Here is a 72,089-nt window from a genome sequence, read left to right on the forward strand (position 1 = left end):
AGAGGAGAAGGGGACGACAGAGGATGAGATGGCTGAATGGCATCACTGACTCGATGGACGTGAGTCTCAGTGAACTCCCGGAGTTGGTGATGGACAGGGAGGCCTGGCATGCTGCGATTCATGGGGTCGCAAAGAGTCAGACACGACTGAGCGACTGATCTGATCTGATCTGATTATCTTAAAATGTATATTATGGGAGTGGGTATGGTAAGATCTTTACAACCTTGAGACATTCTTGGGGAGAGGGGAGCAGAGGGTAAGACGTATAGAAAGAGTCACATGGAAACTTACATTAATGTATGTAAAATAAATAGCCAACAGGAATTTGCCATATGGCTCAGGAAACTCAAAGAGGGGCTCTGTATCAATCTAAAGGGGTGGGATGGGGCGGGAGATGGGAGGGAGGTTCAAAGGGAGGGGATATATTTCTACCTATGACTGATTCATGTTGAGGTTTAACAAAAAGCAACAAAATTCTGTAAAGCAATTATCCTTCAGTTTAAAAAATTAATTAATTAAAAATTCTTTTGATTTATTGTAATAATCAATTGCAAAAGTATATAATTCCCTTTTCTAAGACTAGTGAGGGGACACTTTCCATCCCCCTTCTGTTACCTATTCAGAAGCTTTCTTTGTCCCTTTTCACTTTAATAAAACTCTGCTACACAAAATCTCTTGAGCGATCAAGCCTTGTCCCTTATCCCAAAGCTAAATCTTCTTTGGAGATCAGGAATCTGACACTGTTCACTGTAAGCTATTATCTTGGGGACTCATCCTTGATCTTCAGGACAAGATAAGAACACTCAGAGCTCTAGCCTCTCTGTTTTCTCACTAAACACATTTTCTGCTTTACTTTACTAACTCTACGGTGTGCTTGCATGAATGAATGACACGCCCTGCATGAAGTAAGTGATGAGCCCTGCTTTGCAGTTTTGCGATGCCTCGTAATGACTGAAGGCAAGGCCCCAAAAAAGGGAGCCTTGTTGGGGATTTATACCGACCTGCCAGTGCCAAGAGACACCCAACCTCCCTGCAAGGGGAGAGGCCAGAAATGGACGAAGCGTGTGGACCGAACTTTACTTTCCTTGATCACCTTTTCCTGGTCTCTTTGACCATTTCATAATTGCCTGAGGAATCGGAGAAGGCAATGGCACCCCACTCTAGTACTCTTGCCTGGAAAATCCCATGGATGGAGGAGCCTGGTGGGCTGCAGTCCATGGGGTCGCTAAGAGTCGGACACAACTGAGCAACTTCACTTTCACTTTTCACTTTCATGCATTGGAGAGGGAAATGGCAACCCACTCCAGTGTTCTTGCCTGGAGAATCCCAGGGACGGGGGAGCCTGGTGGGCTGCCGTCTATGGGGTCGCACGGAGTTGGACACGACTGAAGCGACTTAGCAGCAGCAGCAGCAGCAACCTAATCAGTCAGATCACAGAGTTTCAAGGGACTTATGATCCATGCCATTACTGTGTACTTTTACTTAGACCCCCTGTATGGAAACGCCTAGCCTTGCTGCTTCATGATGGTGTGGAACTAAGTCAATTTGGGATGCCATCAGGTCTACCCCTGGTGCACCTCCACCCGCCTCAGTGGCAGAGGCAGGAGGGATGATTAAGGTGCCTGCATCAGTAAGGGGCAGACTAAATCTGACCAGGGAAGGAAAGCTTCAGTGGAAAATCTGTTTACACCCCCATCTAGAGCAGAGACAGACACCTTCTATGGGAAGAAGCCAAGGCTGTGGATGCCGCTTTTTTCTCTCTTACAGATGGGAGCTATCAGCTCCAGAACCACTCCTTTAAAATGTATTTTTAAAAAGCTGGGACAAGTTTGATCCCCAGAATTTAAAAAGACATGCCTGATCTTCTTCTGTGATACTGAATGGCCACAGTATCCTTTGGAAGATGGGGAACCCTGGCCTGTTGAAGTGTCTCAATTATACTGTTTTACAATTAGATCAGTTCTGTAGAAAACAAGAGAAATGGTAAAAATGCCATATATGTTGCTCTTTATCTCTCTTCAAGACATGACAGACTTGTGCCCTAAGGGTACAGATTTGGGTGTGAAATCTTCAGCTCCCTCCTGTTCTCTTACTTTGCCCCTGTATCTGGGGCTCCCAAGTGAACAGGCTGAGAATTAGGGCACCCTTCCAGGAGAGGTTGCCTCAGTCTAGGTAGACATTCAAACAGTCCCAATTGCAGTCGAGACTATCTAGAGGATCCAAAAGGTACATAGAAGGCTTTACAGGACTAACTTTACTTTATGACCTTACTTGGAGAGATGTAATGCATGTCTTGGGACAGACCACTCCTGACTCAAAAACTTGAGTTTGGGGAGAAGCTACTACTTTTGGAAATGAATGGCTTGAACGTGAGACAAGGGTAAAGAGGGAACATAAAAATAGCCCTTCTTCTTACTGGGAGCCAAGCAGTTCCCATAACAGAGCCACTTTGTCAGATGTATTCTTGAAGGACACAAGCAAGTGCATGCTAAGACACTAAACTATGCTAAGCTGACTGACATAGAATGGGGAAGAAGGAAACTCCTGGTGAATTCTTAGATAGACTATGGGAGGCTCTCCACAAGTTTACAGACGTTGATCCTGAAAGTACAGAGGAAGAATGACCTTAAAGGATAGATTTCTTACTCAGTCAGCTCCAGATATCTGCCATAAGTTACAAAAACAGGCCTTTGGACCAAAGCAGTCTTTTAAAAAACTGTTACAGCTGGCTCAGACGTATATTATGGTAGAGAATATGAGGAGGAAAAAAGAACCGGGCAAAAGACTGAAGCCCGAACAATGGCTGTTAGGTCTGCTCTGAAACAGCCTGAGGAAAAATGCTCAGAGGGACCCAGGTAAAAAGGGGTGGACTTATTATTACTGTGGAAAGAAAGGGCATCTCAAGTAGGATTGCCCTCAGGCATCTAAGCCGCCCCTGGATCCATGTCCAGTCTGCAAAGGATCACACTGGAGAAGAGACTGCCCTCCAAGGTGTAGGCCCCAGTGGTTGGACTCTCAAGGCAGTCAGGACTGAAGGTGCCTGGGGGTCCCCACACAAGCTCCCTTCCTAATTACATCTGAGGAACCCCAGGTATTAATAACTGTGGGGGCCAATCAGTTGATTTTCTTTTGGACACTCAGGCAACTTTCTCTGTGCTCACTGAGGCCCTTGGTCCACTTTCCTCCCAATCCACTACCATAATGGGGCTATCAGGACAAGCCAAAGGCTATTATTTCAGTCATCTTTTAAGCTACAACTAGGACTTTGTGATATTTTCTCACAAGTTTCTGATCATGCCAGAGTCTTTCTCACCCCTTCTGGGGAGGGATATACTGAAAAAGGTCCAGGCCTCTGTTTTCACAATATGGAACCTGCTCTTTTACAAAATGTAAATTTACAAAATGTAAGTCCTAGAGTTTGGGCTGATTAAAAAAACTGTGGGTCTAATACAAAATGCTGTTCCTGTCTTTATCAAGCTCAAAGACCCTCACCTATTTTCACATCAAAAGCAGTATCCACTAAAGTCCAAGGTTAAGGAATGGGCAAAATCTTACAGTACTGACTTCTCATGATCTAAGTGGATCTTAAACTCTAAAGTTCAGAGGAACAATGGCTCCACCTTTAAAGCTGCTGTAACTCAAGGGGTGTCGAAAGCTCTTGGAATAGAGTGTCACTTACACTGTTCCTGGAGATCCCAATCTTCAGAAAAGGTTTGAAAAGACTAATGATGTTATTAAAAGATATCCATGTAAGCTAACTCAAGAAACACAAGGCACTTGGTTTAAAGTTTTACCCATAGCTTTAATGAGGGCTCAAATTGCACCCCACCCCCCACCCCCCACCACAGAAGGGAATGTCTCTGTGGCAGGCTGTTTTTGTGCACAGATATTATCAAAAGTCCTAAAACCTTAAAACTAATTAACTATGTGACTCAGCTTTCAGCTTTTCAACAGACATTACTGAGAGGTTAACTCCTGACCCAGACTTTGAGTCAAACAAGCTGCTGTTTGAGCCAGGAACTGAGATGGGCCGAAGAATCTATGTGGGCTTGCTTCTGTTGACTCCAAAAGTCCTGAGTCTGCTGTTTGACCTTCAAGACAACACCTTCGTGTCCTGGACTCACTTCTAGGCTGCATTCCATAATTGCTTGATCTGTGGAGCACGCCCCTCCTCATCAATTAAAGGCTTAACATGGTGGCTTTCCCCACTTCAAGGAAAGGACTTTCTTAGCTCTGTGAATACTTCTTCTTGATTTAATGACATCTAACAATCCTAAGATGGGCTGGTGTAACATATTGTACCTTAACTATGGACATAATGTGACTTTCAACTTTGATCATACATTATCTTGGTTTAATGACTATTTTGCTGCACATAAGACGGTAAATTTATCGAGCCCATCTTTGCATGAAATGTTCCCTTTGTATCTCTAATTTTCTTGAAGAGATCTCTAGTCTTTCTCATTCTGTTGTTTTCCTCTATTTCTTTGCATTGATCGCTGAAGAAGGCTTTCTTATCTCTTCTTGCTATTCTTTGGAACTCTGCATTCAGATGCTTATATCTTTCCTTTTCTCCTTTGCTTTTTTCTTCTCTTCTTTTCACAGCTATTTGTAAGGCCTCCCCAGACAGCCATTTTGCTTTTTTGCATTTCTTTTCCATGGGGATGGTCTTGATCCCTGTCTACTGTACAATGTCACAAACCTCCGTCCATAGTTCATCAGGCACTCTATCTATCAGATCTAGTCCCTTAAATCTATTTCTCACTTCCACTGTATAATCATAAGGGATTTGATTTAGGTCATACCTGAATGGTCTAGGGGTTTCCCCTACTTTCTTCAATTTAAGTCTGAATTTGACGACAAGGAATTCATGATATGAGCCACAGTCAGCTCCCAGTCTTGTTTTTGCTGACTGTCTAGAGCTTCCCCATCTCTGGATGCAAAGAATATAATCAATCTGATTTCGGTCTTGACCATCTGGTGATGTCCATGTGTAGAGTCTTCTCTTGTGTTGTTGGAAGAGGGTGTTTGCTATGACCAGTGCGTTCTCTTCGCAAAACTCTATTAGCTTTGCCCTGCTTCATTCGGTATTCCAAGGCCAAATTTGCCTGTTCCTCCAGGTGTTTCTTGACTTCCTACTTTTGCATTCCAGTCCCCAGGAGATTCAACCAGTCCATTCTGAAGGAGATCAGCCCTGGATGTTCTTTGGAAGGAATGATGCTAAAGCTGAAACCCCAGTACTTTGGCCACCTCATGCGAAGAGTTGACTCATTGGAAAAGACTCTGATGCTGGGAGGGATTGGGGGCAAGAGATGAAGGGGACAACAGAGGATGAGATGGCTGGGTGGCATCACTGACTAGATGGACGTGAGTTTGAGTGAATGGAGTTGGTGACAGACAGGGAGGCCTGGTGTGCTGCAATTCATGGGGTCAGACACGACTGAGTGACTGAACTAATCTGAAGAAGGTAAATGGGTCTAGATCTGGTGGCTTCTTACCTGATGTTTATCAGATATGGGATGAGGTCATATGGTTAACTCCTGAAAAAGGGAAGCCTACTATCTAATGCTCCCATATGCTGGGAACAAATAGAGCCATCCCCAGTGAGCCAAGAACTTAATGATAATGATTGGAAACAATTGGGAATTTTTTGCCTCAAGAAATATGCAATGTAATCATTCCTGTGCTTTCCAATCCCAGTTCAGGTCCTCCTTTTGGCCTGGCCAGAAACTGTTTGGGACTGGTTGGATCCCTTGGTCATGCTGGTTTGCTCCAAACGGGACTTACTGGATATGTGGCTCTTACCTATGGGTGTGGCTTCCCCCTGGCTGGATAGGAAGATGCACCCTAGGTCTCATTTTTACTCTTGGCTTCATATTTTCAGAGCTTCCAGAGAAGCCTGGTAATATTCACACCTTAGAACTTGTTGGGCAAGATATGTATTTCACTGGTATGATTATCCTACTACAATATTCATTCCCTCTCTGGGACCTATAGATGTTATGCTACAAGATGATGCTCTGACTAACTTTCAGCCCTTAATGCTGAACAAATACAAATCAGAAAGGTGTTTTACAAAACCGATTGGCCTTAGATATTCTAATGGTTGCACAAGAGGAACTTGTGCCATAATTCATACCCAATGTTGTAAATATATACCAGATATGAGTACTAATGTTACTTTATTAAACACATGAACAAGATGATTCAGGCTATGGATACTCCTAAAGCCTCAGTCACCACACTTTGAAAAACATTAACTAGCTCCCCATGGTAGAGAACTACCTTAATCATCATAATTCTAATTGATGCCTCAATATGCCAAATTGTTCTGTTTTTCCTGTTTGCTCCCTGCATCTGTAACTGTGTAATTGGATTTATTTCTAACCATCTGAAAGCTTTTAAGTTATAAATGGCAGTCCAGGCTCCTATGAGTGTCATAACCTCCTCCAACTATTACTTGGGGCCACTGGCTCAGAGACCCTCAATATGAGGGTTAGGAGAGTATGCTGCCTCAGCTATTTAGGGCCTGTGCCCCTGGCCAGCAGGAAGTAGTTACAGAATGAGAGTGATGCCCCTTTTCCGTTGGCAGCCATATTCTCCTAAAAGAAAAGGAAAGAATAAGAGATTCAATTTCTAGGTAGGTTGATAATAGGTAGGTTGATAACCCTCCTCCTCCAGGGTCCCTGAGGAGGAGAAAGGGGTCTGGGGCTCTCAAGGAGGAGATAGGGGTCTGGAATTCTCAAGGAGTAGGAAAGGACAAACTTTTTTTTTCTACATTCCTTAGGAAGGATTATATAGTGACAATGTATCCTGCTTGAGGACAGTTTCTCCTTCTTGAAAATCTTCTGACTAATCCTATTATCTTAAAATGTATACTATGAGAGTAGGTCTGATAAGATCTTTACAACCTTGAGACATTCTTTTGATTTATTGCAATAACCAATTGAAAAAGTATATAACTCCCTTTTGGAAGACTAGCGAGGGGGACACTCTCCACCCCTCTTCTGATGTCTAGGTCAGAAGTTTTCTCTGTTCTTTTTCACTTTGATAAAACTCTGCTACACAAAAGCTCTTGAGTGATCAAGCCTAGTCCCTTGTCCCAAAGATAAATCTTCTTCAGAGATCATGAATCCGACACCGTTCACCACAAGCTATCATTACTAATTAAAGGACATCATCTGAAAAGGCTATGTACTGTATGACTCCAATTCTGACATTCCAGAAAAGGCAAAACCATGGGGACAGTGAAAGATCAGTGGTTCCAGGGTTTGGAGATGTGGATAAATAGGTGGAGCACAGAGTATTTTTAGGACAATGACACCATTCTGTCTGATGTTATAATGGTGGAAACACATCATAACACATTTGTAGACATTTATAGGCCAATATGCTACTGGAGAAGAGTGGAGAAATAACTTCAGGATGAAGAGACAGACTCAAAGCAAACCCAATGCCTAGTTGTGGATGTGACTGGTGATGGAAGTAAAGCCCAATGCTGTAAAGGACAACATTGTTTAGGAACCTGGATGTTAGGTCCATGAATCAAGGCAAATTGGAAGCAGTCAAACAGGAGATGTCAAGAGTGAACATTGACATAGGAGTCAGTGAACTAAAATGGACTGGAATGGGTAAATTTAATTCAGATGACCATTATATCTACTACTGTGAGCAACAATCCCTTAGAAGAAATTGAGTAGCCTTCATAGTCAACAAAAGAGTCCCAAATGCAGTACTTGGGTGCAATCTCAAAAACAACACAATGATCTCGGTTCATTTTCAAAGCGAACCATTCAATATCATAGTAACCTAAGTCTATGCCCAAACCAGTAATGCTGAATAAGCTGAAGTTGAATAGTCCTATGAAGACCTACAAGACCTTCTAGAACTAACACCCAAAAAAGATGTCCTTTTCATCATATGGGACTAGAATGAAAAACTAGGAAGTCAAGAAACACCTGGAGTAACAGGAAATTTGGCCTTGGAGTACAAAATGAAGCAGGCCAAAGGCTAACAGAGTTTTACTAAGAGAAGGCAAACACCCTCTTCCAACAACACAAGAGAAGACTCTACACATGACGTCACCAGATAGTCAATACTGAAATCAGATTGATTATATTCTCTGCAGGCAAAGATGAAGAAGCTGTACTCAGTCAGCACAAATAAGACTGGGAGCTGACTGTGGCTCAGATCATGATCTCCTTATTGCAAAATTCAGGCTTAAATTGAAGAAAGTAGGGAAAACCACTAGACCATTCAGGTATGACCTAAATCAAATCCTTTACAATTATACAGTGGAAGTAACAAATAAATCCAAGGATTAGATCTGATAGACAGAGTGCCTGAAGAACTATGGATGGAGGTTCATAACTTTGTACAGGAGGCAGTGATCCAGACCATCCCCAAGAAAAAGAAAGGCAAAATATTTGTCTAAGGAGGCCTTACAAATAGCTGAGAAAAGAAGACAAGGTAAAGGCAAAGGAGATAAGGAAAAATATACCCATTTGAATGCAGAGTTCCAAAGAATAGCAAAGAGAGATAAGAAAGCCTTCCTCAGCGATTGATGCAAAAAAATGGAGGAAAACAATACAATGGGAAAGACTAGAGAAAAAGGAAAATTAGAGATACCAAGGGAATGTTTCATGCAAAGATGGGATGGAATAAATAAAGGACGGAAATGGTAAGGACCTAACAGAAGCAGAAGATATTAAGAAGAGATGGCAAGAATACACAGAAGAACTGTACAAAAGTGATCTTCATAACCCAGATAACTATGATGGTGTCATCACTCACCTAGAGCCAGACATCCTGAAATGCGAAGTCAAGTGGGCCTTAGGAAGCATCACTACGAACAAAGCTAGTAGAGGTGATTGAATTCAAGTTGAGCTTTTTCAATCCTGAAAGATGATGCTGTGAAAGTGCTACGTTCAATATGCCAGAAAATTTGGAAAGCTCAGCAGTGGCCATAGGACTGGAAAAGTTCAGTTTTCATTCTAATCCCAAAGAAAGGCAATGCCAAAGAATGCTCAAACTACCGCACAATTGCATTCATCTCACATGCTAGTAAAGTAATGCTCAAAACTCTCCAAGCCAGGCTTCAACAATACGTGAAACATGAACTTCCAGATGTTCAAGCCAGATTTAATAAAAGCAGAGGAACAAGAGATCAAACTACCAACATCTGCTGGATCATGGAAAAAGCAAGGGAGTTCCAGAAAAACATCTACTTCTGCTTAATTGACTATGCCAAAGCCTTTGAGTGTGTGGATCACAACAAACTGTGGAAAATTCTGAAACAGATGGGAATACCAGACCACCTGGCCTGACTCCTGAGAAATATGTATGCAGGCCAAGAAGCAACAGTTAGAACTGGACATGGAACAACAGACTGATTCCAAATTGGGAAAGGAGTACGACAAGGCTGTATATTGTCACCCTGCTTATTTAACTTATATGCAGAGTACATCATGTGAAATGCTAGGCTGGATGAAGCATGAGCTGGAATCAAGATTGCCAGGACAAATATTAATAACCTCAAATATGCAGATGACACCACCCTTATGGCAGAAATTGAAGAATTAAAGAGCCTCTTGATGAATGTGAAAGAGGAGAGTGAAAAAGTTGACTTTAACTCAGCTTTCAAAAAACTCAACTTAACTTTCAAAAAACTAAGATCATGGCATCCGGTCCTATCAGTTCAGTTCAGTTCAGTCGCTCACTCATGTCCGACTCTTTGAGACCCCATGAATTGCAGCGTGCCAGGCTTCCCTGTCCATATCCAACTCCTGAAGTCCACTCAAACTCACGTCCATCAAATCATTGATGCCATCCAGCTATCTCATCCTCTGTTGTCTCCTTCTCCTCCTGTCCCCAATCCCTCCCAGCATCAGGGTCTTTTCCAATGAGTCATCTTCGCATCAGGTGGCCAAAGTATTGGAGTTTCAGCTCAACATCATCCTTCAAAACACCAGGACTGATCTCCTTAGAATGGACTGGTTGGATCTCTTGCAGTCCAAGGGACTCTCAAGAGTCTTCTCCAACACCACAATTCAAAAGCATCAATTCTTTGGCACTCAGCTTTCTTCACAGTTGAACTCACATCCATACATGACTACTGGAAAAATCATAGCCTTGACTAGACGGACCTTTGTAGGCAAAGTAATGTCTCTGCTTTTTAATATGCTGTCTAAGTTGGTCACAACTTTTCTTCCAAGGAGAAAGCATCTTTTAATTTCATGGCTGCAGTCACCATCTGCAGTGATTTTGGAGCCCAGAAAAATAAAGTCTCTTACTGTTTCCATTGTTTCCCCATCTATTTACCATGAAGTGATGGGACTGGGGGCATCACTTCATGGGAAATAGATGTTGAAACAGTGGAAACAGTGTCAGACTTTATTTTGGGGGGCTCCAAAATCACTGCAGATGGTGACTGCAGCCATGAAATTAAAAGACGCTTACTCCTTGGAAGGAAAGTTATGGCCAACCTAGATAGCATATTCAAAAGCAGAGACATTATTTTACCAACAAAGGTCCGTCTAGTCAAGGCTATGGTTTTTCCAGTAGTCATGTATGGATGCGAGAGTTGAACTATAAAGAAAGGTGAGCACCCAAGAATGGATGCTTTTGAACTGTGGTATTGGAGAAGACTCTTGAGAGTCCCTTGGACTGCAAGGAGATCCAACCAGTCCATCCTAAAGGAGATCAGTCCTGAGTGTTCATTGGAAGGACTGATGTTGAAGCTGAAACTCCAATACTTTGGCCACCTGATGCGAAGAGCTGACTCATTTGAAAAGACCCTCATGCTGGGAAAGATTGAGGGCAGGAGGAGAAGGAGACGACAGAGGATGAGATGGTTGGATGGCATCACCAACTCGATGGACGTGAGTTTGGGTGAACTCTGGGAGTTGGTGATAGACAAGGAGGCCTGGCATGCTGCAGTCCATGGAGTCACAAAGAGTCAGACACGACTGAGCAACTGAACTGAACTGAACTGAACTGAATGGAAAACAGTATGAAGATGCCTCAAAAAATTAAAAATAGAACTACCACTTGATCCAACAATTCCACTCCTAAGTATATATCTGAAAAAACAAAAACACTAATTAGAAAAGATATGTACACCCCTATGTACACCACAGCCTTATTTACAATAGCCAAGATATGGAAGCAATCTTAATCCGTTCATCCATTGATAGGCACTTAGAGGTAGATAGATAGGCAGATAGATATAAAATGAATATTACTCAGCCATAAAAAGAATGAAATCTTGCCACTTGCAACAGCACACAGGGATCGGAGGATATTTGCATAGTGAAATAGGTTAAACAGAGAAAGACAAATACTGTATGAATTCACTTTTATGTGAAATCTTTAAAAACAAGACAAATGAACAAACATAACAAAATAGAAACTGAGTTATAGATACAGAAAACAGGTAGTTGCCGGAGGGGAAGAGGGTGAGAGGAGGAAAAGAAATAGGTGAAAGAAATTAAGAGTGACAAATTTCCAGGTGCAAAATAAATGAGTCACGGGTAGAAAATGTACAATGTGGGGGAAATGGTCAATAATTATATAATCTATTTGTATGGTGATAAGTAATAGTAAGTAATAACTAGACTTACAATGGTGATCATTTTGGAATGTATCAAAATATTAAATCACTATGTTGTACAACAGGAACTTACCAAGTTTAGTAGGTCAATTATACTTCAAAAACAAACCAAAAAACTTATGGAGAAAGAGATCAGATTTGTGGTTACCAGATACAGGGGATGGAGCAGGCAAAATTGGATGAAGGCCATTAAAAGGCACAAACTTCCAGTTATAAGATAAATTAGTACTGGGAATGTCTGGTATAACATGGTAAATATAATTAACATGGCTGTATATTATACATGAAAGTTGTTTAGAGAGTAAATCCTAAGAGGAAAAATTTTTTTCCTATTTCTTTAATTTTTTATTTATGTGAGATAATGGATATTTACTAAACTTACTGTAATAATCATTTCATGATGTATATAAGTGAAATCATTATGCTTTCTCTACACCTAAAAGTTACATAGTGCTGTATGTTAATTATATCTCAGTGAAACTGGAAGATAAAAAATATGCACATTGATAAAGATTTATCAAAGCTTATAATATTTCAATTCTTTCAAAATGTTTAAGATATATCCAGTTAAATATAACCTCAAGAGTAAGAGATATAATATAGTCATTTGATAAGTCTTGGTAAAGCTTTTTTAATTCATTTCCCTGATGTTGCAAAATCTAATGTCTCAAATGACTAACTAATAACTCTTTTTGCAAGTCAAGCAGTTTACACTATTTTATTTTCAACAAAAACCAAAGGCTGATATATCCATTAATACACAATTAAAAATTAATGGTAGATCACTATGTGGGGTTTTTTGGCATTTTTCTTAAAAGGAGTTCAGAGAATTGAATGGTATTGCCATTAAAAATTGCTTTGATTCCTTATTATTTATTTATGTGAACAAGATTTCTCAGTGCCTGCATTGATTAAAACAAAAAATAGGAGTTGAATTGATCTGAACATTGTCTTATTCTACCAGAGAATAATAGTCACACGTGTGTTTATGAAATAAGTGGGGGAAAGTCTCACTGATTCTGAGAGATAAGATGCATCTTTAAAATTAAAAAGTTTACTTTTTCAGTTATTATTTTACAAATGTTGTGATACGTTTCTATTGTTTTAATCAACTGTGTACTAATAATACTTAAATACAGAAGAGATGTTTTACAGTCACACAATTTTTTCAATTTTCACATATATTTTGTGGCAGAAATATACACAAGATTGATGGAGATCTTCCAGCAGAAAAATCCATTACAATAAGATACAAGTCTGTGGAGGATGTAAGTGGACAGTCAAGGAGAAAAAGGAACAAGTATAAATTTCTATTGTAAAAGAGCTTGTTCATGTATTTTTTAAACAGTTTACTGTTGGTAGCTAACTTTTATGTTATTTATATTATTTTTTAAGAAAAGTAGCAATTTATTTTTAAATGTTAATATCTATAATGTGTTAGAATTGCATTCTTTGCAAACATTCACATGAAAAAAAATTTTAAGTTCAGTTTAAAAGGGAATCTTCAGTTCTCAAGGGAACACAGAGATTCAAAAAATTCTTTTACTGAATACACGAACAAAAAAGTTTAAAGGCAGTAGCCCTAGAGAAACTCATACATGAATAAATACTTGAGCATATTTTTATAAGGAAGCTCAGAACAGTAAAAAGCTAGAAACAACCCAAATATCCATAAATGGTAGATTAAAAAACAAACTATAGAATACTTATATAATAGAATAATACACAGCAGTAAAATACAGCTACTAGCACCAACATGAGTAAACAAAAGTAGAAATTCCTAACAGAATAGACAGCCTGAATCCATTTTTGTCAAGCTTTTATGTGTGCATGCTAAGTACTGTCTGACTGTGCCTTGCTAAGGACTGTAGCCCACCAGGCTCCTCTGTCCATGGAATTCTCCAGGCAAGAATACTGGAGTGGGTGGCCGTACTTCCTCCAGGGGATCTTCCAGACCCAGGGATCAAACCTGCATCTCTTATGTCTCATGCATTGGCAGGCGGGTTCTTTACCTCTAGAGCCACCTGGGAAGTACCTTGTCAAGCTTAATAATGGATGAAATTAAAACATACATATATATATATATATATATATATTACTTAGAGCAACAGACGTAAGTGTTAAAACTATGAGGAAAAGCAAGAAAATGTTTGTCATAAGGACAGGCTAGTGAAGATACTTGCTAAGAGGGAGGCCACGTGATCAAGAAGGAGCTCACTGGAGGGGAGAGGAGAACTTTGAAGAGCAATAAAACAAGATCTGAACTAGTAGAAAAACTCACTATTGTAACCTTGCAGGACACGATAAGACCTTGCCAAAGTAAATCATCATTCACCACTTATGTCCTTCACCTGCTTTTTGTCTATAGATAAAAACTTTAGTCAAAGGCTAAACTTAGAGAGGTGGGAAAATGCAGAAAGGGAAATAGTCAAGCAAGACAAAATATTAATACTTTAGCCATTAAACAAAGTCAAGGATGGAGAAGGAAATGGCAACCCACTCCAGTATTCTTGCCTGGGAAATTCCAGGGACAGAGGGGCCTGGTGAGCTACAGTCCATGGGGTCGCAAAGGATCAGACACGACTAAGTAACTTTCTCAAAGTCAAGGATCTTTAGTTCTTCCTCAGGGACTAAAGTTAGGATTCTGAGCCATATCCTTTGAGCAGTTTCATAGATACTGAAACTTCCCCCGGGTGGAAGAAGTGAACTAACTGTATGAGGCCCACAGGTATGAAGACCCCAGACAGGTTGGAACCAGAAGGTTGATGATGCTGACTCCCAATGACCTCACCACCAACCAATCAAAAGAACACCCATGAGCTGATCACACACCCCACAAACCTCCTCCCTCACCTTGTCTTTTTTTTTTTTTAATAAATTTATTTATTTTAATTGGAGGCTAATTACTTTACAATATTATAGTGGTTTTGCCATGCATTGACATGAATCCACCACGGGTATACATGTGTTCCCCATCCTGAACCCCCCTCCCACCTCCCTCCCCGTACCATCCCTCAGAATCATCTCAGTGCACCAGCCCTGAGCACCCTGTCTCATGCATCAAACCTGGACTGGCGATCCATTTCACATATGATAATACACATGTTTCAATGCCATTCTCCCACATCATCCCACCCTCACCCTCTCCCACAGAGTCCAAAACACTGTTCTGTACATCTGTGTCTCTTTTGATGTCTCACATATAGGGTTATCATTACCATCTTTCTAAATTCCATATATATGCTTTAGTATACTGTATTGGTGTTTTTCTTTCTGGCTTACTTCACTCTGTATAATAGGCTCCAGTTTCATCCACCTCATTAGAACTGATTCAAATGTATTCTTTTTAATGGCTGAGTAATATTCCATTGTGTATATGTACCACTGCTTTCTTATCCATTCATCTGCCAATGAACATCTAGGTTGCTTCCATGTCCTTGCTATTATAAACAGTGCTGCAATGAACATTGTGGTACACGTGTCTCTTTCAATTCTGGTTTCCTCAGTATGTATGCCCAGCACTGGGATTGCTGGGTCATATGGCAGTTCTATTTCCAGTTTTTTAAGGAATCTCCACACTGTTCTCCATACTGGCTGTACTAGTTTGCATTCCCACCAACAGTGTCAGAGGGTTCCCTTTTCTCCACACCCTCTCCAGCATTTATTGCTTGTCGACTTTTGGATAGCAGCCATTCTGACTGGCGTGAAATGGTACCTCATTGTGGTTTTGATTTGCATTTCTCTGATAATAAGTGATGTTGAGCCTCTTTTCCTGTGTTTGTTAGCCATCTGTACATCTTCTATGGAGAAAGGTCTGTTTAATTCTTTGGCCCATTTTTTGATTGGGGTCGTTTATTTTTCTGAAACTGAACTGCAGGAGTTGCTTGTATATTTTTGAGATTAATTCTTTGTCAGTTGCTTCATTTGCTATTATTTTCTCCAATTCTGAAGGCTGTCTTTTCACCTTGCTTAGAGTTTCCTTTGTTGTGCAAAAGCTTTTAAGTTTATTTAGGTCCCACTTGTTTATTTTTGCTTTTATTTCCAATACTCTGGGAGGTGGGTCATAGAGGATTCCGCTGTGATTTAGGTCAGAGAGTGTTTTGCCTATGTTCTCCTCTAGGAGTTTTATAGTTTCTGATCTTACATTTAGATCTTTAATCCATTTTGAGTTTATTTTTGTGTATGGTGTTAGAAAGTGTTCTAGTTTCATTCTTTTACAAGTGGTTGACCAGATTTCCCAGCACCACTTGTTAAAGAGATTGTCTTTAATCCATTGTATATTCTTGCTTCCTTTGTCAAAGATAAGGTGTCCATATGTGCGTGGATTTATCTCTGGGCTTTCTATTTTGTTCCACTGATCTATATTTCTGTCTTTGTTCCAGTACCATACTGTCTTGATGACTGTGGCTTTGTAGTAGAGCCCGAAGTCAAGCAGGTTGATTCCTCCAGTTCCATTCTTCTTTCTCAAGATTGCTTTAGCTATTCAAGGTTTTTTGTATTTCCATACAAATTGTGAAATTATTGGTCCTAGTTCTGTGAAAAATACCATTGGTAGCTTGATTGGGATTGCATTGAATCTATAGATTGCTTTGGGTAGTATACTCATTTTCACTATGTTGATTCTTCTGATCCATGAACATGGTATATTTCTCCATTTTTAGTGTCCTCTTTGATTTTTTTCACCAGTGTTTTATAGTTTTCTGTATATAGGTCTTTTGTTTCTTTAGGTATATATATTCCTAAGTATTTTATTCTTTTCATTGAAATGGTGAATGGGATTGTTTCCTTGATTTCTCTTTCTGTTTTCTCATTGTTAGTGTATAGGAATGCAAGGGATTTCTGTGTGTTAATTTTATATCCTGCAACTTTACTATATTCATTGATTAGCTCTAGTAATTTTCTGGTGGAGTCTTTAAGGTTTTCTATGTAGACGATCATGTCATCTGCAAACAGTGAGAGTTTTACTTCTTCTTTTCCAAACTGGATTCCTTTTATTTCTTTTTCTGCTCTGATTGCTGTGGCCAAAACTTCCAAAACTATGTTGAATAGTAGTGGTGAAAGTGGGCACCCTTGTCATGTTCCTGACTTTAGGGGAAATGCTTTCAATTTTTCACCATTGAGGATAATGTTTGCTGTGGGTTTGTCATATATAGCTTTTATTATATTGAGGTATGTTCCTTCTATTCCTGCTTTCTGGAGGATTTTTATCATAAATGGATGTTAAATTTTATCAAAGGCTTTCTCTGCATCTATTTAGATAATCACATGGTTTTTACCTTTCAATTTGTTAATGTGGTGTATTATGTTGATTGATTTGTGGATATTAAAGAATCCTTGCATCCCTGGGATAAAGCCCACTTGGTCATGACGTACAATCTTTTTAATGTGTTGTTGGATTCTGATTGCTAGAATTTTGTTAAGGGTTTTTGCATCTGTGTTTATCAGTGATATTGGCCTGTAGTTTTCTCTTGTTGTGGCATCTTTGTCTGGTTTTGGTATTAGGGTGATGGTGGCCTCATAGAATGGGTTTGGAAGTTTACCTTCCTCTGCAATTTTCTGGGAGAGTTTGAATAGAATAGGTGTTAGCTCATCTCTAAATTTTTGGTAGAATTCAGCTGTGAAGCTGTCTGGTCCTGAGCTTTTGTTTGCTGGAAGTTTTCTGATTACAGTTTCAATTTCCATGCTTGTGATGGGTCTGTTAAAATTTTCTATTTCTTCCTGGTTCAGTTTTGGAAAGTTGTACTTTTCCAAGAATTTGTCCATTTCTTCCACATTGTCCATTTTATCGGCACATAGTTACTAATAGTAGTCTCTTATGATCCTTTGTATTTCTGTGTTGTCTGTTGTGATCTCTCCATTTTAATTTCTAATTTTGTTGATTTGATTCTTCTCCCTTTGTTTCTTGACGAGTCTGGCTAATAGTTTGACAGCTTTATTGACATGCCTTATCTTCTCAAACATATCTTCTCAAAGAACCAGCTTTTGGCTTTGTTGATTGTTGCTATGGTCTCTTTTGTTTATTTTGCATTTGTTTCCACCCTAATTTTTAAGATGTCTTTCCTTCTACTAACCCTGGGGTTCTTCATTTCTTCCTTTTCTAGTTGCTTTAGGTGTAGAGTTAGGTTACTTATTTGACTTTTTTTCTTGTTTCTTGAGGTAAGCCTGTATTGCTATGAACCTTCCCCTTAGCACTGCTTTTATAGTGTCCCATAGGTTTTGGGTCGTTGTGTTTTCATTTCATTCATTTCTATACATATTTTGATTTCTTTTTTGATTTCTTCTGTGATTTGTTGGTTATTCAGCAGCGTGTTGTTCAGCCTCCATATGTGGGAATTTTTAGTACTTTTTCTCCTGTAATTGAAATCGAATCTAACTGCATTGTGGTCAGAAAAGATGCTTGGAATGATTTCTATTTTTTTGAATTTACCAAGGCTAGATTTATGGCCCAGGATGTGATCTATCCTTGAGAAGATTCCATGTGCACTTGAGAAAAAGGTGAAATTCATTCTTTGGGGGTGAAATGTCCTATAGATATCAATTAGGTCTAACTGGTCTATTGTATTATTTAAAGTTTGTGTTTCCTTGTTAATTTTTTCTTTAGTTGATCTATCCATAGGTGTGAGTGGGATATTAAAGTCTCCCACTATTATTGTGTTATTGTTAGTTTCCCCTTTCATACTTGTTAGCATTTGCCTTATATATTGCAGTGCTCCTATGTTGGGTGCATATATATTTATAATTGTTATATCTTCTTGGATTGATCCTTTGATCATAATGTAGTGTCCTTCTTTGTCTCTTTTCACAGCCTTTATTTTAAAGTCTATTTTATCTGATATAAGTATTGCTATTTCTGCTTTCTTTTGGTCTGTGTTTGCATGGAATATCTTCTTCCAGCACTTCACTTTCAGTCTGTATGTGTCCCTTGTTTTGAGGTGAGTCTCTTGTAGACAACATATATAGGGGTCTTGTTTCTGTATCCATTCAGCCAGTCTTTGTCTTTTGGTTGGGACAGTCAACGCATTTACATTTAAGGTAATTATTGATAAGTATGATCCCATTGCCATTTACTTTGTTGTTTGGGGTTCGAGTTTATACACCCTTTCTGTGTTTCCTGTCTAGAGAAGGTCCTTTAGCATTTGTTGGAGAGCTGGTTTGGTGGTGCTGAATTCTCTAAGCTTTTGCTTGTCTGTAAAGCTTTTGATTTCTCTTTCATATTTGAATGAGATCCTTGCTGGGTACAGTAATCTGGGCTGTAGGTTTTTTTCTTTCATCACTTTAAGTATGTCCTGCCATTCCCTTCTTGTCTGAAGAGTTTCTATTGAAAGATCAGCTGTTATCCATATGGGAATCCACTTGTGTGTTGTTTTTCCGTTGCTGCTTTTCAGTACTTGTTCTTTGTGTTTGATATTTGTTAATTTGATTAATATGTGTCTTGGGGTGTTTTGCCTTGGGTTTATCCTGTTTGGGACCCTCTGGGTTTCATGGGCTTGGGTGACTATTTCCTTCCGCATTTTAGGGAAGCTTTCAACTATTATCTCCTCAAGTATTCTCTCATGGTCTTTCTTTTTGTCTTCTTCTTCTGGGACTCCTATGATTCAAATGTTGGGGTGTTTAACATTGTCCCAGAGATCTCTGAGGTTGTCCTCATTTCTTTTATTTTTTTTTCTTTTTTCCTCTCTGCTTCACTTATTTCTACCATTCTATGTTCTACCTCACTTATCCTATCTTCTGCCTCTGTTATTCTACTGTTGGTTCCCTCCAGAATGTTTTTTATCTCATTTATTGCATTATTCATTATATATTGACTCTTTTTTATTTCTTCTAGGTCCTTGTTAAACATTTCTTGCATCTTCTCAGTCCTTGTCTCCAGGCTATTTATCTGTAACTCCATTTTGTTTTCAAGATTTTGGATCATTTTCACTATCATTATTCAGAATTCTTTATCAGGTAGATTCCCTATCTCTTCCTCTTTGGTTTGGTGGGCATTTATCCTGTTCCTTTACCTGCTGAGTATTTCTCTGCCTTTTCATCTTGTTTATATTGCTGTGTTTGGGGTGGCCTTTCCGTATTCTGGCAGTTGATGGTTCCTCTTTACTGTGGAGGTTCCTCGCTGTGGGTGGGGTTGGACGGGTGGCTTGTCAAGGTTTCCTGGTTAGGGAAGCTTGTGTCGGTGTTCTGGTGGGTGGAACTGGATTTCTTCTTTCTGGAGTGCAGTGAAGTGTCCAGTAGTGAGTTTTGAGATGTCAATGGGTTTTGGTGTGACTTTGGGCAGCCTGTATATTGAAGCTCAGAGCTATGTTCCTGTGTTGCTGGAGAATTTGCGTGGTATGTCTTGCTCTGGAACTTGTTGGCTCTTGGGTGATGCTTGGTTTCAGTGTAGCTTTGGAGGCTTTTGATTAGCCCTTATTTATTAATGTTCCCTGGAGTCAGGAGTTCTCTGGTGTTCTCAGATTTTGGACTTAAGCCTCCAGCCTCTGGATTTCAGTCTTATTTTTACAGTAGACTCAAGATTTCTCCATCTATACAGCACTGATGATAAAACATCTAGGTTAATGATGAAAAGTTCCTCCACAGTGAGGGACACCTGGAGAGGTACACAGAGTTACATGGAGAAGAGAAGAGGGAGGAGGGAGATACAGGTGACCAGGAGGAACAGAGCGGGGATCAAAACGGGAGTGAGCAAGCTAGCCATTAATCACTTCCCTATGTGCTCTCCAAAGTCTGGACCCCCTCGGAGATGTTCATGGAGTTATACAGAGAAGAGAAGAGGGAGAAAGGAGACAGAGTTGGCCAGGAGGATAAAAGGGGGAATCAAAAGGAGAGAGACAGATCCAGCCAGTAATTAGGTCCCTAAGTGTTACACAATAAACTGTGGAAAATTCTGAAAGAGATGGGAATACCAGACCACCTGATCTGCCTCTTGAGAAATCTGTACACAGGTGAGGAAGCAACAGTTAGAACTGGACATGGAACAACAGACTGGTTCCAAATAGGAAAAGGAGTTCGTCAAGGCTGTATATTGTCATCCTGCTTATTTAACTTTTATGCAGAGTACATCATGAGAAACCCTGGACTGGAAGAAGCACAAGCTGGAATCAAGATTGCCAGGAGAAATATCAATAACCTCAGATATGCAGATGACAGCACCCTTATGGCAGAAAGTGAAGAGGAACTAAAAAGCCTCTTGGTGAAGTGAAGGAGGAGAGTGAAAAAGTTGGCTTAAAGCTCAACATTCAGAACACAAAGATCATGGCATCCAGTCCCATCACTTCATGGGAAATAGTTGGGGAAACAGTGGAAACAGTGTCAGACTATTTTGGGGGGCTCCAAAATCACTGCAGATGGTGACTGCAGCCATGAAATTAAAAGATGCTTACTCCTTGGAAGGAAAGTTATGACCAACCTAGATAGCATATTCAAAAACAGAGACATTACTTTGCCAACAAAGGTCCGTCTAGTCAAGGCTATGGTTTTTCCAGTAGTCATGTACGGATGTGAGAGTTGGACTGTGAAGAAAGCTGAGCACCGAAGAATTGATGGTTTTGAACTGTGGTGTTGGAGAAGACTCTTGAGAGTCTCTTGGACTGCAAGGAGATCCAACCAGTCCATTCTGAAGGAGATCAGTCCTGGGTGTTCATTGGAAGGACTGATGCTAAAGCTGAAACTCCAATACTTTGGCCACCGTATGCGAAGAGTTGACTCATTGGAAAAGACCCTGATGCTGGGAGGGATTGGGGGCAGGAGGAGAAGGGGATGACAGAGGATGAGATGGCTGGATGGCATCACCAACACGATAGCTATGAGTTTGAGTGGACTCCAGGAGTTGGCAATGTACAGGGAGGCCTGGCGTGCTGCGATTCATGGGGTTGCAAAGAGTTGGACACAACTGAGTGACTGAACTGAACTGAACTGAACTGAGAGGACTTAGAAAAAAAAATTTTTTAAGGCTTTTAATTTAAAAATGATAATAGTAAAAATATATCTAGGACTTTCTCTGGAGCTGTTGCAGACAGTGTGGGGTCAGTTCATTTTCAGATAGTTCCTTGATCCAGCTTCTACTTCTCAAGATCTTTAGGCCCCTTCCTTTGTAGTCAGTGCTAATTACAGGACTTTAATCTATTGCACCTGTCACTTCCAAAGCAGTTCCCTCTGTTAATTTAGCTTCTTCTGTTTGTTGGTCTCTTCAGTGCCTAATTTCCACCCTGACACAAGGGGGCAGTGGTGGTCACTTTTTTAGGCTCACTTGTTCAGTCGTGCTGTGAGGAGGGAGGAACACTGCAAACAAATATCACTGGCGTGTGTGGGGAGTGCTCGCAGTGTTTCAGCCCCACCGGGTTTGCCCCACTCATGGCGTGTGTTCTTTCCCAGTCTACACTGTTCAGGCTCCAGGTTGCTCTGCAGGGGAACTGTCTGAGGCAGGCCCTGGGTTGTGTGCACTTCCCAGGTCTAAGGCACCCAGGTTCAGGTTCTCGGGTACTCCACAAAGGCGCAGATTCGGTTGGGCCTGCGTTTTGTGCCCTTCCCAGGTCAGAGCAGCTCAGGTGACCAGGTGCTTGGCGAACACAGTCACCCCCAGTTGGGGGGTGCATCTTATTGCCTCCCCTGTCCCAGCCGCTCGGTTTTCTTGGTGTACAATGGGCACGCCTTCTCAGATGTGCTCTGTGTCTCTTCTGGGGAGCTGATCTCTGGCTGCAACCCTCCTGGCGGATGTCAACCATCCAGAATCCCAAGAAGTCTTGGTTAGCAACGAAGCCTCTTTGCAGTTTGGTAGGGGATGCCTCTCTGGGGCCACGATTGCCCTCTTCCAGCTCTGGCTGCCCTCGCCTGCCTGTCTCCAGCAGGGGATGGGCCAGTCCACAGCCAGCTAGCTCTGCTCAGTCCTTTGTTCTGTGACCAGGCCTGTCAGTGTCTTAGGTTAGGGGTTTTCACAGGATGCTATACCACAGTCTGGGTTGCTATCTCAAGGGCATTCAGGCCTGGTCCTTACCCTACGCAATGCAGCCCGCGCCTCCCTGTCCAGCCCCCGCTTGCTAGTGGCAGATGCGAGCATCTGGGCTGCTTCTCTGCTGGGAGTTGCCGTTAGGCACATTATCTGTGGGGTTTATTTATTTATTTATTTTTCCTCCCTGTTATGTTGCCCTCTGAAATTCCAAGACTCGCCACAGACCCTCTGGTGAAAGTGTTTCCTGGTGTTTGGAAACTTCTCTCTTTGTTTAAGACTCCCTTCCCGGGATGGATCTCCATCCCTACCTCTTTTGTCTCTCTTTTTATCTTTTATATTTTGTCCTACCTCCTTTTGAAGACAATGGGCTGCCTTTTTGGGTGCCTGATGTCCTCTGCCAGCATTCAGAAGTTGTTTTGTGGAATTTGCTCAGCATTCAAATGTTCTTTCGATGAACTTGTGGAGGAGAAAGTGGTCTCCCTGTCCTATTCCTCCACCATCTTAGGACCGTCTCACCTTTCCTTGAGAGCTGCAGGGAGTTTGGGTCTTTTAAGGACAATCTGCCCCAGTTTCCTTGCTTGGCATCTTTCAGTAAAACTATTCTTTTTTCTTTTCTATTCTTGGACTTCCCTGGTGGCTCAGATGGTAAAGCATCTGCCTACAATGCAGGAGACCCAGGTTCGATCCCTGGGTTGGGAAGATCCTGTGGAGAAGGAAATGGCAACCCACTCCAGTATTCTTGCCTGGATAATCCCATGGACAGAGGAGCGTTGTAGGCTACAGTCCATGGCATCGCAAAGAGTCAGACACAACTGAGCAACTTCGCTTATTCTTTCCTGCTTCACCCAAAACCCTGTCTAGAGGTTCAGCTCAGTACCCATGTACAGAGACCCAGTTTCAACAACACTATGTTCTTGTATGAAAATATTACACTAGTATAAAAACACACATTCTTCCAAAATTGCTATATATGTAATTTAATTCAATTGAAATCCCAACATTTTGTATGAAGAATTAACTAATACTTTCTCAACATTAATATTTATTAAGTATTTTCTTTGGATGAAAAATGCCTGGCATAATCAAATCCATCTGGTATTGACATAAAGGACAAATCAGGGGCTTCCCTGGTGGTCCAGTGGCTAAGACACACATTTCCAATGCAGGGGGTCTAGATTCGATCTCTGGCCAGGGAACTAGATCCCACAGGCCAAAACAAAGAGTTCACATGCCACACTAAAAGATCCTGCATGCTGCAACTAAAACCCAGCACAACCAGATAAATAAATACTTTCCTTAAAAAAAGAAAAGACAAACCAGTAAGCAGAATCCCAGTTAATAATGGGATTATTAAGACAAAGGCAGAGAAACAATGATTTATGTAGTAAGTGGTGCTTACCCGAATGGGTTTCTAACTTGAAGCTGATAAAACTGAGCTCCTACCCCACACCACATAAAAGTCCAAGGAAGATTAAATTCTTATCTGTAAAAAATAAAATGACAAGAGTTGGGTATACTTTCTTAACCAACACATGAAGCCAGAGTTATCCGAAAAAAGATACCATTAATATATTATTATGATATCAAAGTTAAAGACAAAAAAGACAAGATCTGAAAAAAAAATAAAATCTTAAAATCCATATTATAAAAAAAGCTCACAGAAATCAAGGAAAATGTGCAATATATGTGGAGATTGTTCAATAAGAACAACAAATAGCCAATACTTATATGAAAAGATACTCAACTTCACAAATAGTCAAGAAGATAAACATCAAAACAATTTGCACAAATTAAAGTGTGTTCTGTATCTACTACTGTGAAGAGTTAGTAGTGAGGTTAAGGAGAAAGACAAAGGCCATTTTAATGCACTGCGGGTAAAATGTAAGCAATTCCAGCCTTTTTTGGAAAGCACTCTGATAATATTTATTGCATTTTTAAATATTTATACTGTTCAGTGAGCAATTCTATTCCAAAGACTCCATCTCACAGAAATAAGAGCTCCAGTTACACAACCCAGGATCGCAGCTTTGTTTCTAAAGACAAAAACACAGGAAGCGAGGTAAAAGTTCATCAGTAGGCGCTTCCCTGGTGGCTCAGAGGTTAAGAATCCAACTGCCAATGCAGGAGATTCAGGTTTGATCCCTGGGTCAGGAAGATCCCCTGGAGAAGGAAATGGCAACCTACTCCAGTATTCTTGCCTGGAGAATTCCACAGACAGAAGATCCCACAGTCCATGGGGTCACAGAGTTGGACAGAACTGAGTGACTGAGCATATAGCACAGCGATTTCGTGGAAACACTGTGCAGCCATTAAAGAGGACTCCTAGAATGCTTAGGACTAAATACACTGACCACACCAAGTGCTGGTGAGCATGTGGAGGACATGGTTGGGATGTAAAGTGGCACCATGGCTTTGGAAAGCACTTGGTTGCTTCTTAAAAAGTAACCATACACCGTGATCTTTCAGCCATCTCATTCCTAGGTATTTCCCAAGAGAATAGAAAGCATGTGTCCATAGAGACCTGTACCTCCTGACTGTTTACAGACTCTTTACCTGTGATGGTCCAAAACCAGGAACAACCCAAACATCCATCAACAGGTGATCAGATGAAGAAACTCTGGCATATCCACACAATGAATGTAACCTCTAAATAAAAAGAAATGAGCTACTGATACACAACAACATGGATGAATCTCAAAATCATTAGACTTAGTAAGTCAACTAAACTCCAATATAAATTTTAAAATTTAAATAAAATAAAATTAATTTTTTTGTAAGTCAAGTTTACTGAAAATACAGCAAAAAACCCTGAATCTAATACATTATAGATCAACTATATTTCAGTGTAAAATAAAAAGTAAAAATTTTTTTTAATCAAGTTTACTGAAAACAAAACATAAAAAAGCACCTGAAGCTAATACAGCATTGTAAATCAACTATACTCCAATATAAGATAAAACTTAAATTTAAAAAGCAAAATCAGATTCATTGAAAAAAAAATCATTAGTCTGAGTGAAAGAAGTCAAACAGACAAGATGAATATACATTGCATGATTCCACTTATACAAAACTCTAGAAAATGTATACTAATCTACATTGACAAAAAGCAAGTCAGGGGTTGCCTGGTGATGCAGGGAGAGAAGACCCAGGAGGGAGAGATTGCCAAGGAGCACAGGGACCCTTCCAGGAGGGGATGGATATTTTCACTACTTGAATCATGGTGTGGGGCTTCCCTGTTGGCTTAGCAGTACAGAATCTGCCTGCAATTCAGGAGACCTGGGTTCAATCCCTTGGTTGGGAAGCTTCCCTGGAGGAGGAAATGGCAACCAGTGTTCTTGCCTGGAGAATCCCATGGACAGACAAGAATGGCAGGCTACAGTCTCTAGAGTCCATGGGGTCACAAAAAGAGTCAGACATGATTTAGCAACTAAATAACAATCGTGGTGTATATATGCCAAAACTCATTGCATCCTGTAAATATGTACAGTTCGTTATACATCAGTTATACCTCAATAAAGATAAACAAGTACCAAGAAAAATACAAGTGAACTTCAGTTGTTGAGACACCTGCGAATGGAGAGGTAAGTGAAGATCAATGCTGGCCAAAGAAATAACCAAGAGTTTTAGAAAGAAAAAGAAGAACAATTCTGCACTAAAAATAAAAACAAGTATGAACGGTTCACAATTGAAAATCCCCCAAACTCCCCTCACAAGAAACTTTTTAAAAGCTCCCAACATACCACAAGATGTTCAGGTTTAATATAGTATCATACTGAGGTGATATCTGTTCATTTCTCTGTTGCTAAAGCCTCAATTTGAACCTGGTTAATTACACAGTCCAATAATCCTTCTAGTTGGGTACCAGTGATTTCCTCTGACTCTCGGCACCTTCCATAACCGGCCACTGGTCCATGAATGGTGAAAAATTCAATATCAAAAATAGTCACTAAAGGTTTGCAGATTCTACTTGAACATTCTCCCTGCATTATTTTCTGAAACCAGGTCCTCTGACTGATCAGTTTGGGAAGCTGAGACAACGTGAGTCTCATCTGGTATTAAACACAGCTCTTCACTACAGAAACCAGCACACACCTTCAGAACAAAACAAATTCTCCAACGGGAGGGACTATAAGGGGGATATAGATGAAACTAGATCTGATCAAGGTAAATGCTTGCTGAAAGTAGAAAAGTATTCTGAGGGGTATGGGTGAGGTGTGTTCCTCTTGCTCAAGTTTTGTGTCCTTGAAAATGTCCTTTGTTGTTGTTTCTCAGTTGCTAAGTCCTGTCTGACTCTGCAACCCCATGGACTGCAGCTTTCCAGGCTTCCCTGTCCTCCACTATCTTCCAGAGTTTGTACAAGTTCATGTCCATTGAGTTGGTGATGCCATCCAACCACCTCATTCTTTATTGCTCTCTTCTCCTTTTTTCTTCAATCTTTCCCAGCATCAGGGTTTTTTCCAATGAGTCAGGTCTTCTCATCAGGTGGCCACAGTACTGGAGCTTCAACTTCAGCTCAGTCCTTCCAATGAATATTTAGGGTTGATTTCCTTTAGGATTGACTGGTTGGATCTCCTTGAAGTCCAAGGGACTCTCAAGAGTCTTATCCAGCACCACAATTAGAAAGCATCAGTTCTTCAGCACTCAGCCTTCTTTCCGGTCCAGTTCTTGTATCCATACATAACTGCTGAAAAAAACCATAGTTTTGACTATACAGATCTTTGTCAGCAAAGTAATGTCCTTGCTTTTTAATACAATGTCTAAGGTTTGGCATAGCTTTCCTTCCAAGGAGCTATGTCTTTAAATTTCATGGCTGTGGTCACCGTCTGTAGTGATTTGAGACCCCAAGAAAATAAAATCTGTCACTCCTTCTACTTTTTCACATTCAATTTGCCATGAAGTGATGGGACCAGATACCATGATCTTAGTTTTTTAATGTATTTTTAGGGTGTGAGCCTTAAGTTAATGCTCTTTGAAATTATAAATATTTAAAATAAAACAAAATATGTAGATAATAAAGATTAGTCAAAATTGAATGCTTCGTTGATGTATTGATAATGTTGGTGCACACTAGGGTGATGTGTTTTGAGGACTTATTTATGCATAACTTAAGTACATTCTCTCCAAAGCATGAATATAAACCAATTCACTCTTAAGGGTGTGGTAAATGAGGGGAAGGGTGGCAGTAGAATGTAAAAATCACATTGGTGCACATGTGATTTCCCCCCTCCCCCCACTACAATATTTATCCCCCCTCCCAAATAACAGCAATGGAGTAAGTACACCTGGGTTCACCCTCTGAAACAACACCCATCCAGGAGGCTTCAATTCTAGCCCTCTAGGGTCTGGGACTTGGAGACTCCTGGACATCCATTTAAATGTCAGTTACCTTATCCCAGGCTCTCAGCCTATTAATTAGAATTCTCTCAAACTCCAAGAGGCTTAAGCAAAAGCTTGCTTACTGGGCACATACTCAAATGGTCAAGGAGCAATCTGGCTTCAGACACTGCTGAATTCAGACCTTGAGCAACACCATCAGCAGTGTTTTTTTTCCCTCCTCTCAGCTCTGCCTTCCACAGGTTGTCATCATTCTCAAGTCCATGGAGGAGGGGAGTCTTTGGCAGCTCCAGGAAAACCCTCATGGGCGCAAGGTGCTGCTACAGCTCCAACTCTACATCCTTGTAGGTTCAAGTTCAGCAACAAGTGCAAGAGCCTTTTCTGGTAGCCCCCAAGATTTATTCTGATGGGATGGACTTTGGCCATGTCCCCACTCCTGAAACAATACCCATGGTCTGAGGGAAATGACCTGCTTCTTAATCTAAGTTTGGGTCACAGGTCATATGCCTAGAACTGAGGATAAAGCCCCACCACAAGCACACAGCCAATGAGAAAAAAAGTGGATCCCCGAATGGAAATTTAGGGTTGCTCCTAGAAAAGGGGGACTGATGAATGTGGGGAGCATCTACTCATGGGACTGCATGCTAACAGTAGCCCATCGGTTCCAAAAATGGAACGAATGTATTTCAACCAAGAATGGTAGGATAACTCAGAAAGCCTCCAGATGGTTCTCATGCATATCCTAGTGGAAATGTTCTTCTAATCCCACATTGAGAAACGTTGTCTTACTCAGTTCCCTGCAGATATGTCCTGTTGGTCCCAATGCACACAAAACTCTAATCACAGCTGGAAAAAAATAATTCATGCCACTTACTGATTCATCCAACAAATATTTAGAAGTTATCCCCCTACCTCTCTCCAATATCACTCTTTTATACAAAAACAAGAGGGTTTGTTTACCATTGCAATTCATTGTTGTTGTTATTGTTGCTCAGTCGCTAAGTCACTTTCAACTCTTTGTGACCCCATGGACTGCAACATATCAGACTTCCCGGTCCTTCACTATGTCCCGGAGTTTGCTCAAACTCAAGTCCATTGAGTAAGTGATGCCATCCAACCATCCCTGCAATTCATTGTAATACAGACCAAATCGCCCATCAATAGAAGAATGGATGAACAAAATGTGCTGTATTCAGTGGAACACTGTTCATCCTCAAAAAGGAAGAACATTCTGATATAGGCTACAATATAGGTGAACCTTAAAGACATTATACTAAGTGAAATATGCCAGACATGAAATAATAAATATTACATAATTCCACTTATATAAGGTGCCTCAGTTCAGGTCAGTTCAGTTCAGTCGCTCAGTTGTGTCCAACTGTTTGCGACCCCATGAACTGCAGCATGCCAGGCCTCCCTGTCCATCACCAACTCCTGGAGTCCACCCATGTCCATTGAGTTGGACAATCTTTCCCTCAATCTTTCCCAGCATCAGGGTCTTTTCAAATGAGTCAGTTCTTCACATCAGGTGGCCAAAGTATTGGAGTTTCAGCTTCAACATCAGTCCTTCCAATGAACATCCAGGACTGATCTCTTTTAGGATGGACTGGTTGGATCTCCTTGCAGTCCAAGGGACTCTCAAGAGTCTTCTCCAACACCACAGTTCAAAAGCATCAATTCTTTGGCACTCAGCTTTCTTTATAGTCCAACTCTCACATCCATGCATGACCACTGAAAAACCATCGCTTTGACTAGACGGACCTTTGTTGGCAAAGTAATGTCTCTGCTTTTTAATATGCTCTCTAGATTAGTCATAACTTTCCTTCCAAGGAGTAAGTGTCTTTTAATTTCATGGCTGCAGTCACCATCTGCAGTGATTTGGAGCCCAGAAAAATAAAGTCAGCCACTGTTTCCACTGTTTCCCCATCTATTTCCCATGAAGTGGTGGAACTGGATGCCATGATCTTCGTTTTCTGAATGTTGAGCTTTAAGCCAACTTTTTCCACTCTCCTCCTTCACTTTCATCAAGAGGCTCTTTAGTTCTTCTTCACTTTCTGGCATAAGGGTGGTGTCATCTGCATATCTGAGGTTATTGATATTTCTCCCGGCAATCTTGATTCCAGCTTGTGCTTCTTCCAGTCCAGCGTTTCTCATGATGTACTCTGCATAGAAGTTAAATAAGCAGGGTGACAATACACAGCCTTGACGTACTCCTTTTCCTATTTGGAACCAGTCTGTTGTTCCATGTCCAGTTCTAACTGTTGCTTCCTGACCTGCATACAGGTTTCTCAAGAGGCAGGTCAGATGGTCTGGTGTTCCCATATCTTGAAGAATTTTCCACAGTTTGTTGTGATCCATATAGTCAAAGGCTTTGGCATAGTCAATAAAGCAAAAATAGATGTTTTTCTGGAACTCTCTTGCTTTTTCCATGATCCAGCGGATGTCGGCAATTTGATCTCTGGTTCCTCTGTCTTTTCTAAAACCAGCTTGAACATCTGGAAGTTCACGGTTCACATATTGCTGAAGCCTGGCATGGAGAATTGTAAGCATTACTTTACTGGCATGTGAGATGAGTGCAATTGTGCAGTAGTTTGAGCATTCTTTGGCATTGCCTTTCTTTGGGATTGGAATGAAAACTGACTTTTTCCAGTCCTGTGGCCACTGCTGAGTTTTCCAAATTTGCTGGCATATTGAGTGCAGCACTTTCACAGAGTCATCTTTCAGGATTTGATATAATGTGCCTGCTGCTGCTGCTAAGTTGCTTCAGTCATGTCTGACTCTGTGCGACTCCATAGACGGCAGCCCACCAGGCTCCACCGTCCTTGGGATTCTCCAGGCAAGAACACCGGAGTAGGTTTCCATTTCCTTCTCCAATGCATGAAAGTGAAAAGTGAAAGTGAAGACGCTCAGTCTGTCCACTCTTAGCGACCCCATGGACTGCAGCCTACCAGGCTCCTCCATCCATGGGATTTTCCAGGCAAGAGTACTAAGGTGCCTAGAGTAGTCAAATTCATAGAGACTGAAAACAGAATGGTGGTTACTAAGGGCTGGAGAGAGGGGAACATGGGGAGTTAGTATTTAATGGGTACAGAGCTTCCATTTAGGATAACAAAAATCTCTGGAGATGGATGGTGGTGACGGATGCACAACAATGTGAATGTACTAATGTCACTGAACTTTACACTTTAAAATAGCCAAAATGGTAAAAAAAATAATAATAATAATAATAATAAATAGATGTTAAAAAAACAAGACATTATTAGTGAAAGCTGGGAGAGTGGGGAGGAAAAAACAGCAAAGAGTTCAAATTTGGTGTTTTTCTTACAGAAATAAAATAAATAATGTAGCTAGCTTAAAGAAATAATATAGATCATCAGTGTCATGACTTAGGAACAAAAGAGCATCAAAAAGGAATAGAAAGATTTGAAAAAGAAGGAAACACCATACCTAGAAACTTTTTATTGAAACTTCAAATTTAATAGAATAGGGAAAGCAGATTGTACACAACTGAGACAGAAACTGGGTAACCAGTTGGATAATTATGTTGGATAATTATGAAGAATTTAACAAGCATGCAGTGGGGAGAAAATAAAGAGATGAACACTGAAAGATACAAACCAGGTTAGGAGATAAGGAAGTTACAGTGAGAGGGTTGAACATGCGGTTAATCAAATTTCAGAAGGAAATATTAGGGAAAACGTGGGAAAGGAGCTATTCAAAGGCATAATTCAGAGAGTTTCCCAGGTTTTACAAACAAGAGTGTGACAACATTATAGGCAGCCTGGATGGGAGGGGAGTCTGGGGGAGAATGGATACATGTGTATGTATGGCTGAGTCGCTTTGCTGTGCAAAGCAAAGTGTGCTGAAACTATCACAACATTGTTAACTGGCTATGGTGGTGGTTTCGTCGCTAAGTCATGTCTGACTCCTGTGATCCCATGGACTGTAACCTGTCAGGCTCCTCTGTCTGTGGGATTCTCCAGGCAAGAATACTGGAGTGGGTTGCCATTTCCTTCTCCAGGGGATCTTCCCGACCCAGGAATTGAACCCAGGTCTCCTGCATTGCAGGCAGATGATTTACCAACTGAGTTATGAGGGAAGCCCGAAATGTGTGTATTACCATATGTAAAATAGATGACCAATGAAAGTTCCATGCATTAAGCAGGGCACTCAAAGCCGGTGCTCTGGGACAACCCAGAGGGATGGGTAGGGAGGGAGGTAGGGGGGGTACGGTTCATGACACATGTACACTCGTGGCTGATTCATGTAGATGTATGGCAAAAACCACCACAATATTGTAAAATAATTAGCCTCCAATTAAAATAAATAATTTTTTTAAAAGAAACATTTAAAGAATGTACCTCAAAAAAGAAGATAAAGGATATCAAAAGGAAAGCATTAACTACAAGAAGAAAATGAGGGTTCTTTTTTTCCCTAATAAAAAATCACGTAAATTTAAAAAAACACTTGAGTATATAAATATATATATATATATTTTTAATCTAACTTGGGGGGGGGTTAAAGTAAATCAAGATAAAACTAGAATTCAGGATGAATATCACCTAACAAAGAGCATTCTAAAGGCACAGTATTCTTCATGTAGAAGATAAGGATATTGATTACCTTTAGAATTTGCTTAGTTAAGTGCACATGCTTTTAAAAAATGAAAGATTTCAAAGGAAACCACTAGCAAAGCAAAAATCCTCTTGAATGAGGAGTTGGTGGGGAGCTGAAGATGGAAGCAAACTAACCAGTAAGTGCTGAAGAAGTTCAGAGAAGCATCTACTGGGGGAAAGGAACACTGGTTCATAATGTCTGCTTCCTACTTCAGAAAGGAATCTTTTTTCTTTTTTAACGGAGTTGGTAGTTTTCCATAAAACTTAATTGCAACCATTTTTGTTAGCTTTTCTTTGAATCTGAGGCTCCAGGACCTTCTTTGTGGAGTTTGAGGCAATGCAGCTTTATCCCATCCACTTAAATAGCTCTGAAGGGGCAAGAAATAGTAAATTAACCCTCCTACTACAGGAAAGCCCTCCCCTCCCTGGCACCTCACAACTGTCCGCTTGGACGTACTTTTCCAGGAAGTCTTCCTCATTGAGCCAGGCAGCTAGCGGAGCAGAGGGTGAGGAAACTCCCAGGTGTTTCCCAGGTTGAGCAAGAATGGACATCACCCACATCACACTGGCAAACAGCCACTGGTCCTTCCCACAGACGAGAAAGCCCCCATCCCCTCCCCTGCCTCCTGCTGAAATCACTTGAAGAAATCACAGTGAGAGAGAGGAGCCGCACACTAGGACAGACGTTCCTAACCCTAACCTTCCTGGTACAAATGCTTGTCTCCTCTGGGAGGGGACCCTGGCTCTGATGATTGCAGTTTTAAACATGGGGAAAAAACATGGGTCTTTTATTTAAGTGCCATCAGTGGCTTAGTCGTGTCCAACTCTCCGTGACCCCCACGGACTATAGCCCACCAGGCTCCTTTGTCCATGGAATTCTCCAGGCAAGAATACTGGAGAGGGTTGCCATTTCCTATTCCAGGGGATCTTCCCGACTCAGGGATCGAACCAGTGTCTCCTGCGTTGGCAGGTGGATTCTTTACCACTGAGCTGCCTGGGAAGCAAGCCCCGCATATATGTATGTGGGTGGGTGTGTGCGCACGTGCTAAATTGTTTCAGTCTTGTCCGACTCTGCAACCCTGTGGACTGCAGCCCGCCAGGCTCCTCTGTGCATGGGATTCTTCAGACAAGAATGCTGGAGTGGGCTGCCATGCCCTCCCCCAGGTGATCTTCCCCACCTAGGGATTGAACCCATGTCTCTTACATCTCCTGCATTGGCAGGCAGGTTTTTTACCACTAACAACACCAGGGAAGCATATATACTTATACGTACATACACACACATATATACAGTTGATTATTTAAAGAGCTTTTAAAATACAGAACTCTTTCCGCAAGTAATGGAACACTTTGTATTCTAACAAGTGATGTTCAGCTCCAGCTGAAGGGGGTTGGAGGCATCAGAGCCCTCCAGCCCTCACACCAACACTTATATCCTGACAGCCCTGAAGCAGGCTTTGGGGTGGCTCTAACACTGCATGAAGCAGCTTGGAAACTACTGCCCCTAAACCATCATGAAATGCAGAACTGGGTCTCAAACACCAAGCTGTGGAATCTGGATGCTGGTGCCAAGGTTCAAGGACCAATAGCCAGTGGGGAATCAGGGAGTTGACAAAACACAGTGAAAAGTAGTGATGAGAAAAGAAAAATAGAACTATTTTTTTTCTGTTTACACTCAGAATAGTTTAAACCCTTCAGTAAGTACACATAGGTTTGGGATTAATTGCCAGATCGTGGGTCAGGCTTGTGAAGTCAGTTGAGAATATACAGTTTGGTCCCCAAGACTGAGTTGTGCAAAGAGACAGATGGCTGCTGGGTTTTTCCAAGTAAACAAAAGCAAGGAGAGGGAGGGATGTAATTTGATTTCCTATGGGAAAGGCAAACAAAGATTATGAAACTTCTAAGGCTATTCACAGGGAGAGGAGAGGGAGGGCGGGGAATGGGGGGAGGGGAGGGGAGGGATATGGAAGAGAAGAAATGGGGGAGGGGAGGGGGGTCAGACGGAGGAGCAAGGTCCTCCCTCAGAAACTTAGAAACATCAGGGGAAGAAAAAGGAAGCTGCCAGATTCTGACAGTAAGAGATCGCTTTATGCTAGAAAAAACAACAAAAGAAACAAACTATAAAGTTGAGGTTTATTTGCCAGAATGAAACATGAAAACAATTTCTATCAGATCTAGCCATAAAAGGGCTGGCTTAGAAATACTAAAGCACAGAAATTAACAGCTTCTTAAGCACCTTCCCATGGACGGAGGAGCCTGGTGGGCTGCAGTCCATGGGGTCACTAAGAGTTGGACATGAGTGAGCGACTTCACTTTCACTTTTCCCTTTCCTGCATTGGAGAAGGAAATGGCAACCCACTCCAGTGTTCTTGTCTGGAGAATCCCAGGGACAGGGGAGCCTGGTGGGCTGCCGTCTGTGGGGTCGCACAGAGTCAGACACGACTGAAGTGACTTAGCAGTAGCAGTAAGCACCTTAACAGCATCTTAAATCAAGTAAGAGAAGAAAGATGCCTCCTCTCATGGGCATCCTTGGTTCTGTCCTGAAGCTCCCATGGTGAGGCCACGCCTCACTCATCCCAGCAGCTCTGCCCCTGTCAGCACCACGTTGTGGGGCAGGATTGTGCAGTGGGTAGAGGTGGAGGTGCCCAGCCAGTTCTTCTGCTATGAGTCTGCTAAGAGGTATGAATAAAACCTACCTGTCAGAGATGTCATCAAGTCACAATGGAAATGCAAGCCCCCTCATTATGTTGGAATCAGAAAAATGTGAGAACCCCTATGACATCTTAATTCTCAGACCATGGCATGCCTTTTACCCCTCAGAAACGAAACCATGCCCCATAAGGCTGACAGAACTGTTACTCGCTCAGTCGTGTCTGACTCTTTGTGACTCCATGGACTGTAGCCCGCCAGGCTCCTGTGTCCATGGAATTCTCCAGGCAAGAATACTGGAGTGGCTTGCCATTTCCTTCTCCAGGGGATCTTCCTGACCCAGGGATCGAACCCATATTGCCTGCGTTGGCAGGTGGCTTCTTTCACCACTGAGCCACCAGGGAAGCCCAGGCTGACAGAAACCAGTGATCCACAGAAATCTGGGGCTCATCCTACAGGACAGCAGGTAAGGAAACAGCTTATTAAAACCCCCTTCTCTTGTAAGCTGCCTTCACTGACCAAGCTCATCCTAATTGTTTTTGGACTCCTTAATGGTCCCCTACAGATAACACCTCTGATGAATGGGTCACTGTAGTAACAATGCTGGTCGCTCAGTCGTGTCCGACTCTTTGTGACCCCATGGACTGTAGCCCACCAGGCTCCTTTGTCCATGGAATTCTTCAGGCAAGAATACTCGAGTGGGTGGCCATTTCCTTCTCCAGGGGATCTTCCCAACCCAGGGATTGAACCCAGGTCTCCCATACAGCAGGCAGATTCTTTACTGTCTGAGCCACAAGGGAAGCTTGTAGTAAAAATGGGGTAAGTTGTTTTCCAGGACTTGGAGTCAGCCCCTGTCCAGTTCAAGCTGGCTAAGACAGATTGGGACCACCAACCCTAAAACTCAGCCTGCACGGGGGTCCAGTGAACGACCTTTTGACATCAGAAAACTCCACCCTCTGGTCATGCTAGTGCCTCCATTTTTGAACATGTATCCCATGACGAAGCCCATAAATCAGACACGCTGGTACAGAGTGCCAGCTACCTCACCTTCCCCACTTCGAGTCACCTTTCTCCACACCTAAGACCACCCTGCTTCTCTACCCCACAAAGACTTCAAGCCCCTTGTCTTCGAGAGGCACATTTGAGATTCATTCTCCCGTCTCCTCACTTGGCTGTCTCATAAATAAATGCCTTCTCTGATGCAAACCTCAGCATCTTGGCATTTGGTGATGCTTGCTGCGCACTGGACAAATGAATCCGGTTCCGTAACAGAAATGCTTATATCTATATATTTATATTGTACATAAAAAACTTAAAAACTAAAAAGCTTATCGGTCATATCATTTACCATGAGAAGTGAATAACAGGTATATGTGTGTGGTGTGTGTGTGTAGCGAGAGAACCAACAGTAATTACCGCAAAAAAGAAGAGAATGAGAAAGAGATGGAGGAGACAGAGAAAAAGAAAAGAAGGCAGGGATGGAGGGAGGAAGGAAAGAAAGTAAAAAGACAGAGGGGGAGGAAGAGGAAGGGAAGGAAGAAAGGGAGGGAGGGAGGCAATGATCTCGGTCCATGTCTCGCATGGCTCCATAAAGCCCACAGATCCATTATAGATGCTTAAAGACAATAGGTAAAAAGATCCTAAGTCTATGATAGCTATTTTCACTTTACATTGAACAGAAGGAAATTGTCAAAAGGAGTTTTTGCACTCGGGATATAGAGCAGAACAAAAATTTAGTCTTATTTGGACCCGGTTTCCATATGATACGTCAGTCAGTCAGTTCAGTCATTCAGTCTTGTCTGACTCTTTGCGACCCCATGGACTGCATCACACCAGGCCTCCCCATCCATCACCAACTCTTGGAGCTTATTCAAACTCATGTCCATTGAGTCAGTGATGCCATCCAACCATCTCATCCTCTGTCGTCCCTTTCTCCTCCCGCCTTCAATCGTTCCCAGCATCAGGGTCTTTCCAAATGAGTCAGTTCTATTCATCAGGTGGCCAAAGTATTGGAGTTTTAGCTGCAGCATCAGTCCCTCCAATGAATATTCAGGACTGACTTCCTTTAGGATGGACTGGTTGGATCTCATGCATAATTCTCATTCAATTTCATGAGTATCGATGTACCAGGTATATTAACAAACAAAGACTACATCTTTTCCGCACAAAATCATTCTTTGGGGTTGCTTCTGTTTAGTCAGCACTGGGGGAAACGTGACAATACCTGTTCACTGAATGGAAGACCCTGGAGTGGCCACAATAGGTGAGGGTGGGGAGAAGAAAAGTGGGCACAGGAAGCAAGTCTGTGGGACAGGGCAGTGAGGGGCCCTGGGCAACTTGGGAGGGGCATGCAGGGTCCAGGCAAGGGTCTCTGGCTGCTCACAGGACAATGACAGCCGTGGTCTTCTCCTTGGAGGGGGAAGGGGGCACTGAATTCTCCCCCAGCAGATTCCTCTCTGACCCTTCCTCATCCTGCTGGAAAAAGAAAAACAGGAAGAAAATCAATTCTTGGGAGGAAAAGGATGGGACAGAGTCAGCTCCATTTGGCAATCAGGCAAAGGAAAGAAGGAGGGAAGGAAAAGCTGATGGAAGAAGGGGAGCTAGACAAGATCTAGGCCAGAAAAGAGAGAAAGTGGGGAACTGAGAGCAAAGAAGCGGAGGAGGCAGATGTTAACCCAGGACAAAATGATGGGGTCACCTTCCCCAGACAGCGAAGGGCAGAGCCCAGCACAGAGAAAGGCTGAGTGAGGGGAGCATGACCACAGCTCAGCCGTGTTCCTGCCCCGCTGTCTTTCCCTAGAGCTGCACCAGCCAGACCCGCCCTTTCCCTGCGTGATGTGCATGCTCAGTCACTTCAGTCGTGTCTGACTCTTTGTGACCCAGTGGACAGTAGCCCGCCAGGGTCCTCTGTCTCTGGGATTCTCCAGAAAAGAATACTGGAGTGGGTTGCCATTTCCTCCTCCAGGGGATCTTTCTCCCTAACAGCTCACCAGGGCCCGGGAGCTCTGGCCACAGAAGCTTTGAAGACCCACGCCCAGGGAAGCCAAGGACACAGTGACCTGCAGAGCACAGATAGCCAGGAGCAGAGCACGGATTCCTAGGAACAAATCCTGAAGATAAAGGGGGAAAAAAAGTTACAGTCAGGAGTCAGCTCCTGTGATTCCTCTGTTATTCTCATCTTGCTAGGAGGTATCAGAGTCTGTTCAACTAACTCCTTCTCACTGAAGCAGATTGCATTTTCCAACCACAAGGGCAGCCAGTCTCCATCCCATTTGCTTGTCTGCAGGGTGACTTTACCACAGCCTGTGAAGAGGTGGAGACTAATGCTCAACCCCCTGAACTCTGGAATCAAAGCCTGGGAATGCTTTGATCAACAAAATACAGTGGAAGTGACACTAGGGCCTGGCAGCTTCCATTGCCTACATCTTAAAATGCTCACAGTGGGATGCTGTCTATTGTAACCCGGTTGCCCAAGACACACGGAGAAGCCATTGTAGCCTCCCTGGCTGGTACTCCCCAGCTGAGCCCCCTGACATGTGAGTGCGCCATCTTGGCAGTCCAGCCAATCAAGCTCCTGGATGACTTCACACCCAACTGACCCATGACTGCAACTGCGTGAGAAAACCCAAGTGAGGACTGCCCGTGTGAGCCTAGTCAACCCACAGAATGTGAGACATACTAACCAACTGCAGTGTTAAGTCACTGCATTTGGGGGCCGTGTGTTACCCGGCAGGGGATGAGTGATACCAGTCACACACCAGGAAAGACAGAAGGGTGGCTCATGATATCCTGTCTCCTCTTTGCTCCTCATCCCCTTTGATTCAGGGAATGATCATGCCCAGAGATCTGAATGGTGTCTTCAATTTAAGATACCTCCTGAACCAACAGCCTCAGATGAGGTCCACGCTCAGAGGGCCTCCATCTCTGCCCTCTGGTGCCCCAGTCCCCCCAATTTACAGCTGTGATGTGTTCTTGGGAGATTGACTCTCCTTTCTCACCATCAGCATTTGCATGTATCTTCTGCAGTTCTCCTCCTCCCACGATGAATAGGAACTTCTTCGTTGGTACCAAGAAGTGGGGGTGACAGGGACTAAGGAATCACACACAGAGCTGATGTCATAGAAGCCATCATATTGCCAGATGAAGCTATTCACACAGAAGACGACAGCGGCCACGGCCGTGGCAATGCCAGCCAGGGTGAGCAGACCTGATACGCAGCCCTAGAAGAGAGAGATTCAAGAGGCGGTCCCCCTCCATGGATGGCAGAGCCATGGGGTCCCAGCCTCAAACCAATCTCCTCTTCCCCAGCTTCCTGGTCCGGGATAAACCCTCCCTACCCCTCCAGGAAAGATCTTAGGATATTTGAAACCAAAGGAGAGAAGACAGAAAAGTAGAGCAGGAAAATAGACGTAGTAGGGGGACAGAGGACAAGGCGGGGCAGAGGATGCCTCACTCACGGAGAGTTTGCCCCGGCGCTTCTCGTGGACAATGGCCCCAACTCCCTGCTGCAATGGCCTAGGAAGAGAAGACACCAGAAAAGCCCTCCAGTTGACCGTCTCCCATCACACTTCTCCCAACAGGCCCCAGAACAGCCAGTTTGAAGCAGGATCCAAGAGCCAGACAAAGAAACCTAGCAGACAGACAGGACTCTGCTTACAACAGCCTGACTCTTCCCAGCCATGCCTTTAAGAGGAAAACGGAGGGTGGAAAGAAAGGTTTTGCCCACCCCCTAAGGCAGCCTCCTCATCACTGTTGTTCAGTCACTAAGAGGTGTCCGACTCTTTGCGACCCCATGGACTGCTGCACGCCAGACTTCCCTGTCCTTCACCATCTCCCGAGCTTCCCCAAACTCTTGTCCGGTTGAGTCGGTGGTGCCATCCAACCATCTCATCCCACCAGCCTCCTCATAACATAAGGCATTTGGTCGCTGGGTCTGTGGTCTCTTCCCCCGATCCCTGACCCAGATCCAAAGGAACTTTCTTTCTCCTTGTCCATGACCACTTGCCTCCCAAGGAGATCACAACACTTCCCTCCCATCCAAGTACTAGCCCGGCCCGACCCTGCTTAGCGTCCGAGGTCAGATGAGATCGGGCACCTTCTGGATGGTATGGCCACAGACTCATAACCCCTTTCTTACTCACCACAAACCCTGCCCACAAGGCACAGCCCGAGGCACGCAGCTGAATCCAGGGTCCCAAGTAGAGAAGCCCACCAAGAGCACAGCTGATAGCCCCGAGCAACAGCTGGGTCACCTGCAAGAGATGGGGAAAGCCACGCCCCTTCCCATGAGCCCTCACGCTCCAGGCTCAGACACCCAGCTCCCAGCTCCTGGGCATGGCTCCCCTCTCTTGCCCTGTCTTGACTTCTCTGCTTGGATTCTGGAAGTTCTATCCATGAAGCAATGCATCCTGCTTCTCCCTCACCCCTCTGACTTGACAGTATTTTATCCTTCATTCTTTCCTAAATCCCAGTTTTCCTAAATTCCACACCTTGTCATACCCATTTGATGCTTCCTGCTTCTTTTCTCCTCTTTTTCCCATGGGAAGCCCACCATCCTGTCCAGGATGGGCCACAAAGACCTCCTTCCAGAAAGGAGGTGTGGTTGGCTGACAGCCTGGGCTTCCCTGGTGGCTTAGACGGTAAAGAATCCTCTGGCAATGCAGGAGACCCGGGTTTAATCCCTGGGTCAGGAAAATCCCTTGGAGAAGGGAATGGCCACCCACTCCAGTATTCTGGCCTGGAGAATCCCATGGACAGAGGAGCCTGGTGAGCCCCAGTCCATGGGGTCGCAAAGAGTCAGACACGACTGAGCGACTTGCACACTTCACTAGCTGACAGCCTGCAGTGGTCACCATCTTCGGGGTCCCCACATCTTTCAAGCCGAAGGCACATTCTTTAGGGATAGCTGCCCAGCAATGACTAAGCAAGGCGGTGGTTCGAGGGCCATTTCCACCTAGAACGGGACTTCTGTGACGGGCAGTCTTTGCTCCCAAGCTCCCTACTGGGCTACTACAGACCTCATCAGGCCTCCATCAAGACCTCCTCTCTCCCCCTGCCCACTCCTGCCCTTTGCACTGCATGATGTTACACCCCAGTAAACCTTTTGCATACCTCAAAAGGTGTGCAAACAACACCCAACTCAGTGTCTGTTTCCTGGAGGATCTGACTATCACAGCTTCTTGGACATCACCACCTACATGGACATCGTCATCTACATGTCCTGCCAGCCTCTCAGATTCATCGCATCCAAATGCCAGACCCCACCCCCCACACCACCAGGGTCTGCCTCACTGACTTCCAGGGCTCCAGTCTTCTGGTCACTCTCACTCCAAACCTCAGCATCCTCTCGGACTCCTCTCCTCCCTGGTACCCCAAGTCCACCCACTCCCAAGTGACCCCACCCACCGAAGACTTGGACTCCTCTCTCTCCTCCTCATTTTTGCTGTGACCTTGCAGGTGCCGACCCTCCATACTTCTTACCTGGACACCACCTGGCTGGGAGGCTGCCTGAAGCTCGGGTGCCTGCCCCAGAATCCCTCCATGTCCAATCCTTCCCACTATAGAAGCTGATCCAGGACAAACTCCTCAGCTAGTCACTCAAGGCTCTCAGCAATAATGGTGTATATTTCCAGTCTAATCAGCCAGGAGTCCCATTCTCTTTACTCTGACAGAACCTGCCCTATGCTTTTTGGCTTCTTTGCCTTTGTTCTAGGCATTCTCAAAACCTGAAATTCCTTTCCTCCCATCCTCCACCTCTATCTGTTAAACACATTGCTTCTCCATTCAAGGTCTGGCTCAGATGCCATCCCCTGCAGGAGGCCCTCTGCAGGAGGCCATCCTGTCTTCCAAGCACGTCACCTATTGTTGTTCAGCCGCTCAGTCGTGTCCAATTCTTTGCAGCCCCATGGACTGCAGCACGCCAGGCTTCCCTGTCCATCACCAACTCCCAGAGCTTGCTCACAAGCTCATGTCCACTGAATCAGTGATACCAAACAACCATCTCATCTTCTGCCACCCTCTTCTCTGTTTGCCTTTGATCTTTCCCAACATCAGGGTCTTTACCAATGAGTTGGCTCTTCGCATCAGGTGCCCACCTGATCTACCTTTACCTCTAGGCGTTTGTGTAGTTGCCTGACCCTTCTGAGGGATGCTGAGCACCTTGAGGTGATCACCAAGGGCCTTCCCCCCAACGTGCCTGTCATATCCCCTGGCATCTGATATGGGTTCAACATGGGTTCAACAGCCTCCAGCGATCCTTCCACCGCCCACCCCTACCTCTGGCTGGGACTGCTCATATTGCACCAGAGAAGCGATCCCTTACTTCTTTCCATCTCAATCTCTGTGTCAAAACTTCCAAACAAGCGGGGATACAAGTTGTGAGTTTTCATGGGGATTTTACCCACTTTCTTTCCTCACATCATATTGGAGAAGGAGTGTTACCTGCCTCTGTGTCACCTTGCTAACCCACCTCTCCAGCCAGCCTACTCTTACCCCTAGTGCCAGCTGTCCATAGCCTATCCTGGCCTTGGCAGGACGGTGAGACAGGCGCTCCACTAGGGAACTCCCAGCTTTTAGCAGTTGTGCCAAAGCAGATTCCTGGTGAATGTGGATGTCAATGTGGGTGGGCTGGGAGAGCACAGAGCCCACATCAACTCCATTCACAGTCAGCGTGTTCTGGGCCATTCTTCCTGCTGGGGAGATGTACAGGAGTGAGGTCTGAGAGCTGAGGAAGAAGAAGAGGAATACACAGCATGAGTGCAGGGTAAGAAAATAGTCTCCATGTCAAGTCCCGGCATGTGGGATCTCAGTTCTCTGACCAGGGATCGAACCCATGCCCCAGCCTAGAAAGTTCAGAGTCTTAACCACTGAACCACCAGGGAAGTCCCTGATCTTAATTTGGAATACAGATCTGAATCACCTGTAGAGTTTTCACCATATGTATCCTGGGATCTCTTCCCCAAATGGTCAGATACAGTTTGTCTGGGGTTTGGGATTAACAAAGAAAGGAATCTGAATTATTTTAGCAGCATGGTGTGTATATTTACACATAATACTTTTATATGGTAAAAAAAAATCAAAAGATAAGTAAGTGTATACTGCTAAAATCCTCTCCTATCTTTCTCTCGTAGCCAGCTAGTTGCCTTCCAGGCGGAAAAATATTACCATTTTCTAATATGCTTCCTGTGACTGTTCCAATCCTCTTCTATGACTATTCCAGTATTGTTAATTCTCCCATTATGACTGAGGTTGACTTTCTTTTCATGTTTAAGAGCCTTTCTCCTCTTCTTTTGTGAGCTTCCCTTTCATATCCTATGACTACCTTGTTTTATTGTTTTGTTTTGGTCTTTACAGGAGTCCTTTGTGTGTTTGAAAAATTACTATCTGTGACATGACTTGCAGATAGGGCTTTAATATTTGCAATTTATTTTTGACTTAGCTTGTATTTTTATATAATCAAAATTTTCATTTTTCATGATTTCTGAGTTTTATATCATACTTAAAAAGGACTTTGCCATGTCAAGATCATAAAAGAATAATTCTTCCCTGTTTTCTTCTAAGTGCTTTTATGTTTTCAGTTTTCACATTTAAATGTTGATCTGTCTGGAACTTACCTTGTAAGCTGGGAAAAAATGGATCCAAATTGTTTTTTGTTTTTTTTTTTAAGATTCTAAACTTCTGAAAATATATCCTGTTTATGGAATGCATCATCTTTCTCCCACTGATTTAAAATGCTCCCTGGAGCAAAAATGAAATTCCCATAGGAAACCAAGCCTGTTTGAGTCTTTAACTGGCCCATTGGTGGATCTGATGAGTCATGCACCATGACCATAAATTTTAACTATAAATACAGAGTTTAATATTCAGTTGAGCTATTTCATTGACCCCCTCACCATGTTACTTTTCTCTTTGATGGCCACTTTTGCTGGATTACTTCACCTTGCATATTTTGGAATCAACTTGCCTCATTCCAAAAGAAATCCCCTACAAGCAATTCTCATGGTCATCCTAATGATCACTGTTTAAATCATAGCATTATTAATAATGATTCTAATAACATCAGCGAGGACGATAAACTTAAAGTCTTCCCATCTGTATTGTATGAGCTTCTCAGAGCAGCTTCACGCTTCACCTACCTGGCCTCCTGTGAAGGATACAAGTCAGGTGTCCAGCGATTCTGCAGATGCACAAGGAGGTTCAGACCTGTTCACAGACCCACCCCAGGAAGCGCAGTCAGAATTCCAGCCAGATCATCCTTGGACTCCAGGAATCAGCATCATATTAAGGCCCAGAATGTGCCTTAGGCTCCAGCTGCCTCCAAGTCTTCTGGGTACCACCTCTTTCCCCCCGCCCCACCCCACCCCCAAGTCCTCTGGGTACTGCTACCTCCCCCCTCCACCCTCCTCCAAGCCTCTGGGTACCAGCACTTCCCCCCTACTCCCTCCAAGTCCTCTGGGTACCACCACTTCCCCCCTCTACCCCACCTCCCAACTCCAGTCCCCAGATCAGCCTAGATTCCTGCTCTTCCTCTGAGCCAGGCCATCCCCGTGAAGGTTCCCTTTCACGCCACCCTGACTCCAGGTTATGGAGCTCTTCCTCGCAGCCCTGGATCCTCCTGTCTGCCCGGCTCCTCCCAGCACCGCCTCAAGCTGGAGAGAAAGGGCCAGGGCCCATGCTATACCCTGGGCCCTCCACCTTCCACCTTTCCTACCAAAAGACCTCTCACTGCAAACCCTCTTTAGCCTCAGCCGCCTTACCCCTGGAATAGAGGCATGAGGCACTAGGGAGGAACAGCCGCCCAGTTGATGTGGCCAGACGTGGGCTCCCGGCCCTCCCCAGGCATTTTTCTAGGGTCCCTTCCTCTCGCTAATGTATCCCTGCCTTCCAAGCAGGTCCAGGGGAACCAGGAACTGGGGAGAATGGCATCCTGTGAGACAGGATGGGGGCTTTGGGGACTGGTCTTGGAGCCTCCTAGAGAGAGTTGGGGGTTGGGGTCTGGCAGTGAGTGTCTCCTGGAAGGGGGGATCACCTAGGCTGTGAAGGCTCTTCTCACCTGCTGTCCTCTGGGAGCCAGTGGCCAAGCCGGGCAGAGCTGGGAGGAGCTGCCCAGAGCTGAGACCCACCGGGGGGTGGGAGAAAGCAGAAGGAAGGGATGGAGTTATAAGGACCTGACCTTCAGCATCTTGACTTCCCAGAAAGAAGCTGGGCCAAAGGGGCCCCTCTAGGGGGGTTTGGTCTTGAGTAGACAGTCAGGCTGGCCGGAGAAGGCACACACACATACACTCCAGCATGCCCATACCTACTCAGACAGTACACACACTGGGGGAATTCTTGATCAGAAAGCCCCTGCCCTGGTGGGGACAGGAGACAGAATGGCCTCTTAGGGTTTCCCAGGGCTGGTCAGCTCTTCAGTCTCCCAGGCCACCCACCTGGCCCTTGCGCTCTCCCGGATGCCAGAGCCCAGCTTTCCCCAGCAGCTGGAAAACCTTGGAGGGGCCCTGTGCTCCAGCTGGGAAGTTGCCTCATCCTTCCCTGCTGGCACTCCACCAAGTACCTCCCGCTTCTGCCTGCTCGGGTCTCCCCAGCCCTGCCCACCACTCTCCACTGCCGGTCCCTGAGGAGAGCAGGTAAGGTAGGTCCATAGCCTGGGGGGGCCCTTTCCCCCAAGACCCTTCTCAGAGGAGGCCCCACCCTGCCGCCACAGGCCCTCCAGAACTTGCTGGGCAGGGAGGGAGGGGCAGGGACCAACCTCCCCTGCAGAGGAGGAGCCTCCAGAAAGGTACAGGAGTGGGGGGCCAGGTGCATTGATGCCAAGTTGTTCCCACCTTTGGTCTCCATCTCCACCCATGGCTTCATCCTTCACACTGGGTTTGTGGGGTTGAGGGGAGGGGCACAGTTAGAACAGGAGGACTGAGGAGCCATTGGTGGGGAGAGGAATATTCAGGGGTTGCTGGAGGGTCCCCAGACTCAGCTAGGGAACAGCTGCTTCCAGAGAAATTCAGGAGGCAGCCAGGACTCGGTTCTGCCCAGCAGCCTGGGGGCTCCAAAGGGGAAGAGGCAGAGAGAGGAGCCGGTGGCAGGCGGGCTGGGGTGGCACAAGCCTGCTGGGGGCAAAGGAGAGAAGTGAGAACTCTGGGACACGGCCTGGTCCAGCCCCCAAGGCAGTGGGAGGAGGATGAAGGGAAGGTCTGGGGGGAAGGGGAGGCCCCATAGACCGAGCAGTGGTCCCAGCCTCAGGAGACTCAAGCATCCTTCACGAGATGCCCCCTCAAGACAGGTCCTGGGTGCTGCTCTGTGACCCGAAGTGGTGTAGGGGGTCTCCACCAGCTCCTGTGAAATCCATACCAACCTCCTCCTGCCCACTCTTCGCCCCTGACGCTCCCTTCCTCCCCGCCAGGTGGGTGTCCAGAGGCATGGAGACAGTGGACTGCGGGGAGGCAGCCCCCAGGGCTCCCCAGCCCGCCAGCATCCAGGTGCACTTCCACCACGAGTCAGGTCTGGCCAAGCTCCTGCTAGGCGGGTGCTCCCTGCTGCAGCCCCTCCTCCTGCCCAGGCCCCGCGCCACCTCCCGGGCCCTGGGCCGCCACCGGCTGCTGGCAACCTCCTGGGTGAGTAAGGCTGCTGGCCACAAGGGGCACAGACTGATGCCCAGGCTCCCCAGACCTGGAAGGGGAAGCCCCTCTCCTGTCGCTATGCACCCTCCCTGGCAGCCTCTCTCTAAACAGGAGGCTAAGCCAGTCTTATCTTCCAACCGGAGATCAAGTTCCTGCTTTTCCCCCCACTTACCTCTCAATGAGAGCTGTGGGTAGGGTAGGCTATGGGCTGAAAGGCCAAAGGAGCCCCTGACCATTTAAAGTCCCAGCTGGGGGAGCCCTGAGTTCATCCTCTCCCTCCCCTCCCCTTGTCTCCCTTCCTCTCCTCTGCCTTCCCTTCCCCCCTCTTTTTCTCTCTCTTTCTTGAGGTTCTAACTGTTAATAGCTGGAGTGGCAGGTCTCCAAAGCTACCCTGAGACTTAGGCGCAGAGGGTTGCTCCTGGGATCCAGGATCCGTGTGCTTAGGTTTCTCATCTTTCAGGTGATGCAGATCGTGTTGGGGCTGCTGAGCGGGGTCCTGGGAGGATTCCTCTACATCTTCTCCTCTACCACCCTGCGGAACTCGGGAGCTCCCATCTGGACAGGGGCTGTGGTGAGTGGGACAGGAGGACGGTAGGCAGAATGGATGCGAAGAGAGAGAGGCCACTGCCATCGCCCCCAGCAAAACAGGGACTGTTGGCACCCGAACACACCCCCGGCTCCTCCAGGCCGATGCCCTGCTTCTACCGACAGGCAACCAGCGAGCCAAGGGCTGCGATTGCCACGGCCACCGGTCAGCCCTCCCAGGTCGCTGCCCGGGGCCTCTCCCACCGCTTCTCCCACCTTCAACAGATCAGCTGAGGATCTTGGGCGGGCTCATCTCTAGACTCCGGCGCTGCTTTAAGATGGGGAGGCAGGACGTGCAGGAGGGTGTATGAGCCAGGGGCACCTCCTGCTGGCTTCGCATGATCCTCTGCGGGTCCTGCACACCGGGCTCTCAGGGGAGGGGGGACCCCTGGACCACAGTGGTGATGTCAGCAGAAGGGGGTATGCCACCTGCAGCAGGAGATGGGGGGGCGGGTCATGGCAGGACCCAGGCACCCCGTGTCCTGCCCACACTCACAGAACAACAACAAAGCGCACGTATGAAGAGAGGAGCCAAAAGTAACCATCCTCATGGTTACCATGGCAAAAACACTGAGGTGAGCTACAGCCAAACAGGATCCTGATCCATCTTTCCTCCGGGATTGACCAGGCTTCCTGTCCTGGAAGGCTCACTGGGTGGGAGCCTGAGCGCTGTTGGAATGGGCGCCCACACCCACCCAGAGGCGGCTGACCCTCATCCTGTACCGAGAGCTCCTCCAACAACCTGGACGTTCCACCCCACCACCCTGGAGCTTTCGTAAAGCCCCTGGTGCTGCCTCGAAAGAGAGGGTTTGGAGAAGGGAAGGAGGGCTCACTCCTGGCTTGACCATGAGCATTTGTCTGATGTCCCCCAAGTAGAGGGTCCTACAGCCTCAGGAGTTTTAATTCAGGCCTCAATACTCTCCCCGTGACCTTACAGACCACAGACCTCGGGCCTGTGTGGAGTGCTGTGGGGAAGGGCCAGCTAGACGACTGCGGGAGTCATGGAGGAAAAAGGAAGCGGGCAGCTGGGGAGGAGGCAGGGGATGCGGGAGTTGGGGGTTCTGCACAAACCCTGCAGCTTCAACCTCTCCCCAGGCTGTGCTGGCTGGAGCTGTCGCCTTCATTTACGAGAAACGAGGTGGCATCTACTGGGTGAGTTGGGGAAGGGCAAGGGTGAACACCAGGCCCACAAGCTGGAGGCCTTCCCAAGCCTCCGGCTCCATCACACGCCCCTCCCCTGGGCTCCCCCCCTCCCACCCCTGGCCCCAGGGTGGGCACCAGAGAGACTGAGTCTCCAAGGTCTCTCTCTGCATCTGCTCCTCACCAGGCCCTGCTGAGGACCCTGCTCGCCCTGGCAGCCTTCTCCACGGCCACTGCTGCCACCATAATCGGGGCTGGAAGATTCTATGAGTACCACTTTATTTTCTATAAGGGCATCTGTAATGTCTCCCCCTCCTGGAGGCCCACCGGGGCCCCCACCCTGAGTCCAGACCTCGAGAGGCTGCAACAGTGCACCGCCTACGTGAACATGCTGAAGGTAGCCAGGCGGGGACACAGGGCAGCAGGCGGGGGAAGGGGTGGGGGGAGTCCGACCCTGGATGGGAGGGAGGCCGTCCATCGAAGAGGGTGTGCCCTGTTCTGCCCCAACAGACAGACGTGGCAGTGAACAAAACACAAGCAGTCCCTGCGGTTTGTGGGCAGTTACAGATCTGTGGGAAATACAAACTTCGAAATCAGAATAAATGAGCCGATAGAGCTAATATTGCACATACGGGATGAGGTGTGAAGGGATTCGATGTCTGTTCAGGTCTCGGGGTTGTCAGGGAAACGGGTCACAGCCCAAGCCTGTCCCTGTTCTGATGAGGACACCAACGGGGCTTCTGGCTGCTCTCTCCATGCTACACTCACAGACCCCCCAACACAGGGCTCCTTCTTCATCCCACCACCCCCCAACCCTGGAAGCTACAGACATGGGGAACAGGACAAATGGGGTGGAGAGTGACCCTGTGCCATGTGGAAGGGGGACACAGACTCCACGTGGCAACAGTCACTCTGGGGGCTCACGGCTTTGGTCCTCTGTCCCCAGGCCCTGTTCATAAGCATCAATGCCATGTTGTTAGGGGTCTGGGTTCTACTGCTTCTGGCATCTCTGCTGCCCCTGTGTCTGTGCTGCTGGAGAAGATACAGACGTAAGGAGGTGAGTCCCTAAAGCTTGCATGGTGGGGGCAGCAAGACTGTCCGGCAGGAACAGGAATGGAGAGTGGGTGGTTTGGGGAGGAGAAAAGGGTCCTTACAGAGAGTCTCAACAGGCATGATTCCTGTTTTGCTACCCCCGTGGTGGCCCAGCCCAGGGAGTTCCTATCCCTGACTAAGTGGTACCCAGTCCAAAGACCCCATGGAGCCAGGAATGTGCAGGTCCATGGTGGGACCTAGGGCTCTTTGCACGAGGCTGATGTCAGATCCGATTGACTCCAGAACTGAGCTGCCCTGGAGGAGAGCATTTACACTGTCTCTCCCCTGTGGGCCATCTCACCCTCTCCTTTTCCCTTAGAAAAGAGACCTTCCCTTGGAAGAAACTGTCAGGAGTGAGTGAGATCCAGCCCTGCCTCTCCAGAGGACTTGTGCCTGGAGCGTCTGCCTCATGAGAGAAAAGCCAGGCCAGGAAGAGAGGCTCTGTCTGACCCAGTGATCCTCCCTCATGGCCACAGCCGCCGCCTGCTCCACCGTCTCAGCTGTTCTTGCCTATTTCCGGCTCACCTTCACCACCCGCCTGCCTCATGCCCCTCTTGAGCACTGATGATAATAAACTCCCCTGTTGTTGCTCCCAGCTTCTTGCCTAGGGTATTTCTCTTGGCTGGAGGGAGACAGAGGAGAATGAGCCAACAGCAAAGCTAGGAAGATCCTCCCACTCACAACCCCTCTCTGGGGCTAGAGTAGCCATCCCTGAAAACAGAGTCTCTTTAAGGCTGGTACCGGGAACTGTGGGTCCAAATACCCAGGGATGGATGAAAGGAATGGAGACTCTGAGCCCAGCTACTTACAATTCAGAGTTAAGAGGGTAAATCCTTGACTATTTGAGAGTTGTACTTTTTTTTTATTTTGACTGTTTGGAAATATTAAGAATTAGACAAGATAACACTGAGATGCAATCATTTCAGAAATCTTTTTTATAAAGCTAGAACATCCAACAGTGTGATGAAATACAAACCTTGGATACTTGTCCCACAAAAAAAAAGTGGGGGGCTTCCCTCACAGCTCAGTCGGTAAAGAATCTGCCTGCAATGCAGGAGACCAGGTTCGATTTCTGGGTCAGGGAGATCCCCTGGAGAAGAAAATGGCAATCCACTCCAGTATTCTTGCCTGGAGAATCCCATGGACAGAGGAGCCTGGCAGGCTACAGTCCATGGGGTTGCAAGAGTTGGACATGACTTAGCGACTAAATCACTACCACCCACAAAAAAAGATACCTATAACTTCTGGATAAAATAGGAGTCATGTGTTTTTAAATTCATGGCCAACCTGAATAAGCCATAATAGAAGCAGGAGCATGAATTCAGAGAACTGAGTCTTGAAACCAGCATCTGCCCACTTGGACCCCCACAGCCACCCACACGCTCAGTGCTCCGCTTGTGGGAACGAACTCCACATCTAGTCGTACTCACGGCTGAGTTTTATTAGAGCAAAAGGATACACAACAATGTCAACAAGGGGAAAGAATTCTCAGAGAAAGGAAGCACGACAAATACAAAGCAGAGTAAATAGAAAGAAATTATCATCTAAACACATCAAAGTAAATTAAAAAGAAAGACAAAAAGAATGTCTTAAATCTGTCAAATGGCATTAACTAAAAAGAAATTGCAACATTACATGACTCCCTTTTGTCTGCTGCTGCTGCTGCTAAGTCACTTTAGTCATGTCCGACTCTGTGCGACCCCATAGACGGCAGCCCACCAGGCTCCTCAGTCCCTAGGATCCTCCAGGCAAGAACACTGGAGTGGGTTGCCATTTCCTTCTCCAATGCATGCGTGCATGCTAAGTCGCTTCAGTCATGTCCAACTCTGTGCAACCCTATGGACAGCAGCCCACCAAACTCCTCTGTCCACGGGATTCTCTAGGCAAACAATCCTGGAGTCTAGTTGAGAAAAGAACTAAAGATATTGATTACATTTAACCTTTGTCACACATGATGTTCAACATCACAAATTATTAGAGAAATGTAAATCAAAACTACAATGAGATATCACCTCACAGTAGTCAGAATGGATATCATCAAAAAGTCTACAAATAATAGGTTTTGGAGAGGGTGAGGGGAAAAGGGAACCCTCCGACACTGTTGGTGGGTATTTAAGTTGGTCCAGCCACTATGGAAAACTGTATGGAGTTTTCTTAAAAAACTAAAAATAGAGCTGCCATATGACCCAGCAATCCCACTGCTGGACATATATCTGAAGAAAATTCTAATTCAAAATCATACATGCCAATAAAAAAGAAAAGCTACACACATGCAAAATGATAAATGCTCCCCAATATTCATAGCACTGTTTATAATAGCCAACACATGGAAGCAACCTAAATGTTCATTGACAGATGAATGGGTAAAGAAGATGTGGTGTGTGTATATATATATATATATATATAATATTTATGTTTATATATATGTACATACATATATACATATATATGTATATAACTCAGCCACAAACAGGAATGAAATAATGCCATTTGCAGCAACACGGATGGACCTAGAGATTATCATATTAAGTGAAGTCAGTCAGACAGAGAAAGATAATATCGTATGATATCACTTATATGTGAAATCTAAAAAACTATCCAAATGAACTTATTTACGAAACAGAAACAGATTCACAGGCATAGAAAACAAACTTACAGTTATCAAAGGGGAAAGAGGGTGGAGAGGGATAAATTACAAGTTTGGGATTAGCAGATACAAACTACTGTATATAATATGGATAAGCAGCCAGGTCTTACTATAAAGCACCTGGAACTATATTCAGTATCTTGTAATAAACTATACATGTATATATATATGAGTCAGCTTGCTGTACACCAGAAACTAACACAACATTGTAAATCAACTAGAGTTTGATAAAAATAAAATAGACCAAAAAAAAAAAAAAAAGAACAGAAATAATCTTACAATTTTAACTTTCAGTTTGGAGAAAAAAATCAATCAGTGAAGCAAAAAATAGAAAATGACTATAAGTTAAGTTATATGAGGAACTGCAATAAATATGAATGGGCAAAATAGTCCATTTAAAGCACATAGATAGATTGTGGTTTTTTTTTTTTTAATTCACCCATATACTATTTACAAGGAGCATATCTAAAACAAGGGTATGGAAAGATTGCAAATAAGAGGATGGGGGAAAAGATCTAACAATTAAATTGACACAGTGCCATTAAAATCAGACTTTCAGCCAAGAGCATTCCTAGAGATAAAGAGGCCACTTGTGGCCATTGTACAGTCAGGATCTCCTTCCTTCTCACATTGCTTGCACTCATTCCCTCCTGGAATCAGGACCCCATACCTTGCACTGGAGGAGCTGTCTTGTGGCTAAAAACTAAAGGCAAAGAAAAATCTTGAAAAAAGCCAGGCAAAAATGACCTATTACCTATAGAGAAACCAAATGACCCTTCTCATCAGAAACCATGATGGCAAGCCAAGTGGCACAATATTTTTAAAATTTATATTTGTATTTATATTTGGGCTTCCCTGGTGGCTTAGATGGTAAAGAATCTGCCTGCAATGCAGGAGAACCAGATTCGATCCCTCAATTGGGAAGATTCCCTGGAGAAGGGAATGGCAACCCACTCCAGTATTCTTGCCTGGAGAATTCCATGGACAGAGGAGCCTGGTGGGCTACAGTCCATGGGGTCACAAAGAGTCAGACATGACTGAGCAACTAACACACAATTATATTTAACATATGAACAATTTTGTGCAGCAACATTCCAGTGTGAGTAAAAAAGAAGCCGGCACACAGGAGTTTGGCAGGGGGTGGGGGTGGAGGGGGTGGTGATGGTTAGATCTTTGTCCTGATCGTGGTACTGGTTACATGAATGTATTAAAATGCAAAGATCCACACACAGAGAAACAAAGATCAGTTTTATTCTCATGATAATTCATAATGATAAGGAGACAAATCTGGGGTTATTTGTTCATCCCTATCTCAGCATTTCCAGGTCATTTCCAGATGTGCATACATTCCTCACCAAGACCCAGACATCCTCAAGCACAAAGTCAGGTGGGACTTAGGAAGCATCACTTCGAACAAATCTAGTGAAGGTGATGGAATTCCAGCTGAGCTATTTCAAATCCTAAAAGTTGATGCTGCACTCATATGACACCAAATATGGAAAACTCAGCAGTGGCCACATAACTGGAAAAGGTCAGTTTTCATTCCAATCCCAAAGAAAGGCAATGCCAAAGAATGTTCAAAACTACCACACAATTGCACTCATCTCACACACTATCAAAGTAATGCTCAAAATTCTCCAAGATAGGTTTCAACAGTACTGGAACTGAGAATTTCCAGATGTTCAAGCTGGATTTAGAAGAGGCAGAGGAACCAGAGATCAAATTGCCAACATCCATTGGATCATAGAAAAAGCAACAGAACTCCAGAAAAACATCTATTTCTGCCTCATTGACTATGCCAAAGCCTTTGACTGTGTGGATCACAATAAACTGTGGAAAATTCTTCAAGAGATGGGAATACCAGACCACCTTACCTGCCTCCTGAGAAACCTGTACACAGGTCGATAAGAAACAGTTAGAACTGGACGTGGAACAACAGACCAGTTCAAAATTGGGAAAATAGTACCTCAAAGTTGAGAAATGCTGGGCTGGGATGAAGCACAAGGTGGAAATAAGATTGCCGAGAGAAATGTCAATAACCTCAGACATGCAGATGACACCACTCTTATGGAAGAAAGTGAAGAGGAACTAAAGAGCCTCTTGACGAAAGTGAAAGAGGAGAGTGAAAAAGTTGACTTAAAACTCAACATTCAAAAAACTAAGATCGTGGTATCTTTTCCCATCACTTCATGGCAAAAAGATGGAGAAACAATGGAAACAGTGACAGACTTTATTTTCCTGGGCTCCAAAATCACTGCAGATGGTGACTGCAGCCATGAAATTAAAAGGCATTGCTCCTTGGAAGAAAAACTATGACCAACCTAAACAGCGTATTAAAAAGAAGAAACATCACTCTGCCAACAAAAGTCCATCTAGTCAAAGCAATGGTTTTTCCAGTGGTCATGTATGGATGTGAGGGTTGGGCTATAAAGAAAGCTGAGCACCAAAGAATTTATGCTTTTGAACTGTGGTGTTGGAGAAGACTTTTGAAAGTCCCTTGGATTGCAAGGAGATCCAACCAGTCCATCCTAAAGCAAATCAGCCCTGAATATTCATTGGAAGGACTGGTGCTGAAGCTGAAGCTCCAATACTTTGACCACCTAATGTGAAAAACTGATTCATTTGTTTTTGTTTTTGTTTTTTACGAGGCTTTTTATTTTTATTTTATTATTTTTTAGAAGAACTTTTTTTTTTTTACTTTACAATATTGTATTGGTTTTGCCATACATTGACATGAATCCGCCAGAGGTGTACATGTGTTCCCCATCCTGAAACCCCCTCCCACCTCCCTACCCATACCATCCCTCTGGGTCATCCCAGTGCACCAGCCCCGAGCATCCTGCATCATGCCTCAAACCTGGACTGGCAATTCGTTCACATATAATAATATACATGTTTTAATGCCATTCTCCCAAACCGTCCCACCCTCGCCCTCTCCCACAGAGTCCAAAAGACTGTTCTATACATCTGTGTCTCTTTTGCTGTCTTGCACACAGGGTTATCATTACCATCTTTCTAAATTCCTTATATATGTGTTATTATACTGTATTGGCTTACTTCACTCTGTATAATAGGCTCCAGTTTCATCCACTTCATTAGAACTGATTCAAATGTATTTTTTTGATGGCTGAATAATACTCCATTGTATATATGTACCACAGCTTTCTTATCCATTCATCTGCCAATGGACATCTAGGTTGCTTCCATGTCCTGGCTAGTATAAAGAGTGCCACGATGAACATTGGGCTACACGTGTCTCTTTCAATTTTGGTCTCCTCAGTGTGTATGCCCAGCAGTGGGATTGCTGGGTCGTATGGCAGTTCTATTTCCAGTTTTTTAAGGAATCTCCACACTGTTCTCCATAGTGGCTGTACTAGTTTGCATTCCCACCAACAGTGTCAGAGGGTTCCCTTTTCTCCACACCCTCTCCAGCATTTATTGCTTGGAGACTTTTGGGTAGTAGCCATTCTGACTGGGGTGAAATGGTACCTCATTGTGGTTTTGATTTGCATTTCTCTGATAATGACTGATGTTGAGCATCTTTTCATGTGTTTGTTAGCCATCTGTATGCCTTCTTTGGAGAAACTTCTGTTTAGTTCTTTGGCCCATTTTTTGATTGGGTCATTTATTTTTCTGGAATTGAGCTGCAGGAGTTGCTTGTATATTTTTGAGATTAATTCTTTGTCAGTTGCTTCAATTGCTATTATTTTCTCCAATTCTGAAGGCTGTCTTTTCACCTTGCTTATAGTTTCCTTTGTTGTGCAAAAGCTTTTAAGTTTAATTAGGTCCCACTTGTTTATTTTTGCTTTTATTTCCAATATTCTTGGAGGTGGGTCATAGAGGATCCTGCTGTGATTTAGGTCAGAGAGTGTTTTGCCTAGGTTCTCCTCTAGGAGTTTTATAGTTTCTGGTCTTATGTTTAGATCTTTAATCCATTTTGAGTTTATTTTTGTGTACAGTGTTAGAAAGTGTTCTAGTTTCATTCTTTTACAAGTGGTTGGCCAGTTTTCCCAGCATCACTTGTTAAAGAGATTGTCTTCTCTCCATTGTATATTCTTGCCTCTTTTGTTGAAAATAAGGTGTCCATAGGTGCTTGGATTTATCTCTGGGCTTTCTATTTTGTTCCAATGATCTATATTTCTGTCTTTGTGCCAGTACCATACTGTCTTGATGACTGTGGCTTTGTAGTAGAGCCTGAAGTCAGGCAGGTTGATTCCTCCAGTTCCATTCTTTCTCAAGATTGTTTTGGCAATTCAAGGTTTTTTGTGTTTCCATACTAATTGTGAAATTATTTATTCTAGCTCTGTGAAGAATACTGTTGGTAGCTTGATAGGGATTGCATTGAATCTATAGATTCCTTTGGGTAGTATACTCATTTTCACTATATTGATTCTTCCAATCCATGAACATGGTATATTTCTCCATCTATTAGTGTCCTCTTTGATTTCTTTCACCAGTGTTTTATAGTTTTCTATATATAGGTCTTTTCTTTCTTTAGATAGATATATTCCTAAGTGTTTTATTCTTTTCATTGCAATGGTGAATGAAATTGTTTCCTTAATTTCTCTATTTTCTCATTATTAGTGTATAGGAATGCAAGAGATTTCTGTGTGTTGATTTTATATCCTGAAACTTTACTATATTCATTGATTAGCTCTTGTAATGGTATTTTCTGGTAGTGTCTTTAGGGTTTTCTATGTAGAGGATCATGTCATCTGCAAACAGTGAGTTTTACTTCTTCTTTTCCAGTCTGGATTCCTTTTATTTCTTTTTCTGCTCTGATTGCTGTGGCCAAAACTTCCAAAACTATGTTGAATAGTAGTGGTGAGAGTGGGCATCCTTGTCTTGTTCCTGACTTTAGGGAAAATGCTTTCAATTTTTCACCATTGAGGATAATGTTTGCTGTGGGTTTGTCATATAGCTTTTATTATGTTGAGGTATGTTCCTTTTATTCCTGCTTTCTGGAGGGTTTTTATCATAAATGGATGTTGAATTTTGTCAAAGGCTTTCTCTGCATCTATTGAGATAATCATATGGCTTTTATTTTTCAATTTGTTAATGTGGTGTGTTACATTGATTGATTTGTGGATACTGAAGAATCCTTACATCCCTGGGATAAAGCCCACTTGGTCATGATGTATGATCTTTAATGTGTTGTTGGATTCTGGTTGCTAGAATTTTGTTAAGGATTTTTGCATCTATGTTCATCGGTGATATTGGCCTGTAGTTTTCTTTTTTTGTGGCATCTTTGTCAGGTTTTGGTATTAGGGTGATGGTGGCCTCATAGAATGAGTTTGGAAGTTTACCTTCCTCTGCAATTTTCTGGAAGAGTTTGAGTAGGATAGGTGTTAGCTCTTCTCTAAATTTTTAGTAGAATTCAGCTGTGAAGTCGTCTGGACCGGGGCTTTTGTTTGCTGGAAGATTTCTGATCACAGTTTCAATTTTCATGCTTGTGATGGTCTGTTAAGATTTTCTATTTCTTCCTGGTCGAGTTTTGGAAAGTTGTACTTTTCTAAGAATTTGTCCATTTCTTCCAAGTTGTCCATTTTATTGGCATATAATTGCTGATAGTAGTCTTTTATGATCCTTTGTATTTCTGTGTTGTCGTGATCTCTCCATTTTTGTTTCTAATTTTATTGATTTGATTTTTCTCCCTTTGTTTCTTGATGAGTCTGGCTAATGGTTTGTCAATTTTATTTATCCTCTCAAAGAACCAGCTTTTGGCTTTGTTGATTGTTGCTATGGTCTCTTTTGTTTCTTTTGCATTTATTTCTGCCCTAGTTTTTAAGATGTCTTTCCTTCTACTAACCCTGGGGTTCTTCATTTCTTCCTTTTCTAGTTGCTTTAGGTGTAGAGTTAGGTTATTTATTTGATTTTTTTCTTGTTCCTTGAGGTATGCCTATATTGCTATGAACTTTCCCCTTAGCACTGCTTTTACAGTGTCCCACAGGTTTGGGGTCGTTGTGTTTTCATTTTCACTCGTTTCTATGCATATTTTGATTTCTTTTTTGATTTCTTCTGTGATTTGTTGGTTATTCAGCAGCGTGTTGTTCAGCCTCCATATGTGGGAATTTTTAATAGTTTTTCTCCTGTAATTGAGATCTAATCTTACTGCATTGTGGTCAGAAAAGATGCTTGGAATGATTTCAATTTTTTTGAATTTACCAAGGCTAGATTTATGATCCAGGATGTGATCTATCCTGGAGAAGTTTCCGTGTGCACTTGAGAAAAAGGTGAAATGTTTTGGGGTGAAATGTCCTATAGATATCAATTAGATCTAACTGGTCTATTCTATCATTTAAAGTTTGTATTTCCTTGTTAATTTTCTGTTTAGTTGTTCTATCCATAGGTGTGAGTGGGGTATTAAAGTCTCCCACTATTATTGTGTTATTGTTAATTTCCCCTTTCATACTTGTTAGCCTTTGCCTTACATATTGTGGTGCTCCTATATTGGGTGCATATTATTTATAATTGTTATATCTTCTTGGATTGATCCTTTGATCATTATGTGGTATCCTTCTTTGTCTCTTTTCACAGCCTTTATTTTATAGTCTATTTTACCTGATATGAGTATTGCTACTCCTGCTTTCTTTTGGTCTCTATTTGAATGGAATAACTTTTTCCAGCCCTTCACTTTCAGTCTGTATGTGTTCCCTTGTTTTGAGGTGGGTCTCTTGTAGACAACATATATAGGGGTCTTTTTTTTTTTATCCATTCAGCCAGTCTTTGTCTTTTGGTTGGGGCATTCAACCCATTTACATTTAAGGTGGCTCCGAGGGTAAAGCATCTGCCTGCAATGCAGGAGACCTGGGTTCAATCCCTGGGTTGGAAAGATCCCCTGGAGAAGGAAATGGCAACCCACTCTAGTATTTTTGCCTGGAAAATCCCTTGGACTGAGGAGCCTGGTAGGCTACAGACCATTGGGTTTCAAACAGTTGGACATGACTGAGTGACTTCACTTTATGATCCCATTGCCATTTACTTTATTGTTTTGGGTTCGAGTTTATACACCCTTTTTGTGTTTCCTGTCTAGAGAAGATCCTTTAACATTTGTTGGAGAGTTGGTTTGGTGGTGCTGAATTCTCTCAGCTTTTGCTTGTCTGTAAAGCTTTTGATTTCTCCTTCATATTTGAATGAGATCCTTGCTGGGTACAGTAATTTGGGCTGTAGGTTATTTTCTTTCATCACTTTAAGTATGTCCTGCCATTCCCTCCTGGCCTGAAGAGTTCCTATTGAAAGATCAGCTGTTTTCCTTATGGGAATCCCCTTGTGTGATATTTGTTGTTTTTCCCTTGCTGCTTTTATTTTTTTCTTTTCAGCAAAAGAATTTAGTGTTGTTGTTTTTTGTTTTTTGTTTTTTTTCATTGGAGGCTAATTACTTTACAATGCTGTAGTGGTTTTTGCCATACTTGACATGAATCCGCCATGGGTGTACATGTGTTCCCCATCCTGAACCCCCCTCCCACCTCCCTCCCCATCCTTGCTGCTTTTAATATTTGTTCTTTGTGTTTGATCTTTGTTAATTTGATTAATATGTGTCTTGGGGTGTTTCACCTTGGGTTTACCCTATTTGGGACTCTCTGGGATTCTTGGATTTGGGTGATTATTTCCTTCCCCATTCTAGGGAAGTTTTCAACAATTATCTCAAGTATTTTCTCATGGACTTTCTTTTTGTCTTCTTCTTCTGGGACTCCCATAATTAGAATGTTGGGGCGTTTAACATTGTCCCAGAGGTTTCTGAGAATGTCCTCATTTCTTTTAATTCATTTTTCTTTTTTCTGGGTGCCTGATGTCCTCTGCCGGCATTCATAAGTTGTTTTGTGGAATTTACTCAGCGTTCAAGTGTTCTTTTGATGAATTTTTGGGGGAGAAAGTGGTCTCCCCATCCTATTCCTCTGCCATTTTAGGACCGCCTCGAACTGATTCATTTGAAAAGACCCTGATGCTGGGAAAGACTGAAAGCTGGAGGAGAAGGGGACGACAGAGGATGAGATGGTTGGATGGCATCACTGAACTTGCCATCAAACTCAATGGACATGAGTTTGAGCAAGCTCCGGGAGTTAGTGATGGACAGGGAAGCCTGGCGTGCTGCATTCCACTGGGGTCACAAAGAGTCAGACAGGACTGAGCAACTGAACTTAACTGAATATATTCATCCCTACCCCAAAACAGGAACCTGTTTAATGCAAGCCTGTGACTTTAGCTGTATTTTCAAATAAACAATATGCTTTTGAAAAAAAAATTTTAACAAAAGTCAGGGCTGCCGAGATATCTGATTTCCTACAGAGAAGGAAACCAAAGACCCAGGATTCTCTGAAGGTATTTGGAAGGAAGGGAGAGCAACCAAGGGGGATGGAAGCAGAAGAGGACCTAGGGTGGGGGCGGGGGGACCTTGGGAAGGGATCCGTCCCAGAGACTCAGACCTGCCAGATGCAATAAACAAAGAAGACTGTCACATTTGGACAGTAAAAGACTGCTTCTGAGCAGAAGGGCAAACTGAGTTGACTTTCATTTATCTGAATGAAGAGTGGAAAGAATTTACATTCAGTGGAGCCCTAAAAGGACTGAATTTAGAAACACTGTAGAAGAGAAACTCATACCATCTTTAGCTTGAGGAAGAAAGTAATCCTCCAGGGTCTCTATCTTGGATTTACTCTGCAAATATTTCTTATGACAATGTGTTTTTTTAACTTAGTGATTAACAAGTTCAAAAATAGAATTAGAACAAGATGGAATTTAAATTCAAACGCCTGCTTCCTGCCTGCTTCCTTGGGCCTCCCAGGTGGCCCTGCTGCTGCTAAGTCATTTCAGTCGTGTCCGACTCTGTGCGACCCCATAGACGGCAGCCCACCAGGCTTCCCCGTCCCTGGGATTCTCCAGGCAAGAACACTGGAGTGGGTTGCCATTTCCTTCTCCAATGCATGAAAGTGAAAAGTGAAAGTGAAGTCCCTCAGTAGTGTCCGACACTCAGCGACCCCATGGACTGCAGCCTTCCAGGCTCCTCCACCCATGGGATTTTCCAGGCAAGAGTACTGGAGTGGGATGCCATCGCCTTCTCTGGTAAAGAACCCACCTGCCAATACAGGAGATGAGATGTAAAAGATGCAGGTTCGATCCCTGGGTCAGGAAGATCTCCTGGAGAGGGGCATGGCAACCCACTCCAGTATACTTGCCTGGACAGTCCCAAGGACAGAGGAGACTGGTGGGCTACAGCCCATAGGGTCCCCAAAAGTCGGACATGACTGAAGCGACTTAGCACACAGGAGCATCTGCTTCCTATCAGAATTCCCTGACAAACCTGCTTGACCCCGCCAGCTAGTGGCTACAAACAGTGTTCTTCAGAAGAAACTGGAAAAGAAAAAATTAATTTTTTCACACAATTCTTTAAAAATTGCCAATGCATTATTGACCAAACATCTACTAATACTTCCCGTGTCGCAGACACTGTGGGTCCTGGGAAGGGAACTGTGAATAGTGGGACAGTCCTCTGCCTCGCCGAAACCCAAGCAACCTTGAAGAATAAGGGCCAAACACCATGCTATCCTCCCCCTCCCCCTGCAGGCATGCCCCCACCACCCGCTCTGCTTGAGTCAATTGGTTAGATTCATGCAATGACATCCCCCCAGAACCAAAATTACAGCACAGATGGGAGAGTTCCTATTGCTCCACTGTCTCCAGCCAGCTGTCTCCCCACCCCATATCATGCACTCCAGGGACACATAGTTCAGGAACCAGAGATCCCAGTTCTGAGCTGGAATCAGCCTCCCTCCCAGCCCACCCAGCCTGAAGCATCCACAGAGGTGTTAGCCCGACCTGCCCAAACCCTGGCACAGGGGGACACGCATGTGCCCATCCACTGGGAAGACCTTCCATGCTCACAGGAGTAATGGGGAAACAGTCCATGGAAAATCTCTTGTTAGAAATGGGCTCCCCAGTACAGGGTCCCCAGAAATGGCTTCTCCCTCCCCCCACTCAGCCAAATCTGGGGTTTCAGAGGAACCTGGCTGCAGTGGAAGCAGTGTGACCCAGACCCCAAGGTGGACACCTCGAGAGCTCAGCTGCAGCCTCTAACACATTCTGGCCACCCTCAGCACAAAAGACAAGAAGGATTTCTTGAACAAGACCCCAAAAGCACCAGCCATAAAAGAAAAGACTGGTACATTTGAATGAGTTAAAATTAAAAACTTCTGACCCTCAAAAACATAGAAAACTTAGATAAGCCATGATAAAACTTAGATAAGCCATGATAAAACACTTGTCGGCATGAGTAATTAACAAAGGACCAGTATCCAGAATGTATCACATTGAACCATATGAAAGTGTCACTTTGGGTAAGTCAAAAATGGTCAAACACCAGCACCTTCATAGGATTCAATCTAACGTGTGTGCGTGCTTAGTTACTTCAGCCGTGTCCAACTCTTTGCGACCCCATGGACTGTAGCCCACCAGGCTCCTCTGTCCATGGGATTTTCCAGGTAAGAGTACTGGAGTGGGTTGCCATTTCCTCCTTCAGATCTTCCTGATCCAGGGATCAAAGCCTGGTTTCTTCCATCTCCTGCATTGTACTGCAAATTTGAAAATCACTAGGAAAGTAAATCTTAAGAGTTTTCATCATGAGAAAAATTTTTTTTACCCAGCTCAATCTAATTCCTAGGGCAATGCCAGTTCGCTTTGCCTATGCAGAATAGAATGAGACTTTCCCATCACTCCACTCCCAGGGAAAGACAACAGCAGGATGGCAGGTGACATCGAATTCCTTTAGGACTCCAAACTCTTTAGATTAGTCTCGCCCATGATTCTGGGCATGATGCTTTCTGCCTGGAGGCACATGGGATGAATTTGGATGCTGAGAATAGAAAATATGGAAACCAATTAGGTTCTTCCCTAGAGACTTAATTTATGAGCCTTTTTCCTAACATAGCATATGTGGCCAGACCTGAAGACAAAAATAACAGAGAGGTGCTTCAAGTTCACTCTTCAAGTTTACTCAAGTGAGCAAAAGATTATACTCACTTCTGACCTCTGCGAGTGATGGAAACTTGTTCCAGCTTTCCGATGTTTTCAGAAGAGAACCGTGGTTCACCGTGGAAAGGCCTTGGTCTCAGCTGAGACCATCCAGGAGAGACTGGATGTCGTATGTCTCTCATGACCCCAGTGACTCTGCGGGGCCAGGCCCCAGAGTGGGTTGACTCCCATCCCCTACCCCAGCCTCACAGTCCCTTCCTTTTTTTTTTTTTTTTTAAATTTACTTTTCGGCTGTGCTGAGTCTTCATTGCTACGTGGACTCCCTCTAGTTTTGGAGAGCAGGGCTACTCTCTAGTTCCAGCATGCGGGCATCTCATTGCAGTGACTTCTCTTGTTGCAGAGTACGGGCTCTAGGGTGCTTGGGCTTCAGCAATTTCGACACGTGGGCTCAGTAGTTGTGGCGCATGGGCTCCTTGGCATGTGGGATCTTCCTGGACCAGGAATCAAACTGGTTTTCCCCTACATTACAAAGCGGACTCTTAACCACTAGACCACCAAGGAAGCCCCTGAACAGTCCCTTCTTTAAACTCTCTTCCCTGCACCCCGCTGTGAGAATGCCATCTGTCTCCCAACAGGACCCTAACTGACACACTGAGCTTTCCTTCTCTTCAGCTCTACTCTTCTCTGACCCTGCCATCATCTTCACCCGCTGTCCAAACATAGACTCTGCCATTTGTTGGTTATGAGCTAAGCACTCGGGGAGCAGGGGCAGAAGGCAGAGGACAGTCCCCCCATGTCTGAGACCATGAGGAGTAGGCTGGCTGGATCAGCACCAGGCAGGGCCATGGCCTCAGAAGGGAGACGGTCAAGGGGGCCTCACAGAGTCTAAAGGCAGCGTGGATAAGGCAGGGAGATAGGGTGGAAATGCTCCAAGCAGAGGATGGTTCACAGAGGAGGGAGGGGACCACAGGGAGCTGAGTGCTGCAGGGACTGAGGTGGGGGCAGTCACTGCCACGGGAATGGGAGACCCAATAAAGCCCTCGTACCTCAGCAGGGGGTCTCTAGAGGACTTGGACAAGACTGGAATGGAGGCAAGGGCCCTTCCATGTGGAAAGGTTGTCTGGCGGAGACAGACCGGAGGAGGCAAGTTTGGGAGCAGGGAGGCACATCTACTGCAGGAGTTTAGGTGACATGTATGCGGCTCAGCGGGAAGAATCCGCCTGCCAACGCAGCAGACTCAAGTTCGATCCCTGGGTCAGGAAGCTTCCCCTGGAGAGAAACAGCAACCCACTCCAGTATTCTTGCCTGGGAAATCCCAAGGACAGAGGAGCCTGGTGGGCTACAGTCCATGGGACCGTAGAGAGTCAGATTCAATTTAGGGACTAAACAACAACAAGGGCAACAGCAGGAAGAGTAAAGAGCAGTCGATGGATTGGGGAGCTGCTTGGGAACAGAACTGGCCAGTGGGCTGTGGGGCGGGGGTTACTGAGAGGTCAAGAAGCCCAAGGCTGGCAGCCCATCAGACACCCAGCTGGAGTGGAAGGGGCATTCCCATGAGAAGGAAGCCATAGGTCTGGAGCTCCAAATAGTCTGGACTAAAGATAGGCACTTAATAATCTTCTGTTTTTTTCTTTTCTGGCCTCACTGGGCCACTTGTGGGATCTTAGTTCCCAACCAGGGATTGAACCCAGACCCTCAGCAGTGAAAGCGCAGAGTCCTAACCACTGGACCACCAGGGACTTGCCTTAACAATCATTTTAAAGACATAGGAGGGATGGCATGGCTTCTCTACAGCTAAGCTGCATGTAGAGAAGCAGACCCGTGATCAATAATTATAAGGCTGAACACTTCTTTAGCATTGGCTACATGCCCGGCACTATAGCAAGTATGTTATGGAAATGAATACCTTTACCACTTATTATAATCCTCACAGCAACCCTCTGAGGCACTGACTAGTGTTATCCTCATTTTACAAACAGGAAACTAAGGCTCAGAGAAGGTACATAACTTGCCAAAGGGCACACAGCTAGAAAAACGTCATAAAAAATAGTTGCGTCCAGAAAGTCCGCCTCCTAACCTGGGGCTTTTTGTTAATCATTTCACTGAATGAGCACCTCAGCTGCTCGATCTACACTCGGGCTTTGTTTTTTTCTTCATGTTGTTTACACCCAAGAACCTGTTCTTAAAGGTAAAATGAGAATTCACTGCCCTTTGTCTGCCAACCCTGAGCTCTTCAGAACGATCTGTATGTGTTCCTGAGAGAGCCTGGACTTTGCCCCTACCCACTAAAGAGAAAGCAAACCGGGGGAAGCAATGCTTTGACTATTGCAGAATTATCTCCTAACTCCATTCCAGATGATTTGCATTTCAAATCAAGTCACCAGCAGTTGGGAAAATTCAATCTGGGGATATGACTTTCGAATTGAGAGGTGAAAATGAGAATCCAGGTCTGAAGATTCCCATTTCAAACATTTTACTCCTTGTCTCCGGGATAAAGTCCATATCTGACCTCCGCCCAACTTTTTGGCATTTTTACTGGCTGTGCCAACTGCTCCCTCAACAAGACAAACAACATCGCTGTGTAAAGCAGCTGTCTGCCTCTAACCACCACCAAGGGAGCTTCTGCTTTTCCGCCTAACATCTTACTGCAAACATTTTTTTCAAACATAACATGTAGAAAATCCATTCAATTCTCCAGGCAAGAATACTGGAGTGGGTTTCCATTCCCTTCTCCAGGGGATATCTCTGACCCAGCGATCAAACCTACATATCCTGTATTGCAGGCAGACTCTTTACCATCTGAGCCACCAGGGAAGCCCACAGAAAAGCAGGGGGATGGGGGCCGAGGCAGGTAATTTACATGCATCCATTACTTAGACTATACAGTTATCATTTTGCCAATATGTACTTGATCCCATCACATACCTGCCTATATCTCCCTCTCTTTACGCATTTTGTTCTTAATGCATTTTAAGGCAAGCATAGACGTCTGTTCCCATCACCCTAGACACTTTAGCACACTTGAACTATCATGAACTAGCACTCCATATTTGTTTTCAGTTCTTCTTCCCGCCTCTTTGAGGTAGAAGAGCCAAGATCTTGCTTCTTTGAGCAAGTTATCAGAGCCCCAAGGCTGAAAAGCTCTTTCTACCCTGGGTGCTCACAAATCTCCAAAGCCTTGAAGGCTATAAAAAACACTGGTTCATAGGCTCCTACAGTTCTCAAGAAGCCTTTACTTTACTGCGTCCACAGCAAAGGCAGCCTGCTAACAGTCCTGAGTGCCCATGAGGGGCAGAGCCACTCAGCTCCTCCCCTGAGAAGTCGGCGCCTTCCTAGGGGAGGGGAAGGGGGGAGAGGGACAGGGAACTCCTCCAACTTCCATCAGTATGCAGCCTTGTCACGTGTGGCCCACTAGGCCATCCTTCTGGTTGAAGGATGGCTGAACCACTGAAGAGGGTCCTTCCTCATCCAGAACAGGATCCAGAGTTGTCAGAGGAAGCCTCCAGGGTATGGAATCCGGGTTAATCCTGGACAGATTCCAATAGCTTAACACCAGATTTAAGCACCTGTTATGTGCAAAAGTCTTTACCAAAGAAGTGAATTTCTCCAACCTAGGCTCTACCTTCCAGGATAAGTTATAATGTCATCGAGGTGGTAAAAGATATCCTGCTGCTGCTGCCAAGTCGCTTCAGTCGTGTCCGACTCTGTGCAACCCCACAGACAGCAGCCCACCAGGCTCCCCCGTCCCTGGGATTCTCCAGGCAAGAACACTGGAGTGGGTTGCCATTTCCTTCTCCAATGCATGAAAGTGAAAAGTGAAAGTGAAGTTGCTCAGTCGTGTCCTACTCTTAGTGACCCCATGGACTGCAGCCTACCAGGCTCCTCCGTCCATGGGATTTTCCAGGCAAGAGTACTGGAGTGAGGTGCCATTGCCTTTTCCGAAAAGATATCCTAGAGATGCTCTATTTGTTTGAAGATTTTTTTAAGTCTATGTGAGCAGAAGTGTCTGCATCCTAGCAGTGGGTCTTTTTTTCCCATACACCCATCCTGGCCTAGACACAAAAGCCCCATTCCTGAGACACACAAGGAAGGACTGCCCACACACGTAAAGAGGCTCATTCACACCTCTGTAAGGAGGGCGCCCACCTGCCCTGCCCCTTGCAGGACTGGATACCAGGGAACAGGGATGGCTGCAGGTTTGGGAGCCAGAGAGTGCTAGGTCACTTCAGTCACGTCCAACTCTGTGCAACAACATGGACTGTAGCCTGCCAGGCTCCTCTGTCCATGGGATTCTCCAGGCAAGAATACTGGAGTGGGTTGCCATGCCTTTCTCCAGGGGATCTTCCTGACCCAGGGATGGAACCCATGTCTCTTAATGTCTCCCGCATTGCTGAGCGGGTTCTTCACCTGGGAAGCCCTTGGGAGGCAGAGAAACCCTGGTGCAAATCCCAGTTCTGCCACTGACCCACAGTGTGTCCTCAGGGACGAGGCCTGTTTGCAGGGCCACCTCTGGGGTTACCTGAGGCCTTGCACAGAGTCCCTGGCACAATGGCACCTGGGCCTGGGTGAGTGGTGGGCCTGATGGAGGTATTCACTCCTTAGTGAAACCCAGAAGCTTCCACAGTAACATGGAAGAGAACTTCCTCACTGCAGAGAGAAGCTGGGCAGCAGCCTGTTTGCCCCGCTGAATGTCACCCCTGTGGGTCCCTGGACTGCACCTTCTTTTAATGAGCATGCCCAGCCTCACCCTCAAAAACCTGTGAAACAAAACTCTACCAAGCAGAGAACAAATCAAAGAGATAGCAAGGATGGAGCATGGTGCGGGGGGACTGGGCTTGTGGATCCAGCAGAGCCAGGGCTGGAGAAGCCTTTCTCACTGTGTCCTCTCCCCACCCCCGCCCTGACAGCTTGATTTTCTGTCTGTTAATCCGAGCTCTGCTGGGACCCCGTTCATCCCTCCAGTGATGTGGATAATGTATGATAATAGATGTTTCTTTATCTTGCTGTTTATAAAATCCTACAGCTTCCAGCAGGAAGGCGGAGGAGAGGAGAAGCAGAAGCCAGGGAGCGGCTTCAGTGGGGGAGGAGTCTGTCGAGGGTGTCTGCATTTCGGGTGCTGGCTGCAGACTGGAGTGTGGGTTCCCAATAGCCCCGGGGGGCTTCCTGTGGCTTCCAGCACGAATGTCAGCAGCTCAGAGCGGGCTCTCCAATCTTGTTCCTTCAGCCTCCAATCTCCCTCCAGAACCAGGGGCTATCAACATTGCAAGTGGGCTTCCCCGAGGGGCTCAGAGGTAAAGAATCTACCCGAAATTCAGGAGACACAGCAGGAGTCACAGGTTTGATCCCTGGGTCTGGAAGATTGCCTTCAGAAGGAAATGGCAACCCACTCCAGTATTCTTGCCTGGAAAAGCCCCTGAACAGAGAAACCTAGCGGGATATAGTCTATGGGGTCACAAAGAGTTGGACATGACCTAGCAACTGAGCAGCAGCATTTGCTTTGAGAGAAATAAGCCTTTGTCCAGCACTCCAGCAAATGGGGAGTTGTATATGAAGCATTAATGAGACTGAGACTTCCTTGGTGGTCCAATGTTTGAGACGCTGAGCTTGCAATGCAGAGGGCATAGGCTAGATCCCTGGTCAGGGAAATAAGATCCTATATGCAGTGCTGCACAGCCAAAAAATAAAATTTAAAAAAAATAGAGACAGAAAGAGATGTGAGAAGAATAGGATTAAAAGAGCATTGATCAGTGTAAGAAATGGGCTTCCCAGATGGTGTTAGTGGTAATGAGTCTACCTGCAATGCAGGAAACATGGATTTGATCACTAGGTCAGGAAGATTCCTTGGAGTAGGAAATGGCAAACCACTCCAATATTTTTGCCTGGAAAATTCCATGGACAGAGGAGCCTGGCAGGCTACCGTTCATGGAGTCAAAAAGAGTCAGACGCAACTGAGCACACAATAGTAAGAAATAGGAGTCAGCATGGGTTAAGCCTAGAACCAGACATCTGAGACTTTGGCCTCAATTAACTGTTACACTTTTACTGCTGTCACCAGTCTTTCTGGAGCTTCTCCTGATCCCTGATGTGGATCCCTCTGCAATTCAGCCTCATGCCTTTGTCTTATCAACTCTGTTCATCTATTGATACCATCAATGGGCTAGCCTGACTGCCCCCCACCCTGTGTCCCTGTCCTACCCCTCCTTAACCTCCTAAAGTGAAGTCACTCAGTTGTATCCAACTCTTTGCGACCTCATGGACTGTAGCCTACCAGACTCCTCTGTCCATGGGATTTTCCAGGCAAGTATACTGGAGTGGGTTGCCATTTCCTTCTCTAGGAGATCTTCCTGACCCAGGGATTGAACCCAGGTCTCCAGGGTTGTAGACAGATGCTTTACCATCTGAGCCACCAGGGAAGTCTAGCCTCCTAAAGCCAGGTCTAAATCTTGTCCTTATACAGATCGGAGCAACTACAGAAGTTGCAGAGTCCTATATAAAATAAAAATGTGGGATCCCTTTTCAGAAGTTAAGAACTTCAAGACAGCTCTTGCTGCAGAGCATTAAATGGAGGGCAGGGTGCTCCTGAGTTGGGGGCCTGGGAGACCACACAGGTTGCATGCCATCAAAGCCCAAGCTGACTCTCACCACACTCAGCTGTCCTTGCCCCAAGGAACCCACCCCAGGCTCCATCAGTGTGGTCATATTAATAGCGACCTGACTGAAGGGTAATATCAGAGGGAAAAGTTTCTGCACAGCAGAAGAAATAATCAATAAAATAAAAAGGCAACTTATAGAATGGGAGTTGAAAAAGCTATAGTTTTTCCAGTGGTCATGGATGGATGTGAGAGTTGGACCATAAAGAAGGCTAAGCACTGAAGAATTGATGCTTTTGAACTGTGGTGTTGGAGAAGACTCTTGAGAGTCCCGTGAACAGCAAGGAAATCAAACCAGTTAAGCCTAAAGGAAATCAGCTCTGAATATTCATTAGAAGGACTGATACCGAAGCCGAAGCTCCAATACTTTGGTCACCTGATGCGAAGAGCTGATTCATTAGGAAAGACCCTGATGCTGGGAAAGATTGAGGGCAAGAGGAGAAGGGGACGACAGAGGATGAGATGGTTGGATAGAATCACTGACTCAAGGGATATGCGTTTGAGCAAACTCCAAGAGATGGTGAAGGACAGGAAAGCCTGGAGTGCTGCAGTCCATGGGATCACAAAGGGTTGGACACAACTGAGCAACTGAACAACATGTTTCTCCTGCTGAAGATCTCCCAATAGTTTTCTTTTAATTGTATCATATCCTTGAAGGTTGAGGCATGGATGACAGTCCACCTTACAGTCAGGCTTCCAAGAATAATCTATTCATGAGAATAATAATGGGTTAACAGCACATATTTCCATTTTCCTGTCCAGAAATCATGACCAATATGGTATTATCTCTCCCCTGTGCAGTGACATCAGCAGGTATGAGAGGACCACCAGGCAGCTTCACCCAGAATTTACCTCCAATTGCATGTATTTCATTTGTGGACCCAATCCCTCCATCACCTCTGTTGTAAGTAGGGTGCAGAGTTCTCCTTTTTATACTTTGCCAGTTACACAGGGAAGAATCAGCAGTTGGGCAGTTCAATCATGTTTGTTAATAAACAAGTTATCCTTTCCCTCATTTTGTAAAATTGTTTGGATTTCTCCTCAGCAGTCTGGTTCTATAACTCCCCCACAGACACAGATCCCTTTTAAAACTAGACTAGAGCATTCCTCGATTAATCCAAAGTGTCTGGGAGGTATTGATACCAATACCAGGTGAAATAGCACATATCAATCTTTTAGTAAGTCTGTGTTCAGATTTCTAAGGCAGGTGGCACAATGGTAAAGAATTCCACTGCAATGCAGGAGACTCAGGTTCCATCCCTGGGTCACGAAGATCCCCTGCCGTAGGAAGGAGCAACCCACTCCAGTATTCTTGCCTGGAAAATCCTGTGGACAGAGGAGACTGGTGGACTACAGTCCATGGAGCTGCAAAGAGTCAAACACGACTGAGTGACTGAGCACCTGAACACAGCAACATAGTTAAGGAAATACCTTGATCCAGAGGTCACCTGTATGTTGCTTTTTCCCCCAGATGGCCACATTTTTGGTGTGCTCACAAAGTCAAACCTTTTATGTCGCTGGAGTCTAGATTGACTTCTACTGCTTGGATTCAGGTTTGCTCATCTGTAACAGAGTTATACCATCATTCCATAGAATCTGGATCTGAAAGAGATGGGAATACCAGACCACCTGACCTGCTTCTTGAGAAATTTGTATGCAGGTCAGGAAGCAACAGTTAGAACAGGACATGGAACAGCAGACTGGTTCCAAATAGGAAAAGGAGTATGTCAAGGCTGTATATTGTCACCCTGCTTGTTTAACTTCTATGCAGAGTACATCATGAGAAATGCTGGGCTGGAAGAAACACAAGCTGGAATCAAGATTGCTGGGAGAAATATCAATAACCTCAGATATGCAGATGACACCACCCTTATGGCAGAAATTGAAGAGGAACTCAAAAGCCTCTTGATGAAAGTGAGAGAGGAGAGTGAAAAGTTGGCTTAAAACTCAACATTCAGAAAACAAAGATCATGGCATCCGGTCCCATCACTTCATGGCAAATATATGGGGAAACAGTGGAAACAGTGTCAGACTTTATTTTTCTGGGCTCCAAAATCACTGAAGATGGTGACTGCAGCCATGAAATTAAAAGACGCTTACTCCTTGGAAGGAAAGTTATGACCAACCTAGATAGCATATTCAAAAGCAGAGACATTACTTTGCCAACAAAGGTTCGTCTAGTCAAGGCTATGGTTTTTCCTGTGGTCATGTATGGATGTGAGAGTTGGACTGTGAAGAAGGCTGAG

The 72,089-nt window shown here is 44.5% G+C and overlaps 2 protein-coding genes and 1 non-coding gene across 5 annotated transcripts; 2 read left to right on the plus strand and 1 right to left on the minus strand.

Moving 5' to 3' along the window:
• The first annotated feature begins 23,180 nt into the window (after nucleotides 1–23,180).
• On the plus strand, nucleotides 23,181–23,252 carry TRNAC-ACA (transfer RNA cysteine (anticodon ACA)). Its single transcript has one exon. It is a non-coding gene; the product is annotated as a tRNA-Cys (tRNA).
• An 11,372-nt stretch (nucleotides 23,253–34,624) lies between these two features.
• On the minus strand, nucleotides 34,625–45,330 carry TMEM176B (transmembrane protein 176B). Of its 3 annotated transcripts, NM_001099145.3 has the most exon segments (9): nucleotides 34,625–37,627; nucleotides 38,143–38,262; nucleotides 39,151–39,372; nucleotides 39,610–39,655; nucleotides 39,657–39,667; nucleotides 40,294–40,404; nucleotides 42,644–42,875; nucleotides 44,287–44,353; nucleotides 45,204–45,330. In NM_001099145.3, coding segments are annotated over 7 exon segments (798 nt in total). In that variant the 5' UTR covers nucleotides 42,836–42,875; nucleotides 44,287–44,353; nucleotides 45,204–45,330; the 3' UTR covers nucleotides 34,625–37,531.
• Nucleotides 45,331–46,547: 1,217 nt separating this feature from the next.
• TMEM176A (transmembrane protein 176A) lies at nucleotides 46,548–50,176 on the plus strand (the record flags this gene model as incomplete). The annotated part of the gene is given in 6 exon segments (NM_205779.1): nucleotides 46,548–46,758; nucleotides 47,225–47,335; nucleotides 48,445–48,501; nucleotides 48,677–48,886; nucleotides 49,436–49,546; nucleotides 49,901–50,176. Coding segments are annotated over 6 exon segments (726 nt in total). The 3' UTR covers nucleotides 49,943–50,176.
• Nucleotides 50,177–72,089: the final 21,913 nt, after the last annotated feature.

This window comes from Bos taurus, chromosome 4 (assembly GCF_002263795.3).
Source record: "Bos taurus isolate L1 Dominette 01449 registration number 42190680 breed Hereford chromosome 4, ARS-UCD2.0, whole genome shotgun sequence".
NCBI classification, from domain to species: domain Eukaryota; kingdom Metazoa; phylum Chordata; class Mammalia; order Artiodactyla; family Bovidae; genus Bos; species Bos taurus.